Raw genomic sequence first — 64,602 nt, 5'->3', positions numbered from 1 at the left:
CAGAGCCCGACGCGGGGCTCGAACTCACGGACCGCGAGATCATGACCCGAGCCGAAGTCGGATGCTTAACCGACTGAGCCACCCAGGCGCCCCAGCATAATGTTTTTAAGGCTCATGTTGTAACATGGATTAGTATTTCATCCCTTTTTATGGCTGAATCATATCCCATCCATCTGCTTATCCACTCATCAATTGATAGACCCTGGGGTTTTTCCACCTTTTTGCTGTTGTGAATACTGCTGCTATGAACGTTTTTGTACGAGCTGTTGAACACCTATTTTCAGTTCTTTTGAGTATGTACGTAGGAGTGGAATTGCGGGGTCAGATGGAAGTCTGTACCATTCTGTACATGTACAAGTCTGTACCATGTCTGTACACACATGGTGGTGTGTGAGGGCTCTGGTTTTTCCACATTCTCACCAACTCTGGTTTGGTTTGTTTTTTTTCCCAGCCTAGAGGTAAGATACCTCACTGTTTTTTGTTTTGTTTTGTTTTTGTTTTTAAACTTTAACATTTATTTTTGAGAGAGACAGCACGGGTTGGGGAGGGGCAGAGAAAGGGAGACATGGAATCCGAAGCAGGCTCCAGGCTCTGAGCTGTCAGCACGGAGCCCAACACAGGGCTCAAACCCATGGACCTTGAGATCATGACCTGAGCCGAAGTTGGCACTTAACCAACTGAGCCACCCAGGCACCCCCCTCACTGTTTTTTGATTGACATTTCCTGAATGACTAATGATGTTGGCCATTTGTGTATCTTTGGAGAAATGTCTATTCAAGTCTTTCTCTAGTAATTGGGTTGTCTTTTTGTTGTTGACTTCTTTATATATTCTGGATACCAGCTCCCTATCAGATATTTAGTGAACACATTTTCTCCCCCCTGTGTATTATTTTTCTCATTCTTGTGATAGTGTCCTTTGACGCACAAAGTTTTTTGTTTTTTAAAAAAAAAATTTTTTTTTTTACATTTATTTATTTTTGAGAGACAGAGAGAGAGCATGAGCAGGGAGGGCAGAGAGAGAGGGAGACACAGAATCTGAAGCAGGCTCCAGGCTCTGAACTGTCAGCACAGAGCCTGACACGGGGCTCGAACTCAACGTGAGGTCATGACCTGAGCCGAAGTCAGACGCTCAACCCACTGAGCCACCCAGGCGCCCCTTTTGTTTGTTTGTTTGTTTGTTTGTTTTTTAATGTTTTTTGTTTTTTGTTTTTTTTTTTTTTTTTTCCGACAGAGAGAGACAGAGCATGAGCAGGGGAGGGGCAGAGAGAGAGGGAGACACAGAATCGGAAGCAGGCTCCAGGCTCTGAGCTGTCAGCACAGAGCCTGATGCGGGGCTCGAACCCACAGACTGCGAGATCATGACCTGAGCTGAAGTAGGACGCTTAACCGACTGAGCCACCCAGGCGCCCGCTTAACCGACTGAGCCACCCAGGCGCCCCTGTTTGTTTTTTAAAGTTTATTTATTTTGAGAGAGAGAGGGAGCCGGGAAGGGGCAGAGAGAGGGAGAGACAGAATCTCAAGCAGGCTCTGCACCGCCAACACAGAGCCCAACGCAGGGCTCAAACTCCTGAATCATGAGATCGTGACCTGAGTCAAGACCAAGAATCAGCTGCTTAACCGACTGAGCCACCCAGGTGCCCCAGGTCTCTGATCCATCTGGAGTTAATTTTTGCGTATGGTTGAAGTGAAGGACCAGCTTCATTGTTTTCCATGTGGATTCTTTCCCCATTTACTGGTCTTGGCATCCCTGTCAAAAATCAGTTGATAGAATTATCAGTTTGTTTCTGGACTCTCAGTTCTATTCCATTGATCTGTATGTCTGTCCTTATACCAGTACTGCACTATTTTGAGAACTGTGGCTTTGTGGTAAGTTCTTATTTAATTCAGGCAGTGTGAGGATATCCCCTTTCATAGATAAGGACACTGGGGAAGGTGATGCTGGAGGCAGAGGGGCTGCCCTGGGCCCCAGCAGGAGGAGCTGAGGTGACAGGATGAATGCGATGGCTTGGCCAGTGGTCCTCCTTCCCAGAGGGGGGCCTTGGAAGCAAGCAGCCAGGCTTTCCACGTCCCCTAGAAGAGCAGGAAAAGGCCCTCCCCCATGCTACTCCTGACTGTGAGGGCCGTGTGGGGCCCTTCCCTTCAGCCTTCACAGAGGCCTGGCCTCTCCCAGGCCAAGGGCTCGTGGCCCCCTGGGCTCTGTGCTGGAGGGAGGTGCCTGGGTGGTGGCTGGTCAGCATACAGCGGCCACTTAGAGAAGAACACCTCACAGGGACCTCTGGGGCCCATTCCCACTGTGTCCCTTCTGGCCGCCTCCTCCCTTTGCAGTGGTTGGATCGCAGCCCTGTCTACACTGAAGAAAGACCACTTGGCTGTGTCAATCATCATGATGGTGGTGGCTGGCTTCTTCACCCTATGTGCCGTGCTCTCACTCTTCCTTCTGAAGCGGGTGAGTGCTGGGTGCTGGCCCAACAGCAGCCCAAGGAAGCCGGCACCCCTCTCCTGCCTTTGCCTCGAGCCCATCACTAGAGCATTTGGGCTTCCCGGGTCCCAGAGGTCCAGCGGCTGTCACCAAGGCTCTGGATGGGAGGTCAGGTGGGACTCCAGGGCGGCCTTCTCACCCCAGCCTCTTTCCCCAGGTGCACTCCCTATACCGCCGGACGGGGGCCAGTTTCCAGCAGGCCCAGGAGGAGTTTTCCCAGGGCATCTTCAGCAACAGGACCTTCCGCAGCGCTGCCTCAAATGCTGCCCGAGGAGCCTTCCAGGGGAACTAGTCCCCCTGACTGTCCTTCCTCTGCCCCAGCCTTTTCTCTTGCCTGCCTTCTAGCTGCACTTTCCGTGGGTGCCTTAAACAGTGGTTATGCCCAGCACAGACCGGGGGAGGGTCTTGCCGGAGTTCTTCCTCCTTCCTCAGCAACCAGCTCTCCGTTCTGCTCGAGAAGGGGAGGGAGGGACAGGGACTTATTTTTTACATAACAGGAAAAAAACAAAAACAAAAACAAAACAAAACAGTCTTTCCTTCTCTGGTGGTAGTTTGGTAGGATTCGAAGCTGTGGGACTGAAGTTCACTTCCCCGTACCCACGCACATACACGTACGTACTTGGGATCAGCAGCTGACCTGGGCCCATCCCAGGTGGAGTCTTACTTCTCCAGGGTCCTGGGACTTCACTTCTCCCCTAGCAGGCCTGGCCCAAATATGGCTCCACACAAAAAGCCTGTGGCTTCCACAGTCCTTCCTTTCCTTCCCTCCCAGGCTTGGGGTAGTCTCCCAAGGGCTGCCCTTTAGGTGAACTGCAGTCCAGGTGGATGGCAGGCTCTGTTCCCCAGATCACTCTGGGGTGGTCTCTGGGCTTCCAGAGCCTCTGGCGTGGTCGCCCCAGGCTCTTCCCTGCCTTAACGTTTCTCACAGATTCATAGACCTTTAGTGCCCCCTGCACCTTCCTGGTATGGGCAGCGCCTGTGCCCTCTGGGGCCCTCTCTGAGCTCTTCCCTTTTTAGACTTACTGAATGTGCAATGGGATTGTTGGGATGTGGGAGTGGGGTGGGGAGGGGAGGGATAAAAGACATTGGCCCCAAGTTGTCTTGCCCAGCCTTTGGCAGTTTTCTAGGAGGGTGGAGTCTGGTTGTACTGGTGTGGTTTGGCCCTGTTGTTTGATTTCCTCTCCTCCTGAGGGATAGCAGCCCTTTACCATGGCCTCAGATTCTACTCTACTCTGCCTTCCACTATCAGCAATAAGTCGTCTGTATGACTCTTAGGGAAGGCAGGAAGAATCAGTCCAGAACTGTACCCCTTCATGCTGGACTGATGAGCCATTTTTTCTGAGGGTTCCAGGCTCCATACCCTGAGTAGAACCTAGGTCACCTTTCACTGTTCCTGGGGATTCCTCAGGTGTGTCAGTGTGATGGGCACCTGGGAGTCCCCAGGTAAAACCTGTACCCTGTCCTCCAAAGACTGTAGGGGTGGGTGTGTGGACTGAGGGGACCTCTCAAAAAGCTGGCCAATTGCCTGCCTCTGGAACCTGGATCCCATCCCGAGGCAGCCTGCAAACGGCCAGCTCACCAGCCCCAGAGCCACTGAATGATAGTGGCAGTGACCAAGGTTTTGTAAACTTTCTGGTGTTTTTTTCTTCATGTATAAATGTATATGTTATGTCTCAATTTTTGTGCTTTAAATAAAAATGACATTTTCAGACAACACTGGTCCTAATGTCTTGTGGACTTCGGAGGATGGGGGTGGCCTACGGACCCTGAATGGAGCTGCTCCAGTGATGAGGGGACAGTTAAGATTCTGCGATTCTGCATCTGGCCACCCTGTTCTGGCTGGTCTAGGAGGGGCCAAACCCCTTCCTGAGACTATTGGTCTCTTCCAAAGGCACCTTCTTGTCCCAGTACCTCTAGTTCAGAGCTGTTGGTCTAGGTCGGAGGGGGACTCTCTGGAGCCTCTTTGACTTAACCCCCACTCCACACACCTGCTCACCCTGGCGCCTCCCCTGTTGCCCCTCACGTGAGCCATAAAGCCTGGATGGGATTCCTCCTGGTGACCTTGTCTGCTGGCCTCAGCCCTCAAGGACCTCAGTGTTCCCAAAGGACCCTTGCGGGCACTGGCGGATCACGCAATCACCAGGCGCCCGGGAACTGTACCTGGGGAACCTGGTGCGAAGCCAGCGCCCCGCCCACCGCGCTGCAGTCCCGGCGGGCGGCGCTGGGGGCAGCGTGGAGTGCTCCCCGCGGCCGCGCGTTCTGCCCGCTGGGCTGCGCGCCGGAACCCCGCGCCTGAAAGCAGGAAACGGCGGGAGCGGGGCGGCGGGGATGGCGGGGCCCGGTTGGGGCCCCCCGCGGCTGGACGGCTTCATCCTCACCGAGCGCCTGGGCAGTGGCACGTACGCCACAGTGTACAAAGCCTACGCCAAGGTGGGTGCGGGGCGGTGCATCCCCGGGGCCGGGGAAGCGTCGAGGGCCGGGCCCCTGTGCCCGCCAGACCCCGAGCTAGCCCCGGTGGGCGTCCGTCCGAGAGGTGAGACGCGGCGTGCGAGCAGGGAGGGGCCCGCGGGCGGCCGGCAGCGTCCGTGTGTCCTTCGGTGGGTGAGGTGGTTGCTGAGAGCCGACTGCCACCCTTAGGTCTTAAACACAAACACACGCCCACGCAGCCCTGTTTGGTGGAGACCTCGGTGGAGCTCGGTGTCACTGGCCGGAGAACAGTCGCAAAACAGGGAGGATACTTGGGCTGGGAAGAGCCTGGGACAGGGTTCTAGAAGGCTGAACCCAGTTAGGAAGCGGAGTGCGTCGGTCTAGAACACTGAATGACATGCCTCAGTGGGGGCAGTCTAGAATACAATGGAACAGATTATGGAACAGGGTTGGTGAACATCAGAGTGGGTGGGGAAGCGGGGGGGGGGGGGGGGGAAGGGGGGGATTCCAGAATCCCATGCCTCCCTGTCCTGAGAAGGGGAAGATGGAAAGCCGGTAGGCCCAGTTGATGGGGGAAGAGGGGCAGAGGGAACCAGAACCCTCTGGCCCCTTCAAGGCAGAACCATCTCATCTCCTGTCCCCATAGAAGGACACTCGTGAGGTGGTAGCCATAAAGTGCGTGGCCAAGAAGAGTCTGAACAAGGCATCCGTGGAGAATCTACTGACAGAGATTGAGATCCTCAAGGGCATTCGACACCCCCACATTGTACAGCTGAAAGACTTCCAGGTGCGGGCCTGGGGTGGGGCCACCCCTAAAGGGACCTGGAGAAGGGCCGTTCTCTTCAAGCTGTTTGTCTGCTTGTATAATCACAGTGGGACAGCGACAACATCTACCTCATCATGGAGTTCTGTGCAGGGGGTGACCTGTCTCGCTTCATTCATACCCGCAGGATTCTGCCTGAGAAGGTGGCTCGTGTCTTCATGCAGCAGTTGGGTAAAAGCCTCTGACCCCAGCCTGACACCCCTTCCCATGATCTCTGCTCCCCTCAGTCCCCCTCCCCAGGCTTAGAGCCCTTCTTAGCAGTTGTCTCTGTTCCAGCTTGGATTTTTAGGGCCCCCTCTTTCTCATGTGCCTATCCCTGACTTAAGGATGCCATGAGAGACAGAGAGGAGTCCCCCATCTGTAGGGAGTCCAGGTTTCCATAATATAAGGAACTCATAGAATGTTCCAGGGCCCAGGGGTAGGACCCAAGTGCTTTGCCAAGGAACATAACAAGAACCTAACGGGCTGGGGAGCCTGCCGGGAGGGGGAACTTGTGAAGGGGTCCAAGAGCATAAGGGGCAAATTCTTAGAAGTGGCAGGAACCTGATACTTAAGTATTAAAGCTTGAAGAGTCAGATAGGGAGGCGAGAGGCAGGTGGGAGATGGGCTCCTCTGACCTGTTGCTTCACGTGGGTCTTGTTCCCCAGCTAGTGCCCTGCAGTTCCTGCATGAACGGAATATCTCTCACCTGGATCTGAAGCCACAGAACATTCTGCTGAGCTCCTTAGAGAAGCCCCACCTTAAATTGGCAGGTGTGTCCGGAAGAGCAGGGATGCAGTTTGGAGGGTGGGTGTGCAGAGGCCTCCCTCTGCCTGGGCACATTCAGCAGCCCTGGTTCTCATGCACCCTCTGTTGAGTCATCACACAGTGATGGGCTGGGGAGTGCAGCCCCACCACCAAAAGGCAGGACTTTTCTCAGGCTACCCACACTCGACTCCAGAAGTGGACTGGATTGGGCCAGGGCTCAGTCTCGTGTCAGGGTCAAGACTCAGTGTGTGACGAGGCTCAGTGTGTGAGCAGGGTCAGGAATTGGTCTGTCACCAGGATTAGGGCTCAGCCTATAACTCGGTATGTGGCAGTGTTGGAGGGTGGGAGGTGGGGGAGGACGTGGCTGTGGCCCCTGATGGCACTTGGAAAAGAATGGACTTGAGGCTGGAGGCCAGAAAGCCAGGTATAACCTGAGCTTCTGACCCCTAGTGGGCCCTTATCCTTGTAGCTCACGCGATCAGGGTGGGCTTCCTGGAAAAGGAAGCCTGAGGAGGCTGTGCAGGGTGAGTGGGATTTATTTTGGCTCCCAGAGGAGGATGTAGGAGGGTGTTCTAGGCTGATCTGGAGTGAGGGGCTGTGAGCAGAGGCTGCTGGGTAGGATTGATCCTGGTGAGCCTGGACGGTGGGGAGGAGCCCTGCCCTGGAGCCCAGGGTGAGGCTTTAAAGGTTTGGAGTAGAAGCAGCTACAAGTGGAGCTCTCCTGCCTTGCCTCTTGCCTGCAGACTTCGGCTTCGCACAGCACATGTCCCCCTGGGACGAGAAGCATGTACTGCGTGGCTCCCCTCTCTACATGGCCCCTGAGATGGTGTGTCAGCGGCAGTACGACGCCCGTGTGGACCTCTGGTCCGTGGGGGTCATCCTGTACGGTGAGAACTCTGTCCCCGGCCCTACCCCGGGGCCTGCATCCTACATCACGTGTCCTCACACCAGGCCTCTCTGGGCCACTCCTGAAGGGGTCTAAGGAATGTGACTCTACGGGCCCAGGGACCTTGCTCTGGGGGTATCTTCCAAAGGTGGGCCAGGCCAGGCTTGACCCTATCCCCTCCTAGCCTGCCATCTGCCTCCCTTCCACAGAAGCCCTCTTCGGGCAGCCCCCCTTTGCCTCCAGGTCGTTTGCGGAGCTGGAAGAGAAGATCCGGAGCAACCGGGTTATCGAGGTGAGTCTTGAAGGGCCTCGGGCACTTGTTGGGCAGAGGGATTCAGGGCGCTGAGTTTGGAGACCTCACTGCCAGCTGCACAGATTGGGGTGTGGGCTCTGGGCCAGCTCTGTGGTGCTGGGGCATGCTCTAGAGGGGAAGTTGAAGTTCCGTATGGTTCTGGAAACCCAGACCAGCTCACAGCAGGCAGCAAAGGGCTGGCCCTAGGGATTGTTGTGCAGGCCCCTTTGGGAGGAAAGCCAAGCAGGCGCATGCGCAGGCCCAGCTTGGCGCCCCCCAGTCCTGACGGACCCCTGGGTGGGGTTGAAGTGCTGGAAGCCCATGTGATCTGTCCTCCATCCTCCCTGCAGCTCCCCTTGCGGCCCCCGCTCTCCCGAGACTGCCGGGACCTGCTGCAGCGGCTCCTAGAGCGGGACCCCAACCGTCGCATCTCCTTCCAGGATTTCTTCGCCCACCCCTGGGTGGACCTGGAGCATGTGCCCAGTGGGGAGAGCCTGGCACGAGCGGTGAGCAGGCTGGTGGGATGGGGTGGGGTGAGGGCAGGTTGGGGGGCTGGCTCATCTACCCCATTCGGTGGCGAACGGGGGACCTGCCCTTCTCTGTTCATGGTGAGCATGGGAGGCGGACATGACTCCCGATCTGTCTCCCAGACCGCCCTCGTGGTGCAGGCAGTGAAGAAGGACCAGGACGGGGACGCCGCGGCTGCTCTGTCTCTCTACTGCAAAGCTCTGGACTTCTTCGTGCCCGCCCTGCACTGTGAGTGCCTGGAGCCCCTGGGTGCAGCAGGGGTGGGGCAGCCACAGCTGCGGTGGATGGATTCCAGAAGCAGCTCCCCACCCAGCATTTTTTGGGAGACAAAGCAGAGGGTAAATCTGGAACTTGGTCCTTTTGAGGATTCCAGAGAATTTGGTGTGGGGCAGGGCAGACTCCTCATGTGAACCCCCCCTTTCTACAGATGAAGTGGATGCCCAGCGGAAGGAGGCAATTAAGGCAAAGGTGGGTGAGGGAGTCTCCGGAGGGAAGCAGGTGAGGGAGCCTGGGGCCTCTGCAGACTGGTTCCTTAGAACTTAGAACCAGAACTTCCTCTCCTAGTTGAGCCTCAGTCGACCCCCTGACATTACAGCTTGGAGTAGTCACTGAGGACCCAGAGGGAGAACTTGGAGGTGGGTGCTGGTGAGGGAGGTGGGGTGGGATGGCCCCTCTTCAGCCCCTCGCCTTCTGCAGGTGGGGCAGTACGTGTCCCGGGCTGAGGAGCTCAAAGCCATCGTCTCCTCCTCCAATCAGGCCCTGCTGAGGCAGGGGACCTCAGCCCGAGACCTGCTCAGAGGTAGGCCTGGTTCCTGGCCTCGGCCCCCAGCAGCGTCCCGCCAGCCCGAGGGGGAGGCAACATGGGGTGGTCTCCCTGAGATGAAAAACAGGCTGCTCTCCTCACCCTGCGCCCTTGCCCTCATCCCAGAGATGGCCCGAGACAAACCTCGCCTCCTCGCTGCCCTGGACGTGGCTTCGGCTGCCATGGCCAAGGTTTGTGCCCAGTGCAAGGGGTCCTGGTGGGGCAGGAAGAGTCCGGGTCATGACCCGAAATGACCTGGTGTCCCCGTGGCTGCAGGAGGAGGAAGCTGGTGGGGAGCAGGATGCCCTGGACCTGTACCAGCACGGCCTGGGGGAGTTATTGGTGCTGCTGGCAGGTGAGGCCCCCTATCACCACACTCCCCAGGCCCTGGGCTGCCCGGCCCTCACCACGTGTCCTCCTTCTCTTTGTAGCGGAGCCCCCAGGCCGGAGGCGGGAACTGCTTCACGCTGAGGTGCCCACTGGGGTTGGGAGCACTGGGGGGCTTCCTCTTGTCTTACCCTGCTCCTGCATGGGGGACCTCCTCAGCTTCCCTCAGCGTGTTCCAAGTCTGCGAGTCAGTCCTCACAGACTTGGTAAATCAGTAGCCCCTTGCGCTCCACAGGGGGCACGGGTGCTGGGGGTCAGGACAATGGAACAGACGGATCTGGGAATCCAGCAGCAGGAAGTGGGCTGGGCTGCTTCAGGTGGAAAGGCTTTCTGGAGAAGGGAGGGATGACAGGTCAGGGGGAGGTTGTTCTGATGGGGTAGAGGGCTGTGGAGAGTTTCAGGAGTGAGGAGGCAAGCAATTTGAAGGCCCCTTTGACCCACACCCCATGGCACGTCTTCCCTTGGCAGGTTCAGAACCTCATGGCTCGAGCTGAATACCTGAAGGAACAGGTCAAGGTGGGCACACGGGCCGGATGAGTTCTGCTCCTGGCTGGCTGTCCCCTGCGCCCCTTTGTGTGTCTCCCCCTCTGGTCTCCCTCTGAAGGTCTCCCCACTGCCGTCTCTGTCCTTTGCCCTTGTGCTCTCAGTGGCTCGGTGCCTGCCTCTGGCTGCCTCTCACCCCTGTGCCGCCTCTATGCTCCACAGATGAGGGAGTCCCGCTGGGCAGCCGAGAGCCTGGACAAAGAGGGGCTGTCGGAGTCTGTTCGTAGCTGTGAGTCCTGCCCTGGGGTCTGACCCTCTACCAAGGAGGGGTGAAGGCTGGGGGCAGCCCTGGATTCTGCCTCTTGGCCAGAGACTTAAGACTGACTTTCTCCTTTTCCCCTCCACAGCTTGCACCCTGCAGTAACCCCAGAAGGATGACTGGACAGACCATAAGCCACCTGAAATGAGGGACACACTCACCTAGACTGATGCCCAGAATTCTGTGGTCCTCTGCAGTGCTGTGGAACAGGTTTCCTGGATGGGCAACTCTGCGACCCCCCACATCCGAGGATCCCCAGCTCCCCTCAGGATACTCTGCACTTCCCAGACCCTGATGGCCCGTGTTTGTGTTGGGAACACTAGGCCTTGGCCCCTGAGGGAAGGGGAGCAGGACTCTGGGAGAAGTTTCCTTCGTATGACTTCTGTTATTTGGTGGCTGCTGGACCCTGAGCCTGTCACTTCTGGGGCATCGGGCTTCTGTTTTTGTTCTGGGAACAGGACAGGGAGCCCTCTGCTCTTGCCCCTTCTCTGTCAGCAGGCAGCTGTGCCTGTGCCCACCCCTGCCCTTCCTGGGAGCCCTTATTGCAACTCACTTCACTCCTTGCACTGGAATGGGGCTCTCCAAGACCCCTCAGGGACCACCCACCCCACGGTATGCACCCCACAGAGCTCACCAGTCTTCTTGGGAGCTGACCCCTGCCCACCCTCTCAATATTTTAAGATAATCCTTCAGACGTGAAAATAATGTACTTCATATGGGTGGGGCAAATTTAAGAAAGCCATGCCTTGTTCCTGCTCTGGCCCAGGGGGCACGAGGGGAGGGGTCCTCAGCCTTTATCCTTGGCCCCTACTAGCCACAGAGCTGGTTCTGGCCTGGAAGGGGCCCGCGTAGGGGCTGCCTGACCCATCAGGCTGCAGAGGACCCGGCGATCCAGGAGGTCTGATGTTGCTGCTACCCCAGTGTGTGACCCTGGGTGCATCCCTTCCCTTTTCTGGGCCTGGATCCGCCCATCTCTCTAATGGCGCTGTTAATACCTCCTCAGCTCGCCACGTGAGCTAAGTGATTTTAATCTGGAGAAGAATGTACACACGTGGAGTTACTTGGGGGATCCTTTTTAAAAAGTGCACAAGGGTGTTTACGATCTCTAACCTTTGTGCCCTTCAGTGCCTCCTTGGGGCAAGAGGAGTCTGTCTTCCTTGCAGGAGGCTGGGTGTAAAGAATATAATTCATGGTTTCTCTATTAAATTATTTTCTGAACTTGTGCCTCTCTTCTTGCCCTGGGAAAAACAAGAGAGGTAGCACCTGTTCTCAGGCTGGGGCTGGAGACGCCCCAGAAAAAGCTGGGAAACCTCAGGGAGGGCGGGGGAAGGTCCCAGACAGAACCCCTGGCCACCCCATCCCCCCTTTCCCTGCACCAGTGAGTGAGCAGTGAGTCAGACTGGGACACAGGGCATCCTCTAGGGTGTCTTGTGCTCATACCCAGCTCTCCAGGGCCCCACACTCTCCCCCTACCAGGTCTCAGGAGCATCTTTGGGGACTTAAAGCCCAACCCCTGGGGCAGCAACCAAGGCAGCAGTTGCCTAGCTCAGATACCACCAAGATGCTCAGCCTTCCATACTGGAAGGGCTCAGAGGGATCGGATTTCCCCAAAACCCTTGGCCTGGCCGTTGGGGGGCAGTGTAGAGCAGTGGTCCAGAGGGCAGAAGGCCTGGCTAAGGTCTCGGCTCTGCCATTTGGCCCTGAAGCTCGGGACCCATAGATTAGCCAGTTTCTTGGTAAAATGAGGATAAAGATAAGCGCCTTGTGGCAATTTGTAAGGATTGAGTTACTGTGAGCCTGACACATGGTACAAGTTCAATAATGTTAATTTTTAGATTTAGGGAGAGGAATGCACTCTGGGTTATCTCGGGATGGGCTGCACAAGAAAGCTTCAATGAGAAAAATGAGGGGAAGGAAGAAGAATGACCGGACCCAGTGGGCAGGTGAATGGAGAAGACTGGATGGGGGAGACAGTGGGAATGAGGAAGGATGGGATTCAAAGGACAGTTGAACAGAAGGATTATGGGCTGGAGGGTTGGCCCACAATATCTGCATTGGCTGTGCAAGAACAGAGCCCAAAACTGTCACGTGTGTGGGTGTGGAGAGGAGTGGCCCCACTTTGGGTATAGCAAAGGCCTGGGAGGCTGAGGCCAGCGAGGAGGTCCTGGGGAAGGGCCCTTCCTGAGCAAAAGGTGTAGATGACCTCCTGGCTGTCCTTTGTCTAAGCCACCTGCCAAGGAGGGAGGCAGCCCAGCCAGAGGAGGTGGGGCTCACTCTCTACGGTTCTCTTTGAATGGCAGAGACCTATGGGAAATATGCTAATCTGTCCTATGCACAAGTGCAAAGGACAGAGACGGCAGTGGGGAGACCTTCAGAGGGAGACCAGAGGGGGAGACACACAATACGTATGTATATATGTTCATATATATATATATATATATATATTTTTTTTTTCCCCTCCTAGGAGCAAGTTTCCACTTCTCACCTTTATCAGTTTGAAAGTGTGCAAAGCAGGGCAGACATGCTCCAGTGTCTGCGTGCCTCACTTTGCCCTGTCCTCCCACCTCCACTTAGTCCCCTGAGCCCAGAGCCAGCACCAGGCCAAGCTGGAGGAGCACCTGAGCCTGGACCCCTGTTTCCCAAGGAACCAGCCCTGGGAGAAGCAGGTGGGCCACTGGAGCAGACTGAGGGACCCAGGTGTCCCTGGGCCCAGCCTGCCATGTCTTTTGTTAAGCAGGGACATAGGGCAGGACATCGAACCTTGGTCCTTTCAGGAGGTCATCAAGAAAAGCTCTTGTCCCCAGAAGCCAGCTGCTGTCCCAGCTGCCGCCCACCCCCCCACGACCTGGGAGATAGCCCAACCCTGAGGCTGCGATATGAGGGAAGGGCCATATCACTTTCTCTACAGTAACTCATACCCACACTTGAAATCCCACAGACACACAAACACACAGACACAGACCCTAACAGGCCACAGGCAGCATACAAAAACAACAAAGCCATGTTCAGGTTCACAGAACCATGCAGACCCGACATGGATTTATGCTCATGATCACGCTCACAGAGGCATAGTTCCTGCTGAATAAGGCTGAGGCAGCCTCAGTGCCACTGCTCCCCCAGATCAGCCCACCCTGGCCCCCTTGCTCTCCCTGTCTTGCCCCATAGGATTCTGGGAACAGCTAGGCCTGGCAGGCACAGGGTTAGAGGGAGGGGAGCAGGCTCTGTGGCTCCCTCCTGCTCCCCTTGCACAGCTCCCCACCCCCAACCCAGCCTCAGGCATCAGCTGGGTCAGTAGGCACGGCCAGCCTCTCAGGCTCAGCAAGTGAACATTCCCCCAGATGTCCCCAGTGCGTGCCTGGGGGCCTTCATGTCTGAGGAGGTACCATCTGGCTAATGGGGGAAGGGGAGGTCCTCTGAACTCCAAACCTCCTCACCCTCCCAACTTCTCCCTGGAGACCAGCTGGCCTCTGGAAAGTCACTGCTTTCCTCTGTACCACTCTCCCTCTGAGAGCTAGGCCTGAGCTGTCTGGGTGGGTAGAAGGCAGAAGAAAGGGACTGGAGTTGGGCAGGGATCACCAATCTTCCTGAAATCTCCAGTATTATGGGGCCAGAATCAGGAGTCAGGGTGAGGGGAGCAGGCCGGCCATCTTTGCCATTGCTTTCTTCCTGAAAGCGTGCAGGGGGGTGGCAGGGGCTGTCTCGTCCCCTTTCAACATCTCCTGTATCCTCAGACTGCCTACAAGCATGAGAGGAAAGAAGGAGGGAAGAAAGGAGAAAGAAAAAGGCCCAGAGAGGTAAATGGTTTACACTAAATGATGGTGCCGTAAATGGCAGGGATTTGCTTGCTATGAACAGGGAAGTTTGGGGGCAAGTGGCTTTCTTTGTGGCCCTCACATCACACCAGGTGGGCAGACCGGTCATGGACCAAGTGACTGAACAGGTGGAAGCAGAAGCAGGCTGGGAAGAGAGTAGTCACGTAGACAGGCGCTGAGGGCTTGGGAGTGCCGGCAGGTACAGAGGAGGCCCCAGTGTGGCTGTTAGCCCCCAGCTGAGGGCATGGGTATAGACAGGTATGAGCCAGGAATGAGGCAGAAGATGGGGAAGACAGAAATGAAAGGGGCATGGAACTGACAGAGAAACCCTGAGAGCAGGGGAGGGAAGTGGGGAGGCAGGGAGAGGCCAGCAGCGCCTGGGGACCCCTTAGCCTGTCCTTCTCGTCTGTCTCTGCCCAAGCCCCAGAGCTGGCTCCTTTAGCTCCAGAGCCTTCTGCCCCCATTCCAGGGATACACAGACACGTCAGGGCTTCCTGGGGTTCCCAGGCGTGAGGAAGAAACCAGTGTGAGGGCTGAGCCCCCTCCCGCTCCCTGACCTTAGGCCCCAACCAGCTCAGTTTGTGAGGGTTCAGTGAGTGCTAACTGCCCACCTCCGCAAGGCCTGCCTCCCTGCCTCTTTCATTCTGGGTCCTGCAAACCACTGAGGGAAAAGGGGTCTGTCCAATCCCATTAGGCAGAAGGCCCCTGGAGGGTGGAGTGCTGACGTGGGCCTGGCTGCTGATGCTGCTGAGGAAGCCCCCCCGCCCTACATCCAGCCTGGGGCCCCAGCTTGGGTCTCCTCCAGCTCTCTCGGAAGGTCAGGATCGGTTTTTATCCAGAGACTACCCCCGGGGCCTAGGCCCCTTACCCAGAGATGCTCAGGAGGGAAGGCCCAGCATGACAGCCCAAGCCTCCCTGTCCTGAGCCTGCGTCCCTCCCTCCCCCACCCTCCTAATTCCTCATCCTCTCTTTCTTCTCTCTCTCCCACCTGCTTCTCCCCACATTACCTACTGAATAGGTTTTATGTTTCTTGTCCTTATTTTACAAAGGACACCGAATGGAAACTGCCCTTGAAACCAAACCCTCAGACGGCTGTTCGGTCTCTAAATCTTGACTAGCTTCCCCACGGGCTGGTGCAAGCAGGGACACCTGGGGTTAGCCTGTAGCATGTTGGGGCTCAGGCCCCTTGGGAGGTCTGCTTGTGGGGCCGCCTGGTTGGTTTCCTGGACCCCCCACAAGTAAGTAGCATGAGATTTGGGCTCCTCATTTCTTTGTTAAGGAATGAGTTGTCATTTATTGATGGTCTACCATGTGCCAAAGGCTTTCCAGACGGCTTTAAAACATGTATTATTATTTAGGGAGGCGGTAGTTCTTCATGTCACAGCAGGGACAATAGGCTCCGAGAGGGAAAGGGGCCTACTCTAAGTCACACAGCAGTGCCAGGGCTGGAAAGCGGTTGCCCTGCCTTCTTTTTGTTATACCTTCCATCTCCAAGGTGAGAAGGGGGTATAGGCGCAGGTGCCAGAGACAGCTGTGATTGAGCCACAGCCCCTCCTGAGGTTCCAAGTAGTGGCCCGGAGGCCTGACCTTCTCCAGGTGCATCCCCATCCGGCTGGCTGCCACATCCTCCTCAAAGCCCAGACCTATTCTGGCCCCGGGCTGGACTTGGTGCTGGGGCAGTGTGGGGACCCTGCTCTTGCCCAGGGTCCCCAGAGGGTAGAGCTTGCTGGCATTCCTATGAAGCTATGGTTGAGGAGGGTTGTGGGGCTGTGAACCCCAAGACTCCTGGAGGTCCATAAGAAGTGGGAGGATAGGTACATCTTTTCAAATTTTTATTTTTCGCTGAGCGGAGAGAAGAGATCCAGCTATGGAATCCGGAGAGAGTTCTATGGGAACAGAACAGAAATTGCCTGGGCCTGGGTCCAGAAAAGGCCTAGAGCCGCCTGGGCTACCGTTCAGTGCCAGCTTCGTCCTTGGCACTCGGCCCCTCACACAGCATCGCTCAGCTCCTGAGAGCCAGAGCCCACAGTACAACGGCAGCCACTAGAGGCTACGGCTACAGCTGCTGTCCTGCCCAAGGAGTGGTGTGGGGTTGGCTCCGAAGGCAGGGAGGCCAAGCCAGAAAGTCTTAGAAATTAGCCAGTCCATCGCCATTTTAGAGATGATGAAATGAGACCCAGAAAGAGCAGTGGCTTTCAAGGAGAATGAACGTGGAGTCTCAACCTTGGGCCTCTTGTCTCCTGAGGGTATCTGCCCACAGACCCTGTGTATGTGCGTCTGTGCCAGGGTGTGCCAGGGTGTGCCAGGATGCAGCTGTGGCATACGCCTCTGCACATGCCACAGCTTCTATGTCCCTCTGTGGGTCTCTCTATGCGTGATCCTGTGTGCAGGAACTTAGGGCAATGGCCAGAGAGGGATGGGCCTATTCCTACAATCTTAGGAGGCCTCTCCAGGCTGAGTAGAGAGGGTGGGTCCTGAGGAGAAGGGTGAGGAATGGGGACTTTGTTCCTAGTGGAAAGAGAAAGACCAGAAGGCAGACTTGGGCCACAGATGGGAAGGGTCCTGAGCTAGCATGGGACAGGGGGAACAAAACTAAGATGGGGTATGGGTCCCTGAACACTGGGACATGCTCTTAGCCCTCACGTGGGCCCAGCCCTCTGGTCACCCCAGCGGGCAGCCCCAGAGGAAGTAGTCACATGATGTAGCACTTCTCAGCTGATTGCTTGAGGTCCCCCAATGTGGCCTGGGCCTTGTCCTTGAGTGAGCCGAGGTCTAGGCCAGGGAGACTGGCCAACTGCCCGAGGACGGAGGCCCTCTCCTCCTCCTCCTCTGTGTCCTCCTCAATCATCTTGGCCAGCTCCCGGGGCAGCTCCACGTCTCCACCTGCCATCTGAATCTGGCTCTCATCTGTCTCGTTCTGAAGGGAAGAGGGGAGGGTGGAGTGTGGTTGGAGGTCCATGAAGACCCAGAGTTGAAGGGACAGGGAGGAGGCCTGGACTGGGCTCCCAGCCCCTAGATTCTCGAGCCGCATGAGAACTCACTCCTGTGAGTTCAGCCACCCACTCCCCCACCCCCATCCCAGGATCAAGCTTTTGACTCTTGGACATGGAGACCTTGCACTTTTATACCACCTTACTTCACTCTGAGATATTGAAGACACCAGCATAGTGAATAAAGCAAAATGAAAATACTTAGGAGTCAAACTGTGCTAATCAGCTAAGTCACATGCTGACTATCATTAACTACACTGGAGGACGTTACTGATAATAGTGATGGGTACCATTTATCAAATGCCTACTGTATGGCTGACATTCAAAATAACCCTGTGAGGTGGGTATTTTTATCTGTATTTTACAAGTAAGGAAATTGAGGTGCAGTTTAAGTAAATTACTCAAGTAAGCAACCTGGGCAAGGTCACACAACTAGGAAGCACAGACGCTCGTTTTAAACCTACATCATGGATTCCAACATCTGTGCTCTCTTTGCACAACACCTACTGACTGCCATTGCACTTCTCTTTCCCTTTGGGGACCCTGGGGCTTTCCACTTTATGTCCTACTCAGTTACCGCCAAGTCTTCCCTCTTCATCTAGACTCAGAGTTTCCTGGTGGCAGGAGTTGTTTCTCTTAATGCGGCTCGTGCAAGCATTTGAGGAATGACTCCATTCCTGGTTGGGTTTTTTTTTGTTTTTTTGTTTTTTTTTTAATGAGTCCATTCTTAGCTGGGTTTAACTCAGTAGCTTTCTAGGCTTTCTGGAGTGGTTTTCCCTCTGAGAGACTTCCAGAAGGCTGGTGCCCTGTGGAACGTCAGAGGCAGCCAGGGGATCAGTAAACGTTTGTTGAATGAGTGAATGTAATGTTCACATGTCTGATCTTTCAATTCAAGTGGAAGATTCTAGGCACTGGGAGTAGCTTGTGTCTCACTTCTCTCCTTAGACAACACTTACATGCCCATGTACTGCTGTAGTGCCTATGGGAGACGTCTTCCTGGCTGCTTGGCCAACCAAGGGGCATTTTGCTCTCTGCAGACAGACTCCACACCCTGGAAGCAAGCCAGGAGTCCTGGAGCAAGCTGAGGTTCAGTATTCACAGGCTTGAGCTCTGACCCCAGCTCCATTACTAGCTGGTTGTATGGCCTTGACAAGTCCCTCAACCTCTCTGAGTCTCAGTTTCCTTATTTGTAGTGTGGGTGATAGCTACCTGGAAGTGTTATTGAGGGGTTACATAAGGGCATGAAGGTCAAGTGCCTGGCACACAGAGGGTGTGCATTCTCTACCCCACCCCCACCCCTCCATGGGTGTTCAGGAGCTCGGAGTGTACTCAACCCTGGGGTAAAATCTACTGCCTTCCACTTCTTCATCTGCCTGGGCTTGACTGGGGGTTGGGAGAGTGGTAGGTGGGGGAGAGAAGGGGCCTGAACTGGCTCCAGAAACACAAACCTATCAGCCTTGGGAAGACTGGGCTTTGAGTCCGAGAACGAAGGATCCAACCAAGAACTCGTCTCCATGAGTTTTAGGAGCTGAAAGTTGTGGTGCCCAGCTGTGCTGGGAGAAAGAGTGGGGAGCCCCAAGCTCAGAATCCCAGATGTACCTGCCAGCCCAGGCTCGTAAGCTTACCTTGGGCAGTCGGTATTTATCTCGGAAGTGGCTCCGCAGCGTGGCCCGCTCTGCCTTCCTCTGCGTGAACTGCGCATCCCGCTCCATCCTGCGGGGGCACCGGGGCGGAGTCATCTCAAGGGCGGAGAGAATGGGCGGGGTCTGCGAGGAAAGGGCCGGCGGGGTCTCCGTGTCCCGGCGCCGACCGCTTTGCTCCAGCCCGTTAGCCTGTGTGTCTGACCTGGCGGGCCTCCGTCAGTCTTTGCTGCCTCTCTCCCCATCATAACTGTCCTTTGTTGCCTCTGCACCGGCCACTGGACTATGGGGCTGGAGAGTCAGCTGGTCTGGCTCACTCTGCAGACCCTAATGGGTACCTCTCGCGGCCTCCAACTCCGTCTGTCTTTTCCCTTCCTGATAGATTGTGTCTTGTGGGGGAAAGTATTCGGGGCAGACTTGGGTTTGCGTCCTGGCTGCACTACCACTTTCGGTATGTCTTTGGATAAGTCACTTATTTTCCTCTTTTGCAACTTACAAAAAAACTGTTATCAGGAGTAAGCAAAGTAATAGCTAATATTTAATGATTTACTATGTTCCAGGCACTGTGCTATGAAATTAACATGCGTTAAATAATTTAATTCTTATACACATATAAGGCATGCTTTATGATTACCATCACCATTTTACAGAAGAGGAAACTGAGGCACAGAAAGGTTTAAGTAACTGGCTTAAAGTCATCTAGCTAAACAGACACAAAACCTGGATCTAAATCTAAGCAACCTAACTCTGGGGTCCAGCTCCTTATCCCACCCCAGCTGCCTCTCTGTCCCAGCACTGCCTGCACACAAGAAGACACTGAGGCTCAGTATCTATGAGTGCCCCATCTCAAGATCTGTCTCCGTGATTTTGAGCCCCCTCAGATTCATTACTTTTCTCGGAGCCTCAGGCTTAGAGGAGCTCCAGTTGGAAGATGCAGACGGTTAGGACCAGATCGGATTAAGGGATTACTTGTTTCGTCAGAAATGCACGTGCCCCCACCCCATCCCAGGTCCCTATTGCCCCTGCCCCCACTCCCTCTGAGCCCTGAGTGCGAAGCTGGGGCCGGGTCCTGGGTCTGAGATGGGGCGGCTCTGGGGGCAGCCTAGAAAGCACAACCCAGCCTCCTACCGCATCTAGAAAAGTAGGGTGAGAGGGCTCGGGGTCTGAAACCGCCCTAGAGGTGGGCCAGGTAGCTGGAGGGGGTGGGGGTGGGGGGAAGGTCGTTGGAGCCAGGAAGGGATCCCACTCACTTCTCTTCCACCAGTTGCTTCTGATACTCCTCATACTCTTCTCGGCTCATGCCTTGCGCTTCGGCCGCCGATTTGTCCCCGTCCCCCTTGTCCTCGCCGCCCCCCAGGCTCCCGGTGAGGTTCTTCAGCTGGCCGCCCACCATAGTCTTCACCATGAACGCCATGGTCTTCGCTGGCCCTGGCACCGGGCGCCGGGCGCCAGGCACGTCCGCACCTACTTCAGCACTAGGTCTCGCGGACAGCTCCTGCCGCCGGCCCGCGCCCCACGCTCTGAGCCTCCCGCCGCCCGCCCCCGCCCAGGCCCGCCCCCACCTCCCCAAACCCCTCCTCACGGGGGGCGGGGGGCATGCACGGGGCTGAGGAGGCTGGACCACGTGCCCGCTCCGCACTCCCGCCTCCCCCACGTGCCTCCTTCAACGCCAAGCTCCGCCTGGGCATAGCTAACAACGGATTAGGGCCTGCGCGGGGTGGGGTCGCTCCCCAGGGAAAGGGGCTGCACTGATGCGCGTCCAGAACCCTGTTTCCTACTCTCCCCCCCACTTCCTCCTCTCCCAGGTCGCTGATAGCCAGGATTTCAGCTGGCAGATCCAAGTCGCAGCAAGGGGCAAAGATCCAGCCCTGGGCCCTACACCATCCTCTCCACCCCGCTGCCCCAGCAGCTGCCCAAAGAGCTGGACGCTGGGAAAGGGAGACCAGAAAGCGGGAATCCCAGTTATGTCTCCATGGGTTGCCTCAGAGTTCTCCCTCATATGCCAGTTCTGCTGACCCCTAGAGCTACAGGAAGTGGGGAGGGAGAGAGTTGTTCATGGTGATGCTGGCTGGGCTGGGCCAAGAGGGGCACCTGGAGATTCCACTCTTTGTTCTGGGGACAGAATTACCACAGTTGTGACTCCCTCTCGATCCACAGTCCAGGGCTCGAGGCTTGTGGGGTATCTGGTCTTTTGGCAATCAGACCAGTCCTTGATGTCCTTGCCTGCTTGGAGCCCACTCCCAGCTACCTATCCAGAGCAGGTGAAAGCCTTCAGAGAAATTAAGGTAAAGCCAGAAGGTAAATGAGCATATCAAACAAAACGTGGGGAGATGGAAATCACCTTTAATGAGATTGGAGCTACCCAAAAGCTAAGGTGTGGGCAGGAGCTGGGCACCCAGAAGGAGAAGTACCGGCCAAACCCTCACCCCCTGGACACCATCCACTTCCTGGGGAGATTCCTTCAGGGCTTTGAGGTGAGTCATGCGTGTGTGCTGGAGGAGAGAGGCTGCCTCCTCAGAATCCCCAGGGCCCCAGGAATGCGTGGTGCAGGACACAGAGGAGGGCTGCCTGTGGACAAACAGTCCTGAAGGCTCTTGTCCAGCTCCTGCCTACTGCCAGGGAAAGGAGAAGAAGGTTACTTGGATCTCTTCCTTCAGGGCTCTTGAGACCAGGCTTCTACATTCACCTCTCTACCATCTCTCCATTACAGCCTCCCTTGTTCTAAGACCTTCTATGGCTCCCTTGGCCTGCCCCATCAGGACCAGACTCTTTCCTTGGCATTCAAGGCCTGTCTAGGTGGCTCCAGCCTTATGGCCACCGTTGAACTCGTACATAATGCATAAGCTTGTCATCATTTCCACTTGGTACCTTTGCTATTTTTACCTGGAGGCTGTCCCTCCTTCTACTCTGCTTTTAAAGCTCAGCACACTTCCCTCCTCCAGGAGCATCCCAGACCACATTGATTCTTCTTGTCTTGACATTCCACCAATAAGGACTGTCAGTCCGATTTCTGAGCACCTTAGCACACTCACCATCTCTAAATGTTTCATTCATTCAACAAACACCCGTCAAGCAGAATTAGTGACCTCCTTTTTGTTCTCTTTTAAATTCTCTTTTAAATTCTCTGCCCAGTTTCACAAACTGGTCCCACCTTTTGCTTTGACACTGAACTTGACACTTTTTCTCCAGAATATTGTGCTTTTTTTTCATGCTTCCATGCCTTTTCTTATCCTGTTCCTCTGTATTGATGCCTTTACTTATCTTGTCAGGCTGGAAAACTCCTAGTTATCTTGACCCACATCCAATGTCCCTTCTAGTCAATTCCTTGATCTCCCTAAGCTGGGTCAAGTGCTTTTTTCCCATACTGTTACAGCCCCTGAGCTCCCTGCCATTATGGCACTGACCAGATAGGGTGTGACTATCAGTTACTCATCGGTTTCTCACATTAGCAAGTGAGTTTTGTGAGGGCAGGACTTAGATGGGCCAGTAGAGCTTGTTGGAAAAATGGGTCCTAGCCTGGGTGCTGCTCCTTGCCCCTGGTAGACCAGGCATGTTACCCCTGGGCCTCAGTGCCCCATGTCTCCAATCGAATGGCTATGACCCAGAATCAAGAGATGTCAAGTAGTATAGCATGTCTCAGTCATGGGAAGACCCACCTGAAGTGCACGTAACAGAAGAAGCCTATAGTCTGAATGAGGAGGAAGAACAAGAAGATGCTGGGCCGCAGGCACGAGGAGGCTCCTGGGGGTTGGCCAGGTGGGCGGCGGTTCTTGGCTGCCGCTTTCTGAAAGGGGACATTCTAAGGTCCTGGATCGGCTTCTTACCCAGAAGGAAAAAGGGGACCTGGAATCTGGGCCATGTGTGGGCTCTATTTCCCTCCCCCAGGCTTGGGGCACCCTGGTTCTCATCCAGGGAGCTTGGAGAGGAAGCTACTTCCCCAACCCTAGCTCCCCTGGCTCCATCTGTGGGGACGGCTGGGAAGGCCTGGGGCCAGGGATCACCAGGGTTCTGAAGGCTCTAGAGATGAGAAAGAAATAGAGTGAAAGACAAGGTGATGGTGAGGGCCGAAATAGGAGCAAGATGGGCCAGGGACACAGGGAAGAGAAGGTTCCACCATGGATCTCTAGTACTGCCATTTCCCTTCTGGTTACTGAAGGGGTTGGACCAAATGGTCCCCAGGGTCCTGCTGCCATTGAGAGTCTGTGGGACTCTCCAGAGTGCAGAGAGGGCAGAGAGAAGGTGAGATCTGTATCACAGACACAGGCACAGATACAGGTGTGCCTGTCAGCAGTCCCGGGAGGGGAGTGCAAGGGCAGAAGGGGCCTGGGGACACAGAAGTGCTGGAAGAAGGGGGCTGAGCCAGAACCTCAAGGATGGGGCCCCCATGGCACCCTTTCCTTCCCCCTTACCAGTGGGCCCCGAAGGTCCTTCTGCAGGAGGCCCAGGATCTGGGCCAGCTCTGAGAAATGATGCTTGGTGCCCACAGGCAGATAGAAGAGCTGGGCTTTTGAGACCACGTGGGCAGCTGCTTCCCTGGTGGGGGGGTGGAAACCAAGGGAGATGACTCATTATCTCTTCTGGTTGCACCCAGGCCTCCTAACCATTTCTCACAATCCCTAACGGCAGCACCTGGTGGGAAACAGGCACCATCCATAGGACCCCTTCTTAGGGGCTGGTCTTACCCCAAACCTTCTTCTTATATCCTCAGACAGCTTTAGCTCAGAGAAGGGTCTTCTTAAAGTTGTCTGTTTCAACTCCAGGCTCCCTGGGCTTTGTTTTCCATCCCCAGGCCCCAGGGGATTTGGTTCCTCTCCCTCTTCCCATCTTCCCATCCCCAAGCATCTAGATGTGGGTGAGGGACCCAGAATCCAGCACCCAGCCTGAAGCTTCCCTGCTCTGTAGCATCAGGGTGACTTCCCTGTCCCCAGAGCCCCATGGGTAGCTCCCTGGGCTTGGCCTAGAGTGGGGTGCTGGGAGGCTGGAGGGGGGCAAAAAGAAGTCAGGGACTGCCCTCTTCAGCTCAGCCTGATCTTGGTTATGGTTCCTCCAAGAACGCCATCAAAACATCCTCTCATGCCAGGAGCCGTCCCTGAAGGAAGGCTCAGATTTACTAACTCTCCCTGGGGAGGGGGTTTGTGTCCCTCCCCAGGGAGAGTTACTTTTAAATTAGGATTTTCAAAACTTTAAACTTGAATTCAATTAAATTCAGGTCAACTGGACAGACTTAACTCTGCCCCCGCCCCTTCCTGTGTGCCAGGCTTTATGCTGGATGCTCAGGAAGTGAGGAAAGGAATAGGGGGCCAATGGAGGAACTTGAGGCTGAGCAAGTGGGTGGAGCCGGACTTCTCTGCTCCTCCCCCAGAACCCCTCTTCGCAGGTGCCCTTACCTCATCTCTTGCAGGTCCTGGAGCAGAGTCCTCTGTCCACGGAGCAGGGCGCTGACCTTGGCAGAATCCTGCAGCAGGGCCAGCTTGTTCTCCAGGGCCCAGGCCACAGCCTTTCTCTTCTCAGAGTCTACCTTCCCGAGGACACTGTAGCCCTCTTCCTTCTGGAACGCCTTACTACCTCACCTGGCCCTTCCTCAGTTTGGACATTATCTGACATGTTGAGTTTATCCCCTGTGCATCTGGGCTTCTGGATTCCCCCTCTTCTCAAATCCCTCCCCCTGAGGGTCATGGGCTTCCTCCCCCTTTCAGAAGTGGTTCTGCCCTTAAAGGAGGCAGAGGCCCAGTCCAGTCTTCTACCTACCGCCCCCCTCTCCCCGACCCCAACCGCAGGGCACAGTCCAGGATGGGGCCAGTGCCGAGCAACTCTCAATGCTTAGGCCTCTGTCTCGGTGAGTGGCCTGGAGAAGTGGCTGCCCCTCTCTGGGGTGGAGAGAATCTGGCAGCAAGAGTTCCGGGCCTGGAAATAGGATCATAGAGGCCTAGCCTTGGAGTGTGGCCCCATCCCCACTCCCCCACTCCAGCAGCCCAGCCTCAGCTGCTCTGTCCTGAGGACACAAGATGTAAACCCTGAGCTGCCAGAGCCCAGCAAAGCCCACAGGAGCCGCCGGCCTCTTCTGCCTGGCATCTAACAGCTTGACTGAGTTCAGCTCTCGGGCCCCAGGCTGGGCGTGCCACGGGGCATGACTGTTTGGAGGAGAAGCCAGGGTGGCAGTGGAGATAAAAACGAGGATTCTGGTGCGTCTGAGCATTAAGCAAGCCGTATGGGAACCAAATCACATGTGGAGCTACATGCAAATTAGCACCCAGTCTATTTCTGGCTCTTGTCTACAGACCCGTGTCCAAATACCTGGCATCTCCTCTCCCCGGCCCCGGCCGCGTGGATCCGTGGGCATTTGCTCGTGCAGGGCTACCCTCCTGTATGCTCCCCCTCCTGGCAGGTCTACCCCCTCCTGCAACCTGCAGCACTGCACCCCTGCCCTCCTTTCCCTCCAGACCTTGGGGGAGACTAGATCCTAAGTATAGTGCTTGCTCCTCTTTCTGGACCAAGGGAGCTCACCGGTGCCAGGAACCCAGTGGCTAGGGAGCTTGCTTTTCCAGGCCTGCAGGCAGGGCCTTGGGTGCCCAAGGGGCCACTCACCCAGGCTCCCTCAGGCCTGGCGTGGCCTGGGGTCCCCAGGTGCTTCTTCCACTGCCTCTCGGCCTGGGCCAACTGTCTGGAGAGACCCTGGAGAGCCTGCAGGATCTGGCGGTGTCTGCCCAGCATCTCTTCCAGGCCAAGGATCCTTTTCCCTGGAGATTGGGGCAGAGCTGGGCCCGGTAGCCCACTGCAGTGGGGTAGCAGATCCTATCTTTTGGGGCTTATTGGAGAGGAGGGGCAGAAAGACATGGCTTCTGCCTCCAGCTCTCCCCCAGAAAGTTGTGTCTGGGTGGTGGGGTGGGGATCGGACAGAGCCTGGGCCCCGGGGTCTGCTAGATATGGCCTCCTTGAACCTTTGTCTCCCAATTGGTTAAAGCACTCCTGATTCCAAGGGAAGAGGATCCTGTGATGCTCAAATGGACCCCTACTTCCCCTGCCTGCTCCCTGGGTCCCTACCCTCTTCCTGGACTTCGGAGCTCAGCTTTGGGATCACATCCTCCCTGGTGCCCAGGGCCAGCCTTGCCCGAAGCCCTTCCAGCTGCTTCACCAGCCGGAGCTGCTCCATCTCCAGAAAGGGCGGTGGGGGAGGCTGGAGGAAGAAGACCAAACTCAGGCCTGAGACCCGTGGGAGAGCTGCGGGTGAGGGGAGCCTTCCCACGGGCCCTCCACAAGCCCAGTTCCGCTCCCGGACCAAACATGCATCCCACCCAGGGAAGAAGCACCCCGGCCACCAAGCCCTGTGGTTTCAGGCTCTGCTGCCGCCGATCCCCCACGCTTATGTCTCCAGCTGCCGCCCAGGCCCCAGCGGCTCGCCCAGGACTCAGACCTTTGTGCTGCTCCTCCACTCAGCTACTCTCTCTGCCTTTCAAGCTCATGCCTTCCAGGTGGCTTTCCCTGCTCCCCTGGCTGGTCAGGACCCGTCCTCTGTGCTCCCACAGCCCCCTGATGGCCTGGGAGGTGGTTCAGGAACGGGGCCTAGCTCTAGGTCACCTCTGGCCCCCTGCACTGCCCAGCACAAGGCCTGGTCTGAGCAACTCAGAGAGAAAGAGAGAGAGAGATCAGTAGAGATAGCGGCTCGAATGACAGGGCTGACTACACCATGACATAGAAGCATCTGGGGCAGGAAGGGGTCCCTGGACTGTCCCCCAGCAATCCCTGAAGGCTGACCCAGGGATGGCATCACCTTTGGATCCGGCTCACTCAGACTGAAGGTCAGGAAGGACAGGATGTCATGGTCATCTGGAAGGGGAGGCAGAGAAGGGAAGGTAAGACCCCCGCCCTTGCCCAGCAGCCCACTCACTCAGCCCTCACCCGCCCCCCCCCCCCCCTTCCCCCCGCCCGGCTCTATTATATTCCAGGCAGGCAGGAGATCTGGGTGACTCTGGGCCTCTCTAACCTTCGTCTTGCTCACTTCATGGGAAAGGTGTGAGGGGCAGACAAGCAGATGGGTGGACTGTGAGGGTTGACCCACACGCAGAGCCAAGGGTGGGCCCACACTGAGTGGGAAAACTGGACAGTCCTGGGCTACAGCCATGGCAACAGAATGAGTGACACCCTCAGGCCCCAGAGTGGCAGAAGCAACCATATGATGGCCACCTCCTCAGCATGGCTCTGAGACCGTGTCCCTTTCCTCCTTGGAAACCTTCCACTGCTCCCTAGTGCTCACAGTCTAAAGACTAAAGTCCGAGCCTTCAAGAACTCCCACCCTCAGACTGCACCCTGCTTGCCAGCTGTGGGTCCCTCCGTGGACTCTTCATTATGTTACACCCCTTTGCGGTGTAACAATTTCCTCAATGTCCTCATGGCTGTCCCTCTTCTACTTGCCCCACAGTTCCCAGCTTGGGGCACTTATGGAGCCATCACTGGAATAAAAGCTTCTTGTGCTTTATCCTATTTGAGACTTTCAGCAACTCTGCAAGGCAGACATGACCTTGCCCCGATGGTAACAGAGGCCCAGAGAGGGCTCATGACTTGCCCAGACCACACAGAGAGGAAGTGGCTGGCCCCACACCCAGAGCTCTTTAGAAGGTGTACTCAGGATGTTTCATTAGGTACCATTCCTCTGCTCTCACCTGCTCAGAAGGAAGGCCCTCACCTGCCAGGGTGCCAGTGGCTGCCGAGACCCCAAAGAAACCTCCAGGAGCCAAAAGCAGTGGACCCACGTCAACACAGACCTCATCTAAGTCGTTGGGAGTGAGGCCACTGTTCAAGGACACCTGAGGGGCACAGAGGAGTGAGCCCCTCGCGGTTGGAACCCCCCACCTCTCCCCTGACCCCGGCAGTGGGTTATCATCCCCACCTTTGATTCACTGGCTTCCCTGGTTCTAAAGGTGGGCAAGCGGCCACCCAGCTTGGTGTCAGCATGGCGTGGAGGGGCACGCTTGCCTGGTCTCACGCTAGCCCTCGTCAGTATGTGCTCTGGGAGTTAGGAGTCTGTGCAGGGAGGAGGGTCCCGTGTGGGTGCCACCTGTATGTGTCGGGCCCCTGTGTGGTGTCACAGGCACGAGTGTGTTGGGGCCATGGGCACTCACATAGCAACTCCGTAGCTCTGAGTCCTATAGTTTGCACTCCCTGCCCAGAGAATCTGAGAAAGCAGGAAGGGCTACTCACCCGCAGCCTCTGCCCCCAGTAGGTGATCCGAACTCTGAGGGGGTTCGGCAGGTTACGGAAGTCCCGGTGGCAGGAGCCCAGCACCCCGCTGGCTGCATCCCTGTGGGCACTTGGAGTTCAGCCAGGCCACACAGGACGCAAGGCCTGGACAGTGGGGGTCGTCCCAGGGGCCCTTCTGCCCAGGCCTACAGCACGCCCCCACCCCCTTGCCCCACGGGTCACCCGGGATGGAACGTGTCCCTGTTGTCTAGCATGAGTCTCCCTTGCTTCTTTAGCAGGAGAGAGGGGAGCTGGAAAGCAAGCCTTGCCTGGCAGAAGACGCCAGGGCCTTCCTGTGACTCTTCCCTAGGGGGACAGAGCCTGGAGCAGCACTGGAGCTCTGCCCTCAACCCCCCAGGCCCCCCACCTCCTCCACTGTCCCCCCCACCCCAGACTCCTCGTTCCCCTGCGCCTCTGGGGAGGGCTCCTCTTTCCTCTTTTTTCTGCCAGACTCAGACTGCAGCAGGACAGACTCAGGACAGAGGACGGGAGCCGCGTTCTGTGGGCCCGAGAGGTCCCAGGTTTCTCTGGGCACACAGACAGCGCTTCCACCTGCGGCTAAGAGGGAGGCCGCACAGAGCAGGGAGAAGCCAGCTCTGCGATTTGCACTCTAACTGTGTGACCTTGGGCAAATGACCACATCTTTCCAAACCCGAGCTCCCCCGTCTTTAAAATGAGGATAATAATTGGAACTAGCTCATAACATTGTTATGAGGGTTAGCTAAGACAATGAATGTAAAGTGCTTGGCGCTGTGCCCCGCAGACAGGTAAGCTCTACTCCATAAATGCTAGCAATTATTCTAATTGTTACGAGCTAAGGGATGCGTGCTGGGAGACACTGAAGAAGGGCCTGGATGGGATGGGAAGCCTCGTCATCGTCATCGGGGAGAAAGGGAAGGCTCTGGCAGGCAGGCGGCCGGCTCAGGGGAAGGGCGGGGACCATCTGACCTCAAAGCTCAGCTCTGCGAAGGGCTCTGTGACCTTCGGCCATTCACTCCACCTCTCTGGGCCTCAATGCCCTCACCTGTAGTTGGGGACTAATGATCTCCCCTTCTCAAGAGTGTTGCTGATCAGATGAGACGGTGTGAGTGGCAACACTCAGTGCAGGCTACGCCCTGTGTCGTTTCATGCCCCATCCCCCAACCTGGGGCATTAGGTTGAATGAATTGAGGACTCAGTGGGGCAGTTCCTGGGAAGAGCACGCAGACTCTGGTCCCCGTCCTAGAGGAGGCACAGCTGGGACAAGCGAGAGGCGGTTCCAGGGCAGCAGCCATCAGCTCAGATGAGTCCCCGTCAGAGGCTGGGGCAGGGGCTTATGTACACAGTGTGGGTCACCGCTGAGGCCCTTGGGGCCCAGGAATGGGGTAGGGGTGTGCCCGGACTGGCCCTTACCCACGCGGCTCGTAGCGAGTGTGCGCATCACTGGCCAGTACACGGATGATGGGGCTGTTCTGCATGGGAGGTGACAAGCAGCCTCAGCTGTGGGCTCAGGGTGGAGGGGGAGCGGAAGGGGGGAAGGGGGACAGGAGATCACTACTCACCTGGGTATCCTCGGTGGAGGAGTCGAAGAGGATCCCGATGCCGTCCCACGAGGCCAGCCCCTCCAGGACAGAGCCTACTTGGCCCCTGCCCCGGGTGTACCACACGGCCTGTGGGTCCCCAGCTGCTCAGCCCGGGGCGGGGGGTGGGGGGGCCTGCAGGACACTGAACCTCGGGCTCACCACCCACCTCCCTGACTCACCCCCTCTGCCGGGCGTGGTTTGGGGCCACTCACCATGCCCTGGGCTCCCCGCCGCCCTGACCCCGTCACCCTCATCTGCACATGCACCTCCCAGGCAGAGAAGGGGACAGGGGCCCTGCTCCACACGGCGCCACTGCGGTTCCGCATGGATGGGGCCAGCCGCACTGCCTCCAGGCCCAGTATGGCATCTGTGGACGGGGGCAGCTCAGGGCCAGGGCCCCACCATCCCCTACGCCCCCATCAGTCTCACTCACTGGCCTGGGCTGGGCTCTGGGGCAGGAAGGAAGTAACATCAAGGCTTGCCATTAAGTTAGAGGTGGGCAGTCAGATGCAGGAGAAGTGGGACACGGAGCCCAGCAGGGCTGGCAGGGCCTTTGCCAGGGGGCGGATGCCTTCTCACATAAGCCTCACCACAAATCCGTGCCGCCTGCTTTTCTAAGACCCCATCTGACACATGAGGAAACTGAGGCTCAGAGAAGTTAAGGAACTGAGTGGATTGGAACTCAGCTCCATCTGATTCCATAGCTTTGAATGGCACGGGTCCACTTCCATGTGGAGTTTTTTTTGTTTTGTTTCGTTTAAAAAAAAATTTTTTTTTACCTTTATTTATTTTTGAGAGAGAGACAGAGCCCAAGTGGGGAGGGGCAGAGAGAGAAGGAGACAGAATCCGAAGCAGGCCCCATGCTCTGAGCTGTCAGCAGAGAGCCCGACGCGGGGTTCAAACTCACGAACCGTGAGATCATGACCTGAGCCGAAGTTGGACGCTCAACCGACTGAGCCACCCGGGCGCCCCACATGTGGAGTTTTTTTTCGATAAATACAGTACGATAGCGTAAATGTATTTTCTCTTTCTTAGGATTTTCTTAATAACATTTTCCTTTCTTCTCCGGCTTACTTTATACCGAATATAATACATACAACATAAAAAAAAAAAAGTGTTACTCCACGGTCTATGTTATTGGTAAGGCTTTGGTCGACAGCAGGTTGTTAGCGGTTAAGCTCTGGGGGAGCCGGGTTATTATTATACTCGAATTTTCCACTGTGTGTGGGGTCGGCGCCCCTAACCCCTGCGTTGTTCGGGTGTCAGCTGTAACACGTTTCTCCAACAAGAGACATTTGCGTCCACCCCTTTCTGTTTCTCAGGGGAGGAAACAGGCCCCGTGAGGGAAAAGGACACGCCCGAGGCCACTAGACACAGGAGAGTACTTTGCCAGAACAACCATGTTGGTGTTTAGGACTCCAGGCTGTGGAAGCATGGAGAGACTCCAGTGTGGCCCATTGAGGCGGGGGCGCGGGGTGGGGCTCCGGGTGCAGGTCCCCAGGGGGCATTCCAAGATGAGGAAAGCCTGAAAGCAAAGGTGACAACTGGCTGACAGGACTGTGAGGAAAGGGAGTGTGTGTGAGAGAGAATTCACAGAGGCCGGGGGTGGGGGAGGCGAAGGAAAGGGGAGAGAAACTGAGGCAGGTTTGGCAGGAATCAGAGGGGAGATCAGAGGCTTCACCCCAGCTGGCTCCCCACCCCTCTGGCCTGCCAGCCTGGAACCTGGCCCAAGGCCCAGTCCCTGCTAGGACTTTCCGGAGACTGCTAATCCAGGCTGTTTGCTCAGCAAAGGCCAGGGTTGGGGGCAGGGAGGCTCGGAAGCTGCAAGGCCAGGAGTCCTGGGGGGCCTTAGAAGCCACCACTGCCTCCGAAGTGACTTGTGGGAGGCAAGGATTGCCCACTGTATACTACACTTACTCATTCAGCTCTATGTGGATCGTTCATGAGGCCTCACCCCAAAGTGTGGGCCCCCTGAGTCTGACTCAGCCCTGTGTCTCTGGCCTGGGCACAGAGGGGCATGGTGGTAGAATTCTGGCAAAAGGATGAGTGAATGAGTGAGTGAAGGAATGAATGAATGGACGGTAAGCTTATCACTGCGTGATCTTGGAGAATGTGCCTCTGCTCCCCGCTGTGGTCTGTGACACGCCAGACTTGACAAAGCCCGCGGCAGTGAGTGCTGTACAGGCCCTGCCATCCTAGGCTTGAGGCAGGGCCTGGCTTGGTGCTGTGAGAATCAGCCCCTTCCTTTGTTTACCTCCTGTGCCTCTGTGAGGGAAGATTGGGCCAAGACCCAATCAGAAATCATGCCGTTCTCAGAACTTACATCTCACAGACACAGAAATACATAACGAATCTGCTTTCTCTTTTTGTTTTGCCTGCTAGGTGGCTCTGAACCAGATCCATGGCCCAACTCTGAAGGGTGGGCAGACCTCACAGCATATTTTGGCCACAAGCCCTGTTCCTGGATTCATTTCATGCCTCCGGCCCTAACCCTAAGTCTCATTCTTCTTGCTCATTCCTAATTTAAGCTCCTCTCTACTGCATAGGTCCTTGTAAGTCCTCAAAAATCCTTAATGAACAAGATCAAGTAGAAGACAGACTCCTTGTAGGTCTGGGTTTGGAAGTTCCTGAAGTTAAGATGCTCTCGTGCCTGCTTCCACCCAGCATACACACAGGGCAGAGCTGGTGCCCTCTCTGGCAAAGCAGCTGGCCACGAGGGTGCCTCCCTTCGGGCAGTCCCCCTGTTCTTGTGGACAGCCGCAGGCCCGGCAGCAAGGAGCAGGGAGAAGGGAGGTTGGTGCTGGTCCCAGCTGCCTTGTGTCTGCGTGTCTGGGACTCAGCACGTGAGCATGTGTGTGTTTACGGGTCCAAGGGGCAGAGGAAGGAGAGGGGGTCCAAGGAGAGGCAAAAGGAAAAGAGAGAAATCCTAGGGCAGAGAACGAGAGAGGCAGAGAGGAGAAACGGAGACCGGTAGATGGGGTGGGATTGTGGTGGGTGGAACGGGAGACAAGCCTGGGAGGGGTCCCGGGGCGAAGGTCCTGCCTGCCCCAGGCCTGGCCCCGTCTTGGGCAGAGGCTGGTACCGGCAGGCCCACTCTTCCCCAAGTCACAGCCACCCAGAGCTGGTCAGCCCCTCCAGCACTATGAGGGACCCTGGGCATGGCTGGTCCCCACCCCACCCCTCACCTCCATGATGACTCCAGAAGGGTATTCCAGCCCCAGGCAACGCCAGTCTTGGTCCTTTGAAGCTGAGCTTATACTCAAACCTTCTCTGAGGAGGACTGGCCCCCACGGGGTTGTGGGGGCCCACGAGCAGGAGGAGGAGAAGGCAGAACAAGGGATCAGGGCCCCTGATCACCAGCATTGTGAAGGGAACTGGTGTCTGGGCCCCTGAGTGGAGCCGCAGCTGGGAGGCCAGGGGAGGGGCCCTGGGGACGGGGCCAGGTGGGGAGGAGCTGGTTTCTGTTGGCCCTCCCCTCTCTCCCTTCAGCCCCAACAGACATCCTGTTCCTTCTAGGCCTGACCTCAGGCCCAGCCCCTTCCTCATCTCCAGCCTGACCCCTGACCTGTTGCCCACCTGGCTCTGCGCCATTCCTGGGCCCTGGCCATCTTTCCACCTCTCTTCAGCTCCGGCAGCCATAAGGCCTCGGGGATCATGAGGACAGGCCCAGCCCTCAGCAGCCCTGGCCTCTCCCCTTGCTCAGGACGGGCCTCCACATCCTGCCTCCTTCCCGCAGCTAGGTGTCCCGACTATCTGGTCATCATCCTGCCAACCCCGGACTTCCCTGTCCTGCTCGCTCCGCTGTGGTGCCCAGCTCTGTCCCACATTCCCAAACACACATGCCTCCGGGCAGCCCGGTTTCCTCAACACGCAAATGACACGAAGAGAAGAAAGGGAGTCTTAACAGACAGAGCAAATAAATGCCATGTGTGGACTTGTTTGGAGCCTAATTTTAACCCACCAACTGGGGGGGAAAAATGAGACTGTTGGGGAATCCGAACAATGAATGCTTGATTAAATTAAGGAATTATTATTAAAGATTTTAGGTGTGATAATGGTATTGTGGTCACAGTTTTTAAAAAAGGGTTTTGTCTCTTAGAGAAACGTACCAAAGCTGTACAAACGAAGTGGTAAAATGTCTAGGGTTTGCTTCCAAGTGTCCCAGAGTTTGGGGGCAGCGGGGTGTGGAGGGCACAGGACTGGTCTGGAGCTACTGTTCACGTGGGATGGTGAGGATGTGGGGGTTCATTACAGTCTTCTCCCTACTGCATATGTTTATGTGATTATATCCATACTAAAAATGTTTTTAAAAAGAAATCCTATATTTCAAATCTTTTCACGCCAATAAACGTTCGTTTTCCAGAGTGGCTCGTTTGCCAAGAATTCTGGCTAGCTGAAGTTTCACTGTACTTTGTAAGTTCCCAGTAGGATGGAGTTACCGAAGCTCTACCAATTAATTAAAATCAAGGCTGTAAATGGAAAATTTCAGGACATGCTAAAGGCAAACCTTCATTTCTCAACAGTAAGTAAGCCCTCAGCCGCCTCCCCCCACTCGCCCCTCACCTCCATGGCCACGCTGCGGAAAGGCAGGCCCCAGTCTGGTCCCACTCCCTCGCCTGTCACTCAGTCAGTCCCCTTCTGGCTCCGGCCCCTACTGCCCCATGAAAACCGCTCCAGCAGGCCTGACGGTGACCCTGTTCTTTGCTTCTAGTGCATTACTTCTCAACCTGTCTCTGCAATGAGGGATGACGTGAACATCCGCTTCCTCGTCTCCCCTCCCCTGTGCTCTGAGGAGCCTCCTCGCGCCCCGCAGGACTCCCTTACCTCTGACGGCCCCCTTAGCTGCTCCTTTGCCACTGCTCTTCCTTCCTGGCCCCACACACCGGGGCTCCCTGTGTTTGCACCTCTCTTCACTCTCCACGTGCTCCCTGGCCAAGTTCACCTGCGTCCATGGCTTCTAGCCATGGATCCCCAAACCTCTTACAGTCAACCCGGCTTCTCCCAGAGCCTCAGGCCTGAATGAATGTCTAACTCTGCAGGGGACCTCTCTGCTTGGATGTCACAAAGGCCCCAGACAACATGTCCAAACGAAACTCGTGTTCTGCAGCCTCTGGCCCATCCTGGTCCAGGGCTAGGGTCTCATGGATGGCAACCCCCACCTTGTCAAGCCTGAGCAAGCTCTTCAATTTGTTCTTGCTACTCTTATATTGCCTTACCTGATCCTCTAATCCCCAAGCCTTTTCTTTATCTGTACAATGGGGCCCCGAGAGTCGACTGGAGGGGGACGCGAGACGATATGTCTAATGTGCTTAGAACACAGGGCCTGGCAGACACTGAGCACTCAGCTCAGTAAAACGTCAGCTGTGTTCACCTTCCTTCCACCTCCTATGGCTTCCCCAGTCCAGGCCACCACCAGTCCCCTCCTGCCTGGCCACCTCGCTGTCTCCCTGTCCCGCCTCTGGACGCTCCCACCCCCAGGGCCAGATTATAACCAGAATTATTTTTCTAAAATGCAGATCTGACCACACCACTCCTTGCTTGTCCCTGAACACAATTGCTCCTGGCCACCTTTGTATGAAGTTAAATTCATGGGACCTGCAAAGCCAGGTGGGCCTGGGCCCTGTTCTCTCTCCGGACTTACTTCCTCCCAAAAGACCCTCATTGGCTCCTTGGGCCCAGCCACGCTGAAGCACGTCATCTGGCCAGGGCACCTCAGCACCTTGGCCTGGGCAGTGCCCCTCCTTTGCCAGAAACACCTCATTCTCTGTCCCTGCCTGGCCTCTGCATGTCTGAGAAGCCACCTAACGCTTCCCGCCTCCTCCACCTCACCAGACCTCTGGGCACCAAGTTGAGCCTGAGTGGGATCCCTATTAGTCACGAACAACTTGAGGGTAAGAACTCCATTTTGCTCATCTATGATACGCCAGCGTCCAGCACAGAGCGGAAGAGAAGGATGGGAGAAAAGAAAGGAGGGAACAAAAAAGCCATAAACCAAGTGAGAGAAAGGAAGTAAGGAAGGGATGGGGAGGACTCATACCACCAGGCGGAAAGCTTGGGAGCACCTGGCTACCTGAGCCTGCGTTCCCGCAGCCCATCATCTGCTGGACACTGCCCCTTCCTGCCCCTCCCTGCTTCCTGCTCCTGATCCCGTGGCCCATTGCAGGTTTCTGAACCCGAGCCAACGGTCAAATGTGCCTTCAGTGAAGTCAGGTTGGGAGCTTGACATCGGCCGTGGTGAGAGTATGCCACGGGGATCAGCAAACTCCAAACCAGAACTCCCTGCCATGCCACCCGGGGTCTGATTATTATTGTCACCGGGGCGTCGCCCATGGGTCCCTCTGTCCTTCATCAGGACACGGGCTCCCATTGCAGGCACACGCCCTTGTGCTCTAAGGAAGGCTCCCCTTCCATCACTACCATCCCTGCACCTCTATCTTCTCTGTCTGCTCAGCACATGGGTGCGGCCAGAAGGTAAATGTCATTCCCTTTGGCATCGGATCTGCCCATGCCTCTGCCTCCTTCCAATCTTCTACCTCATCCTCTTTCCTCTTCTTACAGCTGGATCTCCCAAGACTGGCGACTTTCCCACATCGCTCGCACCCTCCTCTAGCGAGGCCTCAAATCTGCACCCCTGCAAACTCAGGTTTTGCTGATGTCACCGGCAACCTCCTCATGGCTAACACCGGCAGCGGGCTCCGGTCTTCTGGGAAGAGGGGACCTGCTGGCTTGTCGCTCACCTGTCACAGGGCACTCTGCTGCCTTCCTCTCTGTATCTGGCCTGGTCAGCCTCCTCTCCTAGGCCTTTCAATGTTAAGCGCTCCCCCAGGCATGGTCCTGGGATCTTTCCTCTTCTGCTCGTCCTCCCACAGTGACCTCCTCCTTGTCCGTGGCTTTAGATCCAAGCCACATGCTGATAACTCTCAGATTCCCCTCTCCAGCCTCTGGGTTCCAACAACTTGCTCATTGCCTCTTGGCAGTTCACAGGCACGCCTGAAACTCAGCACGTCCTTAACAGAACTCAAGATGTTTCCTCCAGAAGAGGAGTCTCCTGGTGCACCCCCCACCCCCAGCCATCCTGCTTATCAGGGGTCACAGTGGCTCCTCTCCCTCCTTCGCCTACATTATGAATCCATTGGTAAGTTCGCTCAGCTTTCCCTTATATCCCTCTGGAGGCCATCCACTCCCACCGTCCTCTCCTACACTCATCAGTCCTCACTGTGCTCCCAGGAACTTCACCAGGAGCTCAGAACTGTCACGGGCTCCCCGTGGCTCTCAGTGTGATAAAAGCCAAACCCTTGCCCCAGCCTCCCTGTCCACCTCAAGGCTCACCGCCCATCTTCACCATCTTCCCAGAGACCTCAGAACAAGCTGTCCTGCCTCCTGTCCCAGCCTCTCTTCCTGGAATGCTGCTGCCCACCCCCCCCCCCTACCCCCCCACCTCCCGATCATCCTTTTGATCTCAGCTTACGTGCTGCCCCTTCCGGGAAGCCCTTCCTGACCTACAGACAGATCTGACCCCCACGTTATACATGTCTTTTTCCATAGCACGCTATCAGTTTGTAGTTGTCTGAGTGATTGTCTTCCCAACTGGAAACTCCACCAGGTCTATTTTGCTCATTGCTGCATCCCAGTCCTGGCACAAAGCAGGTATTCAAATGTCACTGAACGAATGGTCTGGTCTTAGAAAAACGAGCCTCACAGTGTGCAGAAGGGACGGACTGGGGGAGGTGAGGAGGCTCCTGCTCTGGGCTGGAGGGCAGGGGTGGGGGCAGACACTGGCGGCTGGGCTGCAGGAGGCTGAGGAGCAGACACGAGGCACACTACAAAGTCAGAACTCCCTGGATTTCAGGTCCTGCTGGCTGGGACAGGGCTGAGACAGGGTCAGAGCCTCAGCTGCCAGTCTCAGGGAATGAAATGAGCCTCCCCCAACCATTATAGCTTCCGCACTGACCACAGCACCCGGGGAACCTGAGTAAGGGGAGGAAATACGGTGGCTGGTGCTCGTTCTCCATCTGTGGTCCCCCAGGTGGGGTGGGGAAGCCCCCCCCCCCCCCAACTTCTGTATCCTCAGGCACGGGGCTGGGCACACGTGAGGGGACAGGGCAGCGCTATTACATCGTAGGTGAGTCGTGAGAACCACCGGCAGCTCAGCCTCCCCCTCCCTCACTCTCCAGGGTCAGGAGACATTTGATGCAGGAGACATGTATGTTGCCTCCTACCAGGGGGACCCCACTTCCATCCAGTCAGGCTCGGCTTCCGCCCTCCTTGTGCTTGAACAACGCGGCAGCCGAGGCGGCTGGGACCCTCAGACCTTACCCTGTGGACCGGGTCCCAGCAGGACGGTGGGGGAGGGCGGGTGGCGACAGCTCCCCCACGGCAGACACAGGACACTCGCTCGTGCAGCTGACACAAAGCGGCGGCTACATCTCCCGGCCGTGCTCCCCACCCCCCTCCACTCCCAGGGCAAGCACAGCCCCGCTCACAGAGACAGGGGGATGGACAAGATGGCACGGGGACAGGGGGCCGGGCGGGACGGGCAGGCTCGGCGGAGGAAGCGCCGAGGCCGGGCAGCGGAGTCCTCATGGAGTGGTTTATTACGATTCCATCTCACAAGGCAGGTGGGTGGGCGGCAGCGGCACATGAACGAACTCCAAGCCCCTGACAGACGTCTGCCTCGGGCGCATGCAAACAGTGCAACATGGTCAAGCGCAAACACGGGCGACCGAGGCGACACGGGACACGGCACACGGAATGGGGAACAAGGCTGGGGCGATGGGTCCCCAGAGAGGGGCCTGGTCTCCCCAACCCTCGTGGGCAGGACAGGAAAAATAAGATTCGTACTTCTTGTAAAATGCCCATTTGCTGGGTACTTTCTTTCTCCTTATCTTGAAAAATAATAAAAAATAAACACGCAGGAAAAAAATCTCAAAAAAGGAAAGGGATAAAACTCTAAGAAGGCGAGAGATGGGAGGCCAGGGGGAGCCTGACCGCGGTACGGGGGGCGTCTGCCTCACGCTCCTCAGCCCCCTCCCTTCTTGGCCCCTTCAGTGGGGCTCCTGAGCCCCACAGGTGGGTCCATGAGAAAAGGTGCCAGGCCCAGGCGGGGTCTCTGGGAGGCCAGAGGGGGCGCAGGCTGGGTCAGAGGAGAGAGGCCCGCCGGCCCGCTGGGCTCAGTTCAGGCTCGGGCCCGGCAAGTGGGGGCACCGGGTCCACAATCTATCCAGGTTCAGTCCCCGCAGGCCCGAGACCTGGGCGGCGGCTGGCGGTCACAGGTGCAGCTCATGGGTTTTGATGTGCTCGAGCTGCTCCCGGAGCTGCAGGAAGGAGGGCCGCGTGGCGGCGTCCAGGTGCCAGCAGCTCTTCATGACCTCGTAGACCGCGGGCGGGCAGCCGTCCGGGGCGTCCATCTTGTAGCCCTTCTCCACCCGAGGGACGACGTCCTTCAGGGGCTGTGGGCGGGTGGGTGGTATAAGTCCACACGGGGCCTCACCCCCAAGAGGACCCCTACTCAGCTTCGGGGATCCCCTTCAGACCTGGGCCTCAGAGCCTGGCCCAGGAGGTCACCTGGAAGGTCCCAAGGGCAGGCCTGTGGCTTCTAGGCCTCAGGATGGGAGGCAGGGCCCAGAAAGGGCCCCCTCCCCTGCCACCCCCTCCCTTGCTCCAAGCCTCACCCTCAGCCCCAGCCATGCCCTGGCCCCAGCGCCCAACTCACAATTCTTGGGTAAGGCACTCGCCCAAAGGAGTAGATTTCCCAGAGAAGGATTCCGAAGCTCCACACGTCAGACTTGGTGGAGAATTTCTGCCACGTAGATGGGAGAAGCAGTGTCAGACCCTGGGAGGCTGTGGGGGGAAGGGGTGACCCAGGACCCCCGTCCACCGCTCCTCAGGCTCTGGGGAGAGGCCCGCTTCACCTTCTCTCTCAGGGCCTCTGGGGCTGTCCACTTGACTGGTAGCTTGCCCGTGTCCTGGGTGCTGGAGGCCTCCTTGGTGAGGCCGAAGTCGCTGACCTTGGCCACGTTGTCCTCAGACACCAGCACGTTGCGGGCAGCCAGATCCCGGTGCACGAAGTTGTTGCCCTCCAGGTATTCCATGGCCTCACAGACATCTCTGGGACAGAGCCAGCCACATGTCCCCTCAGACAGGGGTCCCACAGCAGCATGGGGTCCGCCCCCCGCCCCCCCAAAGGGTGCTGCTTCACTCACAGTGAGAACTTGAGGAGACAGTCTCCGCCCAGCACCGACCGACCTCTCGACCGCAGATAGTCCACTAGGCTTCCCTGGGGTGGGACAGACAGACCAACCGGCCCCACAGGTCAGACTTGCCCTCCAGCCCTCTGGCATTGTGGGCTGGGGCTGAGTAAGCACTTGAGGGATATACGAGGGGAGGGAAGGAGCAAGGAGGGGTTGGGGTATCACTTCTGAATATCAGATTCTATAAGCTGGACACTGCGCTCAGCAGTTTTCATGCATAAATCTCTAAGGTAAACTGTGTTACAATCTCCACTTCACAGATGAGGAAATTGAGGCTTAGAGAGGTGACACAACTTGTCCAAGGTCATAGGGAATAAATGATGAGTCAGGACAAAAGCTGAGCCCTGCCTGGTGACTTCAGAGCTCAGCTGTGGAGAGGGGCCTGGGGGAGCAGGGACCAGAGGGCGTGGTGAGGGGTTTGGGGCAGTTGGAAAGCCCAAGTGTTCAGCTCTGGAGTGGGGATGGGATCTCGGGGCAAGTGCACACCTTGGCCATATACTCAGTGACGATGTAGAGCCCGCCCTTCTCTTCCACGATCACGCCCAGGAGCTGTACCAGGTTGCTATGCCGAAGTTGCCTAGGGCAGGATGGCGTGCTCAGAGCCTGCCAGCCAAGCCTCCCCATCTCTTCCCCATCCCGGGGAGGTGACCTCCGCACCCACCCTCGGCCCCGACTCACGTCATGACCGAGGCTTCAGCCAGGAAGGCCTGGGCGGTGGCGTCGTTTTTAATGCACTTGACAGCGACTTTGTTCCCTCGGTAATCACCGAGCATCACATCTGGGGGAGGAAGGTTGGAGCTTGTCCCCCAGACTCTCCACGGGCCCTTGGCCCTCCCAGGGCTGCCACCCCCTCCCGCTCACCTCCAAACTCCCCCTTCCCGATGGTCTGGAGCAGCTTCAGGTCCTTCATGTTCAGTGCCCAGCCGCCTGGTGGGGGGAAGGGTGTCAGTGAGAGGTGAAGCCAGGGCAGGGCCCACGGCACAGGCGGGACTACGTGTGTGGAGTGCCCTGGAGGTATCCAGAGCCTCTGGGATAGGGGCAGTGCCAGGGAGCCCGAGTGGGAGAAGGCAGGCAGGCCAGCGAGGACTGGGGGCAGGGATGGCACTCACTGCGGAAGAACTCATCCTGGGCCGCCACCGTGCCCTCCATGACTTTTGGCTTGATGAGACGAGTACAGAGTCCATCTGCGTCTGAGGTGTAGTGCTGTGGAGGGCAGGACAGGCACTCGAGGGCCAGCCCACCCAGCGCCAACAGCTCACATGCACTGCCCGGATCTGACCACCAGAGGGCGGCGGAGGCCGATCCCACCCAGCCTGGAGGGGCTTTGCGTTGGGAGGGCTCCTCATTTCCCACAGGGGAAGGGATGAGGGTGGCCCAGACTCAGATCCGTGACCCATTTCCCATGCCACCTCACATCCAGGTGCTGGACAGATAGCGGGCTGCTGCTACCACTCCGGGCCTCACGAGCATCCCGAGGCAGAAGGTAAGCCCTGGCTCAGTCCATACATACACTAGCCTCTAGCCAGATGTGGCCAGGACCCTCCCAGCCACAGGCCTAAGCCAGTCTAGCAGGGGGAAGGGAGCTGAGAGTGCACGCAGGAGACATCTGGGAGACTTCTGGGGCTACCAGAAGCGAGCTGTGGCATGAACAGGGCTAGCAGAGTGGGCCTTGGGAGTTGCAGGGACACGTGGGCACATCCATGTAGGTGTAGGAGCCTGGCGGACCCTAGCCATCAAGGTGTAGCTCATGAGGACATGCTTACATACACATACTTGGGCATGTAGTTCGGACTGCCTGGAAAGAGGCCGAGTTCTGGGATTAGACAGACTCAGATTCTAGCCCTGGCACCTCTAATTTATAACCATGTGACCCAAAGCAGGTCCCTTAACTGCTCTGACCCTTTGTTTCCCGGCCTGTGAAGTGGGGACAGTGCCACTCTCCCTGTGGTGGCATCGTAGCAGGTGCTTCCTCAAGGCGTGAGGAAACACAGGCTCTCAGAGGCTGCACGTGCCGAGGCCACGTGGCCAGAAGCGGTGGTGCTGTGCCGGGTGCCCTGGCTCACCTCCACCAGCTGCATGAGGTTCTCGAAGTACACCTCCTCGTCAATGCTGAGCTTGCTGGCGTGGTACATGATGCGGTAGTGCTCCACCTTGCCGTCACAGCTCACGCACAGCGTGTAGTCCCCGGGGTAGTTGGTGCTCTCCCGCACCAGGAACAGACCTGTCTCCGGTGGGCACAGCAGCCGCTCTGCCTGCTCCCGTGTGATCTTGCCATGGAACCAGCTGCGGGAGGCCAGGCCAGGGCTCGTGGTGGCTCAAGGGTACTGACCCCTGCCCCATGCGTCTGCCGGGCTCCACTTTCTGAAGGCCCCCGGCTCTGGCTGGCACCGCACCACGGCCCCCACCGGCTCAGTCAGGTATCAGAGGCCCTTATCTCCTGCCTCCCACCCTTCTTCCTTTAGTCCTCCTCCCGGGCCTGCCCCCCGCCTTTGAGGTCCAGTACCCACACCCTTCCCCTCATCTTGAGAAGCCTTCACACATTCCCCCCCCCTACTCTTGCCTCTGTTTTCGTGAGTCTTCTAGGGGAACCAGGCCTTCTTGTCCTCCTTCCTCCCCAGACTGGGAGACCCCAACTGCTCCTCAGCAGTACTCACGGCATGAGGCTGAGCTTGGTGCCTGCCTTCACACCCTCCCGCTTCTGGACGTAGTTGGCTGGGATGATGCCCTCACGGCCCACCTTGTTCTTGGCTTTGTACCAGTTTGGGTCCTGGGGAGATGGAAGCCCAGACACACTCTCAGGCCCACCGTACCCTGCAGGGGAGCCTGGACCCAGCAGGAACACCTGGAGGTGGGAGGGGGTAGGCGTGGGCACGTGAGGTCCCTCATTACCTTGGTGACAGCCACAATGGTGAGCACGTCTCCTTTGCAGAAGGGAAGGTCCTGCTCGGCAGTGCCGTGGAAGTTGTACTTGGCAATACATTCTGTACCGGACGGCCAGGCGGCCTGCGGGGCAGGCGGCAGGTGGGCGGGTGGATGCAGCCAGAGGTCCGCCTCCACCCACTTGCCCACCCACTCTTGAAGTCACAGCCTCCTGGTTGGCTTCTGTGAGCCTGAGTGAGGTGCTCCTCCCCATGAGAACCCCGGGGGGCCTTCCAGCTGAGATTCCCCCATCTCTCCCAGATCTGTACTCCCATCTTCAGGGTCCTGGGTCTAACAGCGCACCCTAGAATCTTCCCTTGTTGAAAGCCAGGGTTGGGAAAAGGGGAGCAGGTCTATGTGAGCCCTCATTCTCTCTCTTCTGCTCAGCACCCCTCAACTGCCCTAGACCCCTGCCCCCATGGTACCTGTATTGCTGACATCTTCTCAGAAGATCTGGCGTCCCCGTGTCACAGGAAGGCCAACCTGTCACTTGGTACCATGAGAGCTGCAGAGAGAAAGGGAAGATTGAGGAGGGGTGTGAGGAGCCGGTCTCCCCGACTCACGGAGCTCCCACTCCTTCCCTGGAGCAATGTGAACAGGTACCAAAGGCCTCCAGAGCCGGAAGCTGGGCCAGGGCCATCCTCTCTAGTCTCAGCAGGCTGAGCGCACTGGATAGGGAGGAAGCAGGAGCACAAAGGCAGAGGATCCTCAGGGACAGAGGGGTCACCGACCCTAAGCCCACAGGGGCCTCACAGCCCAACTGAATGGCCAACACAGGCAAAGGAAGCTCAGAGGTGAGCAGCACCAGTGCCACCCACCCCACGAGCCCCAGGCCCGGATGTGACTTATGTGGTCGGTGGGGGAAGGGAGCCCAGGGCAGCTGTGTGAACCTGGGGAAGGTGCAGTGCAACCTGGGAAAGTCACTTGTTCTCTGTGGGCCTCATAGTTCCTCTGCCTATAAAAACGTGCCCGGGCAGTACGTCTACAGCCAAATGTACACCCCAAGGCGCCCCACATCTAGGTGCACCCACAAGAGAAAACAGGGCTGGTGTCCTCTGAGATGGGCACGAGAGCGCTCACGCAGCATGACTGTAACCAACCTCACGCTGGGAACTGCCCAGATGCCCATCAAGAGTCAGATGGGTAAACTGTGGCACAGTCACGAGTGGGGCGCCGCATAGCAGTGGACGTGGATGTTCAAGAGCACAAGGACAAACTCCTGAGTAGTAGTAACCGAGACACCAGACTGAAGAGGACAGACCGTGTGACCCCGTTCACAATGCATATGCCACATCCACGGTGCACCATGGCGAGTGCCCTCGGGAGGGGGCCGCGTGACTGGAAGTGGGGGAGGGGGGTTCGCTCTGTGGCACCCTTATGATTGGCGCACTTTTTGGTGTGTAGGTTTACTTCAATAAAGTCGAGCCCCTCCAAAAAAGCTACCCCAGCCAATGCATACCCCAAGGGCAGTAAGCCAATCTGTCCTGCACATACTTTGCGGCCCCTGCTCCGAGCTCCCTGGACTGTGGGCATTTTCCCAAAGCCCAGAGCCCTTGTGTACCTGTCTCAGGAAGTAGACAGGCTAGGGCTCCTGTTCTCTTTTTACAGATGGGGAAACTGAGGCAACTGAGGTGTAGACAGGGCCAGTGACTTCTCCGTGGGTACAGTGTGTTAGAAGAACTCCATGAGCTCTGTTCCCAGGCTCATTTGACAGGATGGACCAGGTCTAGGGCCGGCTGTAATACCACCTTCCCCAGGCCAAGCAGTGGGAAGAGACGCCAGCATGCACACATCTTAGGGGGGTTGGGGTGTGAGGCAAGGCCTGCAGGGTGTAGGCGGGTTTCTTGGAGCCCCAGAGCCGAGCCCTAAAGAGCGGAGGGCTTAGACGGCAAGAAGGCTGGCCGGAGAAGGCGCCCCTCCTTGGTGTGACAGCTGAGCAAGGGTGTCCAGGCAGACAGGGACAGCCGTGAGGAACTGGCCTGGCTGCAAGCTCGTGGGGAGGGAGGGTGGGAAGCAGACCCTGACCATCGGAGCACCCTACCAGTCTGCTATCAGGGGACGGTTTGGAGGTGGGCCCGCCTGGCATAAACCCTGCAGGGTGGCAGGAGCTTCAAATGACAATGTGAGGAACCGGGGTTTGCTTCTGGGGACCTCAGCCGAGAAGCGCGCGGCTGAGGAGAGCAGAAGCCAGGGAGTGCCACCACCACTCCCAGGCCTCACTCCTGCTTCAAGTCAGGCAGACCTGGCTCTGTGGAGTGTGCAACTCAGAAGAATGACTCAACCCTTCTGAGCCTCAGATCCCTCGCCCTGAAAGGCCTCCCCTGCAAGCAGGCTGTGGAGGGAGAGAAGGAGAGCCCTGGACTGGGAGGGTCTGGCACAGGGCTTGCCATAAACCCCCTCCCTCTCCTCCAGACAAAACGGCTTCCCTTCCTCCCAGGGTACACAGTGCTTCTTGTCCCCAGACGCCAGCCCGTCAACCTCTGCTGTCAGCACAGGGAGACAGGGGCCCACCAAGGCTGAGCCTAGACACCTCCCCCCACCATCAAACATGTTCAGGTGACTGGGCTGGGGTCAGGAACCACCCGCTGGGCTCCACAGGCGGTGGTGAGCTGTGAGCTTGTCTTACCCCCGTTCTATAAAAGCGGAAACTGAGGCTCACAAGGTTGAACACCTTGTGTGAAGTCACACAGCTAGTTATAGGCGACAGGGTTCCACTGGGGTTGGCTGGGTCCTCGACCTTCAGGACTTCTGAACACGGGCTCTGCTAGCTTTCCACATCCCCATGCCTCCTCTCCCCCCCCCCCCCCCCCTCCAAACTCGCCACCACTACGCCACCACAGAGGGTGTGGAGACTGTGGCACCGTTAGTCACCCTCCCTGCTGTCAGTTTGCAAACACTCCCTTCCCGGCCTGCAGCTGCTGCTGCCGCCTCCCCACTGACTTGATGATAATAATAAAAATAATAACAGGCCCTGTTTTCTGAGCACTTATTCTGTGCCAGGCCCTGCCCTTGGCTCATCAAATCCTTTAACAACTGACGCTATTCTTACCCTCATTTTACCTGCGAGGACCCTGAGCGAGGTCAAGAGGCAAGGTGGCCTTGCCTGAGGTTTATACCTCCAGTAAGCATCCTGCTCTGCTCAGGTGTCAGATGCCCGAGCCCCTGCACCATGCCCTGGGAGCATCATGCTCCGGGAGCACCATGCCCCGGGGCCACATTGGCCTAGAAAAAGGACAATGCAGGGCAGGAGAGAAGCAAGCGGTGCCCAGAGTGGGGACGAGCCCATCTAGAGTGGTTGGGGGCGGGGGGCGGGGCTCCTTGAGGGGCTGGGCTATGACAACCACAGATCCGGAAAGCAGGGGGAGGAACTGACTCCTCTCCCCTTTTCTACTGGCAATGACTTTGGGACCAGTTTTTCCATCCATGCACTGGGGTAGTGATACCCTGCAACACCTGGGGCTGCTCTGAGGACTGGAGCTGCCGGGAGCCCACTGCAAGCCGTGGGCTCTCTCTGACAGCTCCTCTCTGGTGAAGTCACAAGCCCAGGGTGGCTCAGTAATCTCCCTCCTTAAGGCCCCGAGGGCCCAGGGGCCATCCTCCTCCAGGTTAGAGACTAAGAGCCAGAAGGGCTGGAGGAACTATAAGGAACCTAGGCTTCTAGTCTGGCCTGGGCCGGGCACACAGGGGTCCTTTCTGGGTTATGTGAACCTGCTTTCAAGCTACTTTGTGGAGTCAGAGGCTCTGAGTCCTGGTCCTGGCTCTGCCACCAATTTGCTGTGTGTGACCTTGGGGGAGTCACCTGGCTTTTCTGGGACTTGGTGGCTCTCCAGCACCTCCGCCAGACCTGTGTCCCACCTGCTGTTTCCACCTCCCTGCCTATTGCTCCCTCTCTACTCCCTCTCTCTTCTTTGCCCAAGGAACCTCCTCTCAACCTCCGGGATGCAGTTGAGGAATCGCTTCTGTTTCACGTGTGCCTAAAAATCCCTGTGGGACCATTTGTGGTAGCAAGAGACTGGGAGACAACCTTTCATGTTCATCAGTAAGGGATCAAGTAATAAATGGCCCAATATCCCTAAAACGTAACGAAAATTCCAGTGGTGACAGGGCCCAAACAGACTTTCAGGTGCTGACACAGAGCACCCCCCAGTTCAAGTCGCTGAAGGAAAAGCTGCTGGGGGGAACGAGACAGTGACACGGCTTCCAAAGACCACTCTGCAGATTAATCGAAAGAAAAAGCACCTGCACAACAGGTAGGTCTGACAGACACCTTGTTAACCAGGCGATCGAATTAATAAGCATCACCCATAGTGAGAGGAACAACACAGAGCGGAGCGCCCCCTGCTTCGACAAACGGAGGAGGGCACAGGGTCCCTGGGCGGTATTCTGGCAGAGCCGGCTAACACGACTCACGTCAGGAAGGTGCAGTCAGGCACAGCCCCAGCAACTGGCTTGGACTCTTGAAGTAAATGTCGTAAAAGACAAAACAAACAAACAGAGGCTGGGGAATGTTCTAGATTAAACAGAACACTAAAGAAATGGGACAAAACGACAAAACGGTATTCATGTGAGGTGAAGGAGGTGTTAACTAACCTTACTGTGGTTAACTGGTTAGCAATAAAGGTACACCAAATCACCACACTGCACACCTTAAACTTATGCAACATCTTAAATCAGTTACACCTCAGTAAAGCTGGAAAAAAAGGAGAAAGGAACATGACAACAAGATTCAATGAATGATCCTGAACTGGATTCTGGCTCAGAGGGAAAAAATAGTAGCTATAAAAATCATTTGAGGACAGTTAGGAAAATGGAAATGTTAGGTAATATTATGGAATTTTAATGTTAATTTTCTTAAGTGTGATCATGGTGCTGTGATTATGTAAGAGGTGCACGCTCAAGTACTTAGAAATGAAAGATATGATGCTCACGCTAATGCTCAAACTGGCAAAAAAACCACATATACGCACATGTGTAGGTATACAAAAGAGGTACCGAGCACAGCAAAATGTTAAGACTTGGTGAATCTGGGTAAAGGATACACGGGTATTCGTTATACTATTATTTCAGCCTTTTCTTTTATTATTATTGTGTTTTTGTTAAGTCATCCCTACCCCCAACATGGGGCTCGAACTCGCAATCCCGGGATCAAGGGTCGCGTGCTCTACTGACTGAGCTGGCCTGGGGCCCCTACTTCAGCTTTTTAGTAGGTTTGGAACACTCCACGTTTAAAGGCTGTGACAAAAGGCAAGGGGCAGGACACCCCTTCCATGTTATGTTAAAAGTTGTGTTTTTTAAGGGGACACACAAGTCATTCTGTAACTCAGACATGCACAGATTATCTTTGAAAGAGAAAACAGGCAACAGCGGTTGCCTCTGGGGTAGGAAGGGGGGAGTCAAGTTTAAGGGAAAATTACTTCTACGGTGTTATTTGCTATTTTGTCCTTCTTGATTTTTTTTTTTTTAAACCACATGTATCTATTACTAACTTCCCCCTAAAAGGAAGATTGAAAATAAATCACTTTTTGAAAACCACCCCTGCCAGGAGCATTCCTTAGTTCCCCGGCTGTGCTGGCTGCTCCAGGCCTCTGCAGCCTCTCACACATCCCTGCGCTCCAGTGAGAAACTCACTGATCCTGGCCTGGGAGCTCTGCAGGGGGAAGGCCGGGAGCTGACTCATGTCCCCAGCAAGGGCTGAGCCCAGAGTGGCAGCTCAGTGAATGAGTGCTGAATGAATGAATGAACCAACAAAGGAAAGGAGGAAGCAAGGCCGGCTGCATCACACCGAGGTCCCATAACTGACAGGACTATATTTAACCCCAAAGGGACAGCAGCTGTCACCACACCCACAGAGGACTAGGGGACAGGGGGCTTGGAACTCTGTGAAGTCAGCGTTTCACTCTGACTTCCTGCCCCAAACCCTGCTCCCAGCAGTCCTTGTGCCGGGGTCCCGGGAACAGGCCGGGCATTATGCCCAAGCACTGAGGTCAGCGGCTGCAGCCTCAGGCAGGCCTTTCTTGGTCGCCCAGGCTGGTGGGGAGGGGAGAAGAAAGGAGAACTGGGAGCCCAGAAACTCCCCAGTTGCCCTTTCCCTGCCCTGGGGGCAGCTGTAGCCCTCACAGTCTATCATGTGTCCAAGGCTGGTGGGGCAGGTCAAGGGGCTCCTTGCCCTGCCCCCCTCACCAAAACTCCACTGCCTAATGGGGCGTGGGAGCCTTCAGTAACTGTTTACACCCATCTAAAAATACCCACCGAAAAGGGAAGTGCACAAGGGACCCTGTGGCCCCCAGAGACTTCGGTCCTGCCACAGGACCCAGCTGGAGTGTCTGGGGGGGCAGGGGTGGCCGCCAGAGCAACAGGCATGTTCACTATGCCTTCTCATTCTTTGAGCCAGTGTTTCAGGAGCCTCCCTGTGCAATCAGCCCCTTGCTTGGTGGGCCAGGATGGACAGGAGGAGGAAAGGGCCCATGAGACGCCAGGGGGCTCTGAGAACTCCACTCATCTGTCTCTCTTCTGCGCCTGGCCCAGGGCCACCACCAAAATGCAGTCCTGCTTCTCTCCTCTTGGCTACCAGATGATCACGGCCAGGTATGCTCAGTGACCCAACAGACAGGAGAGACAGGGGCAACCCGGGAAGGCTTCCAGAAAGAAGGGGGGGGAAGTGGGAGGATTTCAGTGAAAGCAACTGGGAGGGGGGTGTGCTAGACCAGACCAGAATTAAGCTTCCAAAACTGGGATACGGAGGGAGTTAATTAAGGCAGAAAAAGGCTCAGGGTGGGGGTCCACACAGGCTCTGAACCAGCCCGGAAGTTCTGATCAGTCACAGGACAGATAATAAGTAAAACTGAATTTCCGATGTGGGCACGCCCCTCTGAAAGAGCAGTGCACCTGAGGAGGGTGGGGCACCACCAGCAGTCAGGCTGGTTTGGCAGCAGTAAAATCAGCCCCACCTCTAGTTCTGCAAAGGACACTTGGGCTGAAGGCACTGTGATGCTCTCCCCCTTCTACCCCCCTGCCACACACCAGGCTGTGGGGCTGGAGGGCTCCCACTGACCCAGGCAGGCAGTCCAGAGCCCTCAGCATACCCACTGCACATGTCTCAGGGTCAGGCACTGTAGAATTGGGCACAAGACCCTTGGAGATGCCTAAACCTCCTGGGGGTCAGGAAAGGGCTGAAAGGATGGCCCCACTTCGGCTCCAGAGTGCGCTGCCTGACCCTCCCTCTGCCAGCCACGGGCCTCCCTCAGCCTTCAGCACCCCTGCCCCAAGGGTAGGGGTGAGTTTAACGGCTGACAAATGTTTAAAACTAAATTATAGCAACTCACTGGCTTTTTCCTGCCTCCAGTGGCTTGTGGGACCGGAAATCCCATCTAGTGGTTTGGGAGAGGTGGGGGCTGGAGTCACAGAAGGCTAATGGGGAGCCTCCTCCCCCAGGCACCACTGCGGCCTGAGGCTGACACTCCTGGCCCAGAAAGGTTTCTAATTACCGCTCAGGAGCCTAATTACCTACATGCACTGGGCAGCAGGGACTTGGGGCTTCCCCAGGGCCCTAACACAGGCCTCTGTTCTCCTGCCCCCAGCACAGGCTATAGCCTTTGCGTGTCCATTTGCCTACATTTACGTATAGCCTCTCAGCACTGACCTCCAACAGACACTTAACAATGATGAGTGTTAGGGGCCCCTGGGTGGCTCAGTCGGTTAAGTGTCCGACTTTGGCTCAGTTCATGATCCCACGGTTCGTGGGTTTGAGTCCCGCGTTGGGCTCTGTGCTGACAGCTCAGAGCCTGGAGCCTGTTTCAGATTCTGTGTATCCCTCTCTCTCTGCCCCTCCCCAACTAGCACTCTGTCTCTGACTTCCCCCTCCCCCAAAAATAAATAAAAACGATTAAAAAAAAATGATGAGTATTGGCCCCTACCTTGAAGCCTCCTATGCACATTACAGGTGGGGGGACTGAGGGCCAGAGGCCCATGAACTAACAACTTTGGCCCCCAGATTCTTGGTCTCTCCATCTCAGAACTGGGACCCACAGAACACAGAGCTCAGAAGGTAAAGCTATGGGGGCCCAACGCGAAGGACTTCTGGTCTTGCTACCCTCCTGAGGGAGGAACCTCCTCCCCTAGCAGGATGGGCTGTAAAAATGAAAGTATGGGATGAGAGCCCACTGACCCAACCCTATGTTACTTACTTAATCCTCAAAAACCCCCGTGAAGTTTTACTGTTGATCTCTGTTTGATAGAGGAGGAACCAGGCTGACAGGACACCCACCTTTCAAGGGGTAGAGCAGGGATTTGAACTAAGATCTGTTTGAACTTGGTCAAGAGAGAAACCTCCAGCCTTTCCTTGGGTAGGACGGATGACACTCGGAAAAAGGGCAGCTAGGTGAGAGCGGGAGGCTGAAGGCAGGTCTGCCTAGAGCTTGGCCCTCCTGCTCTGGGAAGCAGAAGTTACATGGGTGCCCAATCCTTGCTCGTCTGCCATATCCTGCATCGCACAGAGAGGCCAACAGTCTGTCCATAGCCACACAGCAACTAGAGAAGCCAACAACTCTAGGGAAGGCAGAAGCTCCAAGCGAGGAACTCAAACACTTCTTGATTTTCATGGCCTTTCCCTTCTAAGAAGCCCTCCTGGCTGCTGCAGCCTACGCAGCTCCCCAGCTTCCGAACTCCCACCAGCCCTGCCAGGAAGTGGAACCACAGGCCTCCCCTGACTCCTCTCTGTGTCTCTACTGGCCAGCAGGGGGGCTCTCAGGGTTTTCTTCATTCTGCCCTCCAGTCTCTCTGCAGCGTGGACAGCACAGGATGACAGGGCCTGGGTAAAGACCAGGTGTGGGGCTGGACAGGGCTGAGAAGCAACAGCCAGGGTGGGCAGGCGTCAGATGACACCCAGGTTCTCACCCGCCCACAAAGCTTCCAACTGTGCAGAGAGCAGCACAGGCAGGGGGGCGCCTCTCTTCTGCTTGTTCCTGTAGCTCTGGGCCCAGATCACACGGAAGGGGCGGGTGTGGGGGGGGAGCAGGGGGACGGAGGGAAGCTGCGGTTGGAGGCCCAGCCCCGCTGAGGCGTACACAGCTAGTGTGTGATGAGAAGCTCCTCTCATCACAGTACCTCAAAACCAGGAAGAGAAACTGAGCAGGCAGAAAGGGCAAGCTAGGCTGTGTGGGGCCCTCAGGTCCCTGGGGGGCTGCCAAGGGGCGTTCCGGGACAGTGGCTGGACAAAACATTTCCCCTTCGGGGCCTCAGTCTCCCCACAGGAAAAATGAGATTCTCTCCCTGGTCCTGCCAGCCTGCCTGATTGGTGCAGGCTGCATCATGCCGATAAGACAGACGCCCCCCGGTTGGTGGAGGACTCCTGACACCCCAGTGGGCTCTGGCCTCTCCTGGGAAGCAGGGGCTTGGCCTCTGAAGCTAGCCTCGCCCTGCTCACTTCTCCCCTCAGCCACACAGGGAGCACACTAGCTCTTCCTTCACCAGCTCTTTATTTTTAGGTCTGAATTTGACTTTAATCATTACTTAGCGGATTCTATTTCCAGCCCTCGAATGAAGGGACCCACAGGAGAGGAGGAAGGGAGGCAGTGCTCCCTGCCTGGCATGGGGGGCAGCCTGCTCCTCCACCCATCCTGTCCCCAACCAAGGCAGGGGGGAATGAGAAACACCCAAAGGGTTTGCCCCAGCCAGGCCAGCATCTTGGAGGGGACCCCACCCTGTGACCTCATCCCAGCCCAAACTGTGGGACAGGAGGGCAGTTGTAATGCCCACTTCCCCTGAGCCAAGACCGGGGTGGAGGGAGACATTCCACAGGCAAAAGTCTAGTGGCTAGAATCTGAGGTCATGTGCCTGGGGATCTCTGTATTGAATGGCTCACCTGGGGGAGGGCCTCCCGTGAGTATCGGGCTGCCTTAGGGTCATCTGGGGCTATGGTCTCTTAGGCCCAGGAGTGCCAGGTTGAGACTGATTTCCTCCTACTGCCCATGGGGTGGCCCCAGGAGGGTATTCCCAGTTACTCTGGTCTCCACAGAAGCAGAACAAGCGGAAGCAGAGGGTGTGCTCAGGTCAGACCCGGAACACCTGCCGAAGAGGAGGCCACTAATGCACGAAACTTTCTCAGTGATTTGTGGACCATCTATGTTCCCTTCCAACTCCCATCTGGGAGACTGGAATCCCTGCCCCACCCCCACCTCCAGTTTTCTTCCCTTCCCCCCACCACTGGGAAAGGGTAGGGAGACGAGGCTGGCATGCTGTCCCTGGGTTGGGGCTCAGGATGCCTGGGCTCCTTGCCCAAGTTTTGGTTTTCCCAGGGAAAGTAGGCCTCTGTCTCCACTGGGGGAATTCAGGGGTGGCCTAGGAAGCAGCCGAAACCAGGGGCAGGCAGTGGCCGGGTTCTCAGAGGATAGACCTTGTCCGGTCAGCTCTGGTGCTGGCAAAGAGGGGATGGGGAGGGTCAGGCCCCAGAAACCAACCAGCAGCCCATCTTCCCAAGGTCAGGTCCATGCCCAACCATAGCCCAGTACCTCAGGAACAGAGAGTTTCAGAAGGGTTCCATGAGCAAAGCCTCGCCCTGCTGGGTGGACCCACCAGCCAACTCTGGCCCAGGTGTCTTCCCCACACGTTAAGGCAGCCTGCACTTGGGTCCCCTGTGAACGCTAGCCTTCCCTTACAAAGTGCTTATTGGGGGCCCGGGGCTGCACCAGGTACGTTCTAAGTACTTCGGTTAGTTCGTTCACACTCTCCTCAGATTCCCGTCTGGCCCAGGTAAAGCCATCCTTTTGTGTACATAAAAGAACCCCATCTCAGAGGGTGACCTGTCCAAGGCCCCTCCGTGCTGGCCTAAATGGCGCAGCTGGGCGGGGAACATCGGATGGGTGCCAAGCTACCCACTCTTTCCAATACCCCAGGCTGCTTTGGGGGCCTGTAGTAACAACAGCTATACCAGCGACAGATGGGAACAACAGTGCGCGTGCTTAGTACGAGGGTTTGGGTGACGCTGCTGCAGCGGAGCTACTTGGAATGCGGTGTAGCTTCTTAGAGGTGAAGTTACACAGACTGAGAAAATGCCCAGAAACACAGAATGAAGCGAAAAAAGGTGTCATGGCGCGCATACTCAAATGACAACAGAGATGAAGTGGGGGGGGGGGGAATCCGGAAGAGACAGGCAGGGAACTCTAAAATGCAAACGGTCACTGCTGGTGAAGAAATTGTGATTTCTGTTTTGTTTTCTAAGTCTCCTATAGTGCTGCTTTGTTACTTTATGCATTAAGAAAGTAATCCGTATGTAGTTTTCCCATGAGATCGGACTTGGTTCCCTAGGACCCATCTGGCCCCCAGCTCTGGCCCTGATGTCTGGAACATCTTCTACCGTGGGATGGCCTTTCTGATATGGAACAGCCCCTCAGGCACCTCAGGGTCTCTCCCTACCTTCTCTTTCCCAGACAGAACACCTCTTTCTTTGGGGACTATGTGTCAAGGCTTTCAAATGCCTCAAAAGGTAGGGCCCAGAACTGGACACAGGCCGTTCTGCCCAATCAGGCCAGCTGGCAGCTTGTTTGGGTGGCTGGATCACACTGTGTATCCTGGGCCTCACCCCCTGCCTGTACTCTGGGCTGCTCAATGGTAGCTCAACCTCTTGGGGCCTGGTGCCCTCGGCAGTGGCCCCGGAGACTATCATCTGGTCCTTCCTTGCCCCTGACCCAACACAGAGAAAAGAGCAGCCACTTCTGAGAGGGAGGAAGGCACTAGGCTCACCAGATAAAAAACACATCTCTGCACATGTGCTAGCCTGAAGCCAGAACCCTTTTCTACAAAGGCCTTGGGACCCTGGGGCTGCACCCATACAGCTCACGGTTGGTACAAAGTGCCCAACAGTCAGGCCTCAAGCCCCAGGCCCTCAGGCTGCAAAGGAAGTTAGGGCTGGGTGGGGGCTGGGTGACAGGAGTCTCTCAGGCCCACCACATCTGGGTCCCTTCCACCAAGCATGCTGGGGCAACCGTTAAAAAACCCTACATCAAGAGCAGAGTCCTGAACAGGACGAAACCACCAGCGGCCCCAAGGGGGCCCAGACACAGCTCAGCATCCTCCAAGGAACCTCCTATCCCTCCAGGGAGCAAGAGGATCCTGCCACACTCCCAACCTTCCTCCTGCTGCCTTTGCCCTGTTCCTGCTGGGGCCCCTCCAAGAAAAGACACTGGAATCACCAAAGTGTGGGGGGCTAGAATAGGCCCCCTGGGTGCCCCCACTCTGACAATGCTCCTATGCCAAGGCTGTGGAAACAGGGCTATCACCTTCCCCATCTGGATCCCATTCATGTTCTGAACTTGGCTGTTTCTGTGCCAGCTAGACCAAATGTGTGGGAGGCTTGGGTCAGGACTGACTACCAGGTTGTTTCAACTTAGCGCCAGGGCCACACCAGACAAGGTGCCCCTCTCCCACCACATCCTGTCAGTGGGACCCAGCCTCAGGCACCAAGGGGAAATCCCATGGGCAGTGCTGATGCTGCCTGAGCCCAGACCCAGGCAGAGCTGGGGCCGGAAGCCCTCTGCAGGGAAGCACGTGTTCACCCCACAAGGTCCCTTGGGTCAGGCTGGGGGCCTGGGTCCTTGGTGGGTGAAGGTCCCTGCCTGGTTTCCCTCCATCCACAGGAGTCTAGCTCTGTAGAGCAGAGGATGAACGGACAGACAGCCCGGCCCTGCTAGAGGCCTAAGGTAGCAACTTCCCCCTTTGAGCTTCAGTACCCTGGTCCACAAAATGGGAGGGGAGGTGAACCCCCAGTTAAGCTCCAAGGATCTGGTGGCTGGACACGCCTCTTCCTGACACCTGGCCTGGGCCCTGAGAAGCCTGGGAGAATGAGTTGACTAGGCTGCCAGGAGGTGGGAGCATGGTCCTGATGCCCAGTGTCACGTCCACCCACACAGAGGCCCTGCCCAGTCTCCCCACCCAAGGGTCACAGGTCCCTTGGCTTAGGCCTTGTCTTCTGGGAGGCAGACAGGCTCAACCTCTGGCAGGCTCCAGGGAGGTGGCTGGGCCCTGGACTTCGTAGAGCCAGCCGGCTCCTCTCAGTGGGGGGATGAGGGAAGGTGCAGGATAAGGCAGGCCAGGGAACCTGCAGGGAGGGCCTGGGCAGGGAATGGCAAAGTGCCCACTCTCCAGGGCCCTGGCCCATGCTGCCCCTCCTTCCAGGCTCCAGCCAGCCCCAACACGGCGGGGAAAGGACGGGACAGACTCGGAGTGGCCTGAGACAAGTCTGTGGGGCTCACAGGGCAGTACCTCCCTGGTGAGCTCCCCTCCCAGTCGGGCTGACATCGACTCCCGGGAGAATTCGAACCCGGGAAGGAGGGGGTAAGGGAGGTGGGGGATGGGAGTGGACGTGACCGCAGCTGCAACGGAAGCAACAGAAGCGGGACGCGCGACCTCCACCCTCATCCCCTCGAGAAGCACTTGGACGCCCACCTCCTCCAGGCCCTCCAGGCACTCACCTCTCTCGGGGCACTGCGGTCCGGGCCACCTCGCTGCGGGCAGCATCAGCGGCCTGCGGGACGGTCCATGCGGCCAGGGGGGGAGGGGAGGGGCGCAGGGGTCCCCGGGGGGGTGCGGTACAAAGAGGTATTGGTGCGAAAAGAGGGGGAGGAGGGACGGCCAGACAGAGGCAGGGGGATGGCCGCGCGGCCCGGGTCGGGGAGGGAAGAAAGGCGGGGGAAGGGGGGCGGGAGGGAGTCGGGGGGAGGAAACAATGTAGCCGGCGCGGCCCCGGCAGAGTTCCGCTTCCGAACGCCGCCACCGAGGTTCGAGTTTGGAACGTCGCGCCGGCTGCCGGGGGGCTGCCCCGGACGCTGGATCGGGGGCCGCGGGGGCTCCCCGAGCTCCACGCCCCGGAGGCTCTGGCGGCCACAGGCTGGCTGGGGCGGGAGGGACGGCTGGCCGGGGGACGGCCCCGACGGCGGCGCGGCCGGGCGGTCGCCCCGCTCGGACCCCACCCCGGCAGGCCCCCCGGGCAGGGTGCGGGGTGGGGCGGGAGCGGGAGGACGGCGGCGGTGTCTGCGGCGGCGGCCAAGCTCCGTTTGCCCGGGGCTCCGCTGGGAGGAAGCTCGCAGGCCTGGCGAGAGGAAGCGCGGCCCGGATCCTCCGCCCGCGGCAGCGCGCCTGCGCGAGGGGGCCTGCCCGGCGCGCGGCGGGGCGTGGGCCGGAGGAGCGGCGCCCCCTGCCGGGCGCCGGGGGCACTGTGGGGGGTGTGTCCGCGCCCACGCCCTGCCCCCACCTGCCGGTCAGCGCTGAAGTCTCCCCAAGGTCCCTCCCAGAGGGCTGACCCGGCCGCCGTGGAGCCTGCTCCGAGCTTTCTCTGGGCGCAGACTCCCCCGTTGTAGCAGCAATTGAGGCCTGACCTGGGCCTCTCTCCTCGGATCTCTTTGTGGAGAGCGGGCCTCCTTCGCAGCAGTAAGCATTCATTCAAAAACATTTCCTGGCTCTGACAGCGTGACGGGCTCTGAAGTCTACGAGTAGGGCCACTTGGTTACTGTCAGGGAGTTCTCCGTGGGATAACTGACAGGCCAAAACACAAGTGCAAAGAAACAACTGATAAACGTGGAGACGTGGTGTACAAGGTCCACAGAAAGCAGAAAAGAGGAGAGGGCTAATGGGAAGACTTCATAGAACTGGGACCCCAGGCAGAACTGCATGAACAAAGGCAGAGAATGGTGAGAGCCTTGACGGCTCTGGGAACTGAAAATAGCTCAGTATGGCTGCAAATTGCAGTGTGGGCTCAGGAGAGTGGTGGGAGACGGGGTCCCTGCAAGGTGCAGGGACGAGAGAGATCCAAAGAACTTTGTGGGACTTTCTTGCGCTTTGTTTTCAGCCTGGAGGCAATGAGGAAGTCGTCAGTAGCTTTGTGACCTTGGGAAAGCTATTTAAACTCTGTCCTATGGTTACCAAATGGGGAAAATAATAGCACCAATTTCTTAAGGTTCTGTGGTGAGGAAATGAGTTAATTCATCTAAGGTGCTTAGTATGCAGCGGCTGGCACCTGATCAGCCCTCAGTTAAGTATCACTGTTACATATCATGGTTAATGAGGAGCAGGGAAGTGGTCTGCTCTCAGCTGCAGGAGCACACGTGTGTGTGTGTGTGTGTGTGTGTGTGTGTGTGGCGGTGGTGTGGGGGGAGGTTATTGATGGAGGAGAGACCAGAGACTCGGGTGTAGGTAGGAGGCATCAAGGCACTTCTGAGGGACGGGGCTGGGTGGGCAGAGAGGAGGGGCACTGTCTGGTGGGGGAAATGAGGTATACTGACAAAGGCTAGTCCACCCAGACCTACGGAATGGGAGGGACAGTAACGGGCCCGTCGAAGAGTGGGCTGGAGAGACAGTGTGGCTGCAGTTTGCATAGAGCCTCAAATGCCAGGAGCAGGAGTTGGGTGTGACTCCCCAGACAAACCACAGGCTGGCTCTGTGACGCAGTGCACCCCTGGGCCAGCTTCCCAGTGAGGGACTAGCTCCTCAAAGGAGGGAAGAAGTAGTCCCACTCCTACCCTTTGAGGAGACATCAGGTCCCAGAGATTGCTATGGTGTAATGCAAAAAAAGCATGGATTGGGGGTTCAGATCTCAAAGTTCAATCTCAGCCGGGTCACTTACTAGCTGTGTGACCTTGGGCTAGTTACTTAAGGTCTCTGAGCTCAGTTTCCTCTTTTGTAAGATCAGGCTCAAAATATACTTCTGCTCATGAGAGATGCTGCAGATTCAGCAAGATAACAGCTCTAGGGGTGGGGTTGGGGAGGGTTCTCAGCTCAGTTGGTTTCCCTTTCTTTCCTCTGAGGTCAAGATGGAATGATAAAATAGTGCCTGATGGGGCCTTCTCTCAGCCTAAAGGAAGGCCCTTCAATAGCTCTGCAAAGGCTTCTGAAAGGGAGAAGCTGACATCTCCCCTCCTCTGATGGAGTCGGCTGGCAAAAGGGGAAGGGACTGTGGGCATTTGGGGGAAATGCTCTAATTCCTGTCCCAGTTTGGTTACCGACCCATCTTCCTTTGCCTCCAACACATTTGACTTCTTCCCCTGGTTTGCTGTGGCAAGGAGTGTGAACTTTGGAGTCAAATAGAGTTGCATTTGAATCCTGGCTCCACCTCTCCATAGCACAGTGAAATACGTGTTTTAACTTCCCTGAACCCTAGGCCCAGGAGGCAGATCAATAAGTACTCTGCTCTATTAGGTGTCCTCTCTAGTGGAAGAGCCAGTCAATGTTTAGTCACTTATTCATTCACAGACTCACTCAACAAACACTTATTGAGCACCTACTAAGTGCTAGCCGCCGTCCTGGATGCTGGAGATGAAGGTGTAGGCAAGGCCACCGCGGTTCTTGCCCAGCAGGATAAACAATTAGGGCGATCAGACACTGTGGCAGGAAGGCAGTGAATTCTGGATGGAGGAGAGCAGGCTATGGGAGCCAGGTACACAGGCTCGGCAGCTTCAGGAACAGTCAGGAGGCCAAGGTGGTGAGGCCTGCAGGTCGGGGAGGGAGGTATTCAGGGAAGGGGTCAGATCCTGGGGGTCCTTGGGGGCCAGGTGTTTTATGACATGAGTTTGGATTTTATTATATGGCCAATGGGGAGCCAGTGGTGATGGGCTTGGGCTTCTGTGGACAAAGGTGAGCCATGGGACAGCTCTTGTTTAGGTGCTGTTTGTGGGGAGTAAGGCCACAGGAGAAAGCAGGCCTGATCTTTGGGTGTGGCTGGAGCATCTGGGCAAATAGCCAGGGAGGCTCCTGCTAGCTGTCCCAGGATGGGCTACTTGTTGCCACCCTGGAGGGAGTCCAGAGAAGAGAGGCTGGAGACTCCTGGATGTGGAGGGTGGAGGTCAGGACTTTGGGCTGGACTTAACAGTATGAGCTAGACCAGCGCTATGCACAGATGGGTAGGTCATTGGTTGCCAGAAGTCCAGAGCTTAACCACCTTTATGGGCGGACTGCGCTGTGTTCCCAGGGTCGGTCCCTTGGGAAGGGAAGGGTCTCTCTCACTCTCTCTCTCTCTCTCTCTCTCTCTCTTCCCTCCATCCTGCCTCCTCCCCTCCCCCAGCCTCTTTGCTCTGAGATGACAGTTTAGAGAAGCTGGTGTGAAATAGTTTGAAACTCAGAACTTCTGGGCGGTCCCACAGGGCAGAAAACAGGAAGCCAAGATTAAAGGCAGATTTCCAGCAAAGTCCCCTTGCACTTCCTGCGGAGCAGGTGCTCGGGCCAAGCTGACTGTGAGCAGCTGCCCTTGCTTGACAGCACCTCAGGTGGCCTCCTGCTTCGGGAATATGCTTCGGCCTTGTCATCACCACCCCCACTGGGGAGGTCCTGCTAGGCCCTTGGGGAATGAGCCTCCTCCAGAAGGAGCTGTGGAAGGTGGAAGGGACGGTCACTGGGAAAGAGGCCGAGTGGCACCAACAGGAAATAGCACCTGGGGACACCTGGGCAGCAATGAGACCAGGTGGAAAAGGCATGGCTTTGGGGTCACTCAGGCCTGATGTGAATGCCACTGCCCTGCTGCAGGGTCTCGCAGACCCGAGGGCTGGGTTGAGGGGTGGAAGCAGTAGAAAGGGGGGCTTGAGGGAAAGTGACCAGGGAGACCAGACCAATGGCAGCGGCTGGGAGTACTTAAAGAAGGGCAGAAACCAGGAGAAAGCAAGAAGCCACAGTGGCCTCTGATATCTCAAAGCCAGGGGCTGCTTGGCCAGATGGCCAAGCTGATATCCATAGCTGTTAGAAGCTCAGGGAACCAGGGGCCAGGATGGGCCTCGCCTGTGGCCTCTTTCCCTTCCTGACCCACAGGGGAGCAGGCTTCCATGGGCTCCATCAAGTCACAAAGCTGCACCTGCCTCATGTAGGCCTGAAGCCTTGGCTTTCCAGATAAGTCCTTGTGCCTGAACCTGAACTCCCAACCTTACAAAGCTGTCCTTGAGAGTAAGCAGTGTCCACTTGAATCTAGAGGTGTCACACGTTGAAAACCTCCTTCCTTGGGCTGCAGAGTTTATCATGAGGATGAGGTGTTGGCCTGGGAAACCCGGGCTCTAGGGACAGATCTTGCTTGCGACTTTGGCCAAGTCCTCCCTGTCTAGGCCTCAGTTTCTCCACCTATGTGGTGAAGGGCTACATTTGGGGGTCTCCTACAGGTCTGACTCCTTGTGCAAAAGTGTAGGCCCTGAGGATGAGGGGAGGTGGCTGCCGACTGCCTCCAACTGGTGACCCCCTGGGACCAGAGAACTACCGAGCACCTACTATGTGCCAGGCACTTCATTATCATTACTGATGATGACAGCTAAAATTTACTGAGCACTTACTATGCACAAGCATTGTTGATGTCAGATTAAGGTCTCTTCCTTTCACGGCACCAGTTTGCTCAAGGGAAATGTCCTAGGAAGTTAGTCTTTGTTTCTGACTTGATGGTGGTAGAAGTCTTGGTGGTGGCAGTTTGGTGGCTTTGTGGCTTTGGCCAACTGAAAGGCCGCTGGGGAGTTGGAGGACCCCACTATTGTGGCCTGAGTCCACCCACACACAGGTCCTCCCCCGCTATACAGGGGTTAACTGGCCAGTCCCCTGACTGCAAAGGTCACGGGTACTGGGCTGCCTGATTTAGAACCTCCCTGGGGGCGCCTGGCTGGCTCAGTCAGTTAAGCGGCTGACTTTGGCTCAGATCATGATCTCACAGTCTGTGGGTTCAAGCCCCATGTTGGGCTCTGTGCTGACAGCTCAGAGCCTTGAGCCTGCTTTGGATTCTGTGTCTCCCTCTCTCTCTGCCCCTAACCCACTCGCATTCTGTCTCTGTCTCTCTCAAAAATAAATAATAATAAAAAAAAACATTAAAAAATTAAAAAGAACCTCCCTGAAGTGGGAGAATGCAGAGCTAAGTCCATGACATGAACTAGTCAAGATTACTGTCATCCCTGCAAGCCGTCTCGGTGCCTCCCTCATGGCACAGATTTCTCTCCTCCTCGGTCCCTGTCTTCTTGGAATGTTCTGGTTGGGGGGGCACACATGTTGAGCAAGGTGATGAGCGTTACCAAGAGGATGTGCAGATGTGCCGTGGGTTCAGCGCAGAGGAGCCCTCCTCACCTGAGTGTTCAGACCCAGCCTGGGGGGAGGCAGAGGGGATGACAGGAGCAAAGGCACTGGAGCTGGAAGGAACTGAACTTGAGAGGAGGGGAAGGAGGCCAGGATGGAGTGAGGGGCAGGGCAGGGTGGCCGAGCCCTGAAGCAGAGCAGACCTTGAGAGTCTGTGCAGCTCCTCCCCAGGTAGAGACACTGGGCTCTTTGAGGGTTTTACCATGGTCCAGCTGTGCATTTGTGTGTTTCTGAATATTTTATTATTTGTTTATTTATTTATTTATTGTTCTTAAAAATAATTTTTTTTAATGTTTATTTTTGAGAGAGAGAGAGAGTGATAGAGTGTGAGCATGGGAGGGGCAGAGAGAGGAGACACAGATCCGAAGCAGGCTCCAGGCTCTGAGCTGTCAGCTGTCAGCACAGAGCCTGACTCAGGGCTCGAACCCACAAGCTGTGAGATCGTGTGAAGTCGGACACTCAACCGAGCCACCCAGGTGCCCCTATTATTATTATTTTTTTTAAGTAGACTTCAGGCCCAGTGCGGAGCCCAGTGTGGGGCTCGAACTCCCAACCCTGAGATCAAGACCTGAGCAGAGATCAAGAGTCAGCCACTTAGCCCACTGAGCCACCCAGGCGCCTCTGGGTGTCCTGCCTTTGAATTTTTTAAAATTTACTTATTACATTTTTAAAATGTTTACTTATTTTTGAAGTTGAGAGAGAGCGTGAGCAGGGGAGAGGCAGAGAGAGAGAAGGAGACACAGAATCCAAAGTAGGCTCCAGGCTCCGAGCTGTCAGCAGAGCCCGATGCGGGGTTGGAACCCACGAGCCACGAGATCATGACTCAAACCAAAGTCAGACGCTCAACCCACTGAGCCACCCAGGCACCCCTGCATTTGAATTTTTAAACGACACTCTTGGGTTGCCTGGGTGGCTCAGTCAGTTAAACTTCTGACTCTTGGTTTCGGCTCATGTTGTGATCTCATAGTTCATGGTTCGTGAGTTCAAACCACACATCTGCACTGACAGTGTAGAGTTTGCTTGGGATTCTCTCTTTCTCCCTCTCTCTCTGCCCCCTCCGCTGCTCTCACGTGCACTCTTGATCTCTCCAAATAAATAAGTAAATAAACTTAAAAAAAAAAAAAGAGAGATACTCCTGCTTACAGGTGGAGAATTTGCTTTCTGTCCTGCAATGAGCTTCTCCAGATCCCAAGGCTAGACCACTCCCCTCTGCTGGGCCCCTCAACAGGCCCTGTCAGCACTCACTGACTGCCCTTCGTGGGGATTTCCTGATCTGCTCTTGGAGGCTGAAATGCAGTGTTCTCAGATGTTGGTGGGATGAATAACGTGAATTTCAATCAATAATAATTAAAAAAACCAATAATGAGGCAACACTAATATGGGGCTGACAATGTGCCAGACAATATCCTAAGCACTTTACGTGTCCTAATAGTCATTTAATCCTTGCAATATACTCTTGAAGTAAGTATCATCATTATCTCTGTTTTGCAGATACAGAAACTTAAGAGGGATTCTGTCAGGGAACTCAGTCACCAGATCCTGGGTAGGGGAGGAAGGACCCAGAATGCCACCGCATCATTATCACCCAATTTATTTTAACAAGTCTGGGTTAGAGTCCTGGCCTCACTCCTGCCCAGCTGTGTGACTGTAAGCAAAGGTCACTTAACCTTTCCTAGCCTCAGTTTCCCCATCTCTAAAATGGGGATGAGAGGCCCACCTCACAGGGTACTTGTGATGCTAACGGGAGACGATGTAAAGCTGATCATTTAGCACAGTGCTTTGGCACAAAGCATGTTTTCACTCACTGGCAGGCAGAAGAGAGTTTTTGCTCTGAGTCCCGAAACAGGCTGTGTAGTCCTGGCCCTCTCCTGTTGTCCTGTGAGTATTCAGTGCACCGCCCTGAGGCTTTTGTCTGTGCCTGTCCCTACGGTTGGCTACAGAGTGGCTGATACATTCAAACCCTCCTTCATCCATTCACCAAATATTGAGGGTGTATTTACTCCTCTCCAGGCCCTGGCGCCCCTGGGGTTGGGCAGGGCCAAAGCTTCCTGGAGTGCTGGGCTCACAAACCCTCTTACAGGTTGATGCCTACCCTCAGTGCTGCCCAGAGAGCTTCACCTGCCAGGTGTCATCTTTGAGCTGAACCAACCCCCACCCAGAAGTGCCCAGGCTCTGCCTCGCAGATTGGAAGCCCCAGTTGGTGCTGTTGGGGGTTCTTCATGGGAACTGTTTGGGGGAAAGCAAGTAAAAGCATCCTGGGGTTCTCTGAGGTGCAAAGGTTGGAAACGTGGCCCAGGGTGGGGACTGGCAAGGAGAAGGAGCAGGAGGTTTGCCTGGCTTGGGTAGCAAGATGAGAGCAGCTGGGGGTCAAGCTTTTGCAAATCACATGCAAATCCTCCTGCCCTGTTGCACCTGTGAATACACCTGTGTGTCAACACCTGTCCCTGTGGGGGATTAGGGGAGCTTTGAAAAGACCCCTCTTTTGGTTGGGAGTGGAGTGGAGGTGGGCAGGGAGGGAACCCTCCTTGAGCTGAAGGAGGTTCTAGAAGCCACCTGAGTCAGGAATGAGGCCTGGAGGGCCCTTCTTCAGTGGGCTGCAGGGAGCCTGGAGGAAAGTGTTCCTTCCCTCCGGTTGTTAAGCCCCCCAGAGTTGAGTTCTGGGTTGTGGGTGTCTTGGGGACGGGTGAGCTCTCTGAGGACAGGGGCTGGCTTCTTTCCCTCTGTCTGTCCATGGGGGAGCACAGTGCCCATGGCAGGCCAGTTCTGGTTGGAAAGATGGCCCTCTTATTCCCCAAAGACCTCCCCCCGCCCCAGGGGGCCATGCAACTCCAGTTCCTCAGCAGCTAGGGTGTCGCCAGACCTCAATCCCCAGCTCCACTGGCCAGTCAGCAGTGAGAGTGGCAGCTTTAGAGAGAAGTCAGGCCTGCCTGAGTCTGGGAGCCAAGGTCCTT

The 64,602-nt window shown here is 56.6% G+C and overlaps 5 protein-coding genes across 8 annotated transcripts in view; 2 read left to right on the top strand and 3 right to left on the bottom strand.

Annotated features, from left to right (window-relative positions):
• SCAMP2 (secretory carrier membrane protein 2) overlaps positions 1–2,779 on the top strand; it is a 23,363-nt gene extending 20,584 nt beyond the window's left edge. For both annotated transcript variants that reach the window (XM_049613886.1, XM_049613887.1), the window contains 2 exons: positions 2,326–2,446; positions 2,637–2,779. In XM_049613886.1, the coding sequence (XP_049469843.1) occupies positions 2,326–2,446; positions 2,637–2,771 (256 nt within the window). In that variant the 3' untranslated portion in view covers positions 2,772–2,779. The remainder of the gene's footprint in view (positions 1–2,325; positions 2,447–2,636) is intronic.
• Positions 2,780–4,013: 1,234 nt separating this feature from the next.
• ULK3 (unc-51 like kinase 3) lies at positions 4,014–11,391 on the top strand. 3 transcript variants are annotated; one of them, XM_049613882.1, is made up of 16 exons: positions 4,014–4,909; positions 5,553–5,693; positions 5,780–5,900; positions 6,377–6,481; positions 7,220–7,363; positions 7,572–7,654; positions 8,005–8,160; positions 8,305–8,410; positions 8,610–8,650; positions 8,879–8,981; positions 9,111–9,175; positions 9,261–9,339; positions 9,416–9,456; positions 9,840–9,887; positions 10,077–10,143; positions 10,262–11,391. In XM_049613882.1, the coding sequence occupies exons 1-16, from the start codon at positions 4,808–4,810 to the stop codon at positions 10,276–10,278; spliced, it is 1,419 nt and encodes a 472-aa protein (XP_049469839.1). In that variant the 5' UTR covers positions 4,014–4,807; the 3' UTR covers positions 10,279–11,391. The 3 variants fall into 3 exon arrangements, 1 of the variants encoding a protein (XP_049469839.1); XR_007453873.1 differs by lacking the exon at positions 10,262–11,391 and having other exon boundaries at positions 9,416–9,887; positions 10,077–10,127; XR_007453874.1 differs by lacking the exons at positions 4,014–4,909; positions 10,262–11,391 and having other exon boundaries at positions 5,606–5,693; positions 5,857–5,900; positions 9,416–9,887; positions 10,077–10,127.
• A 3,916-nt stretch (positions 11,392–15,307) lies between these two features.
• On the bottom strand, positions 15,308–20,038 carry CPLX3 (complexin 3). The gene is made up of 3 exons (XM_049613903.1): positions 19,866–20,038; positions 18,601–18,688; positions 15,308–16,902 (listed from the first exon to the last, which is right to left on the bottom strand). The coding sequence occupies exons 1-3, from the start codon at positions 20,027–20,029 to the stop codon at positions 16,678–16,680; spliced, it is 477 nt and encodes a 158-aa protein (XP_049469860.1). The 5' UTR covers positions 20,030–20,038; the 3' UTR covers positions 15,308–16,677.
• Positions 20,039–20,944: 906 nt separating this feature from the next.
• Positions 20,945–36,828, bottom strand: LMAN1L (lectin, mannose binding 1 like). The gene is made up of 14 exons (XM_049613902.1): positions 32,597–36,828; positions 29,624–29,778; positions 29,391–29,498; positions 29,242–29,300; positions 27,811–27,910; positions 27,296–27,416; positions 26,384–26,439; positions 25,657–25,789; positions 25,201–25,352; positions 24,462–24,519; positions 24,003–24,084; positions 23,025–23,148; positions 22,272–22,399; positions 20,945–21,224 (listed from the first exon to the last, which is right to left on the bottom strand). The coding sequence occupies exons 1-14, from the start codon at positions 33,048–33,050 to the stop codon at positions 21,095–21,097; spliced, it is 1,860 nt and encodes a 619-aa protein (XP_049469859.1). The 5' UTR covers positions 33,051–36,828; the 3' UTR covers positions 20,945–21,094.
• Positions 36,829–37,987: 1,159 nt separating this feature from the next.
• Positions 37,988–56,652, bottom strand: CSK (C-terminal Src kinase). The gene is made up of 13 exons (XM_049613884.1): positions 56,044–56,652; positions 43,006–43,085; positions 42,551–42,664; positions 42,316–42,428; positions 41,725–41,944; positions 40,771–40,864; positions 40,523–40,588; positions 40,340–40,439; positions 40,148–40,238; positions 39,614–39,687; positions 39,323–39,518; positions 39,124–39,210; positions 37,988–38,860 (listed from the first exon to the last, which is right to left on the bottom strand). Exons 2-13 carry the CDS (start codon positions 43,018–43,020, stop codon positions 38,678–38,680), a joined length of 1,353 nt encoding a protein of 450 aa, XP_049469841.1. The 5' UTR covers positions 43,021–43,085; positions 56,044–56,652; the 3' UTR covers positions 37,988–38,677.
• Between the last annotated feature and the right edge of the window lie 7,950 nt (positions 56,653–64,602).

This window comes from Panthera uncia, assembly GCF_023721935.1.
Source record: "Panthera uncia isolate 11264 chromosome B3 unlocalized genomic scaffold, Puncia_PCG_1.0 HiC_scaffold_1, whole genome shotgun sequence".
Classification (NCBI taxonomy): Eukaryota; Metazoa; Chordata; class Mammalia; order Carnivora; family Felidae; genus Panthera; species Panthera uncia.
The sequence above is the reverse complement of the archived record's forward strand: the minus strand, read 5'-3'. Positions and strand labels throughout refer to the sequence as shown.

What these genes read in the sequence shown, in the direction of transcription:
- CSK (XM_049613884.1), bottom strand. An exon ending in GCTGAAGCCTCGGTCATGAC is followed by an intron (nt 40,239 to 40,339) that starts GTGAGTCGGGGC and finishes ATCCTGCCCTAG; the next exon opens with GCAACTTCGGCATAGCAACC. An exon ending in TCACTGAGTATATGGCCAAG is followed by an intron (nt 39,688 to 40,147) that starts GTGTGCACTTGC and finishes GTCCCACCCCAG; the next exon opens with GGAAGCCTAGTGGACTATCT.
- LMAN1L (XM_049613902.1), bottom strand. Translation starts at nt 33,050, where the DNA reads ATGGCTGCCGGAGCTGAAGAGAGGTGGAAAGATGGCCAGGGCCCAGGA. An exon ending in TGAGTGAGCCGGATCCAAAG is followed by an intron (nt 25,790 to 26,383) that starts GTGATGCCATCC and finishes TTCTTCCTCCAG; the next exon opens with CCTCCCCCACCGCCCTTTCT. An exon ending in CAGGACCTGCAAGAGATGAG is followed by an intron (nt 23,149 to 24,002) that starts GTAAGGGCACCT and finishes CCCCCCCACCAG; the next exon opens with GGAAGCAGCTGCCCACGTGG.
- CPLX3 (XM_049613903.1), bottom strand. Translation starts at nt 20,029, where the DNA reads ATGGCGTTCATGGTGAAGACTATGGTGGGCGGCCAGCTGAAGAACCTC. An exon ending in AAGCAACTGGTGGAAGAGAA is followed by an intron (nt 18,689 to 19,865) that starts GTGAGTGGGATC and finishes GTGCCCCCGCAG; the next exon opens with GATGGAGCGGGATGCGCAGT. An exon ending in ATAAATACCGACTGCCCAAG is followed by an intron (nt 16,903 to 18,600) that starts GTAAGCTTACGA and finishes TCTTCCCTTCAG; the next exon opens with AACGAGACAGATGAGAGCCA.
- ULK3 (XM_049613882.1), top strand. Translation starts at nt 4,808, where the DNA reads ATGGCGGGGCCCGGTTGGGGCCCCCCGCGGCTGGACGGCTTCATCCTC. An exon ending in GGGAGAGCCTGGCACGAGCG is followed by an intron (nt 8,161 to 8,304) that starts GTGAGCAGGCTG and finishes TCTGTCTCCCAG; the next exon opens with ACCGCCCTCGTGGTGCAGGC. An exon ending in ACCTGAAGGAACAGGTCAAG is followed by an intron (nt 9,888 to 10,076) that starts GTGGGCACACGG and finishes TATGCTCCACAG; the next exon opens with ATGAGGGAGTCCCGCTGGGC.